The 72089-nt window shown below is 38.2% G+C and overlaps 1 long non-coding RNA gene across 1 annotated transcript; it reads right to left on the bottom strand.

Moving 5' to 3' along the window:
- Positions 1-24227: 24227 nt before the first annotated feature.
- On the bottom strand, positions 24228-26182 carry LOC134298668 (uncharacterized). The gene is made up of 2 exons (XR_010005772.1): positions 25212-26182; positions 24228-24492 (listed from the first exon to the last, which is right to left on the bottom strand). It is a non-coding gene; the product is annotated as an uncharacterized LOC134298668 (long non-coding RNA).
- Between the last annotated feature and the right edge of the window lie 45907 nt (positions 26183-72089).

The raw sequence follows: 72089 nt of genomic DNA, 5'->3' as shown, positions 1-72089 counted from the left end.
CTCAATGCTGAGGAGAGCTGAGACCAAGATCTATGGCGGTGGCGGCGGCCTGGCTTTGGCGAGGCTGCGTGGCCTGGGAAGCAAAGTGCCCTATCTGGGCTTGCTTGCTGGCCCGAAGAGCCTGGCTCCAGCCCCAAAACGCCCGGCAAGGCCACAGCCTGCTCCAAGGGCGGGGTGGCTAACGCTGGCACAGGGAGGGAGGCTCCGCCAGTCACCGCTGGAAGTTCACCCAACATCTTCTCCAACTGCTTAGGAGGCGATGGCTGGGCTGCGGAAAATGGCAGCGGAAGAGGAGAGCGGCTTAGAGCCAAGGCCTTGTGCCTCAGCAGTCCCCCGTGTCTTCTTTTTCCTTTTGCCACCTTTACTCCCAGGTGAGGGGGTATGGACGGCGTCCCCACTTTTGCGCTTTTGGTGAGCGCTAGCGGCTTGCAGCTGAGCATCTGCCTGGCCCTGAGAGAGTCCAGGCAGCTCCGAAGCTGCTCGACACCCTGCGCCATCTGGGAGAAGAGACTTCTCATAAAACAGGGCCTTAAGCCATAATTCCTGGTTCTTATGTGCCTATGGAGTAAAAGCTTTATGGGCAGAGCTAGACTAGATGGAGTGTGTCTCTCCCAGGCAGATGAGACACATGCTATGCCCGTCAGTATCAGGGAGTTTCCCTGCACAAGAAACACACTTTTTAAAAGTTGTAGTAGACATTATACAGGCCAGGTTCTGGGAGCCAGAAAGTAGAATAGTTGTTAACAGTCCAAGTCAGGAATGGAGAGAGACCCAGTATCCAAAAAACATTCCAAGTTGTAAGGTAAGTTATAGAGTTTTAAAGAGAGGTTCCAAAGTTGCTGCAACTAAGGCATCAGAAAACAGGATCTGAAGCTACAGGCCCTTCTACAACTTATATAGCCTCTTCTGGAGGGTGGGCAGGGCTCAGCCACAAGCCTGAAAGCTTGCCGGAGGTTTCCACTGATAGCTGCACAGGTGCATCAGGTATCATATGTACTAACTTCAGAAGAGACCACGAAGGAGAAATGGTAAATATTAAGTACCATGATGTGGCACCACTCCACAGCATCCCTTTACAACTCTGCTTTAATGTGTAAAAGCATGGAGTAAAAACAAATCTCTGCTCTTAGCATACAAGCATTACTAAAGTGACAGGAGGCAATGATAATGGTTGGTTCAAATACAAGCAATTGTTCGCCCAACACATATTGATTGTTCTTTCAGAGTTGATCCCATAGCAATGAATTCATGAAAAAAACAGAAGTCATGTTGCTATTATGTCAAGCAAAGGGCACCATAACAGAGACAGAATTAATATTCAAAATATTTGAAAACATTTCAGTAAATGCATTACCTGACTTAGAAAACATAGCAAGAGATCCCTGAACTGATGAGAATCTTTGCATTTAAGGATTTATTCTATACAGATTTTTCCATGGTTGTTGAAGGCTTTCATGGCCGGAATCACAGGTTGTTGTGTGTTTTCCGGGCTGTATGGCCATGTTCCAGAAGCATTCTCTCTTGATGTTTCACCCACATCTATGGCAGGCATCCTCAGAGGTTGTGAGGTACACTGTGAGGTATAATTTCCATATTTTTTGGTACAGGAAAGAGAATTTTCCCCTTGATGGATCCATCTTGGGGTGGCCTTAAGTTAGAAATGGCTAGAAAGCATACAACAGCAAGATAATATAAGGAGTTTTTTATTTGTATTTTGTGCACAATCTTGGGTGAATGTGATCCAGAAAAGTGTCCTATAAGTATTCAGCCATCCATGGCTTGAAAATATTCCTGCTCCCTATGGCAAATATTTTCCAAAAGGTAAACCTTGATTTTCTATTTTACATAAGAGATGCCATTTTACTACAGCATTTATATAATGGGACTTAAGCATCCATAGATGTTGGTATCCACAAGGTGTCCCAGAGGATATCAGTGCCCACTATGTTGCTTTTACTTTGGCTTCATTATAGACAATGCATTCTACACTAGCTAGAACAAAACAGTTAACTGCTGTGAAAAAATAAGAAAATCTCAATCATAATCAGAGCCAGCCCTAGGTATTTTTCAAGTGTAGGCGAACAGAATTTTGGCACCCCCCCCCCCCCCCAAACCAATCACTGAAAAATAAAAGCTTTGGATAAGCGAAAATGTTGGATAATAAGGAAGTATAAAGGAAAAGCCTATAAAACATCAAATTACATTATGATTTTAAAAATTAAGCACCAAAACATCATGTTTTACAACAAATCAATAGAAAAAGCAGTTCAATACATGGTAATGTTATGTAGGGATTACTATATTTGCAAATTTAGCACTAAACATTGAACAGGGATATAGGGCAGTGTGGATTTAGATAACCCAGATAGCCCTCAGTATTAAAAAAAAACCTCTAAAATCAGGACAATAAATAAAGAACAACACTCTGAAAACAGAAGAAATCCAGACAGTAAACAATCAGGGACAGCTAACTCCTCCCAAAAAAAGATTCTCCCAGGCAAGAAGAAGCCAGGCCTTGAAGCCACAGGGCCATTAAATGCTAATCAAGGTGATTAATTACAACATTCACACCTGCTTCAAAGAAAAGTTCTTTCTCCCACCCTGGACCTTCTACAGATATATAAACCCCACATACCTAGCTTCCAAGTTCCTACAGACCTCACAATCTCTGAAGGCCCCAAAGGTGGGCTTGCGTGGTGCGAAGGTGGGTCTGCACTGGCCGGAAGGCCCAGCGCGGCCGCTGGAAGGCCCGAAAGAGAAGGAGGTGGAGAGTGGTGCCCTCCTGCCAGGACGATGGTGCCCCTGGGACGATGGCGCCACAGGCAAATGCCTATTTCGCCTTATGGTTGGACCTCCTCTGATCATAATACAATCAGGTTACCTATGCATTCATATGAGAGGTGTTTAAAGCTGTGCTGGTAATTATAACGGGTCTGCTGACTCAAGAAATGTTTATCCACCTAATAATTTAGCCCTGCAAATTTCATTTTCCACTTGCATCAAAAACATGTAGTTACGAAGTGAAACTGCTTATTCATGTTTCCTGTTTTCTTATCACACACCCTCAGAATAGCAACTAGCAACACATAATGGGTGCAGCAATGTTTTAGCATACTCTCAACAAGACAGTCTGGAGACATGTTTCACACAGATCTCTTACCAACTGAGAGAACAGGAAGTGCATGAAATCTGATCATCAAAGGTTATTTGGGTTCTTCTTTTAAGAAATATGCTGTATACATAGGGTTGGGCACTTGGTATTCTTCTGTCAAACTTGTTAATACACTTTCACAGAGGGCAATAAAGTGCAATACAAATCAGATTATATTAAGCACTTGTGACAAGACAATTTAGACTAATGCTACACGTGACCCTGAAAGTAGCAATAATTTTAATAAGTGCGACAAACTGTTGGTTGACAGGTCACAAGTATCTCTCCTTTTGATCAGAGTCTATAGGTTCACGTGGAAAAAAAAATGACCTAAACCCACCTGGAAGCTGAAAGGAGTTACAGGGTTGTTGTATGTCTTTCGGGCTGTGTGGCCTTGTTCCAGAAGTATTCTCTCCTGACGTTTCGCCCACATCTATGGCAGGCATCCTCAGAGGTTGTGAAGTACCTCACAACCTCTGAGAATGCCTGCCATAGATGTGGGCAGAACGTCAGGAGAGAATACTTCTGGAACATGGCCACACAGCCCGAAAGACATACAACAACCCTGTGATCCCGGCCATGAAAGCCTTCGACAACACATTGAAAGGAGTTAGTTAGCTTGAAAGTTTTAAAAAAATGGTTAAAAGGCTTTGGGATCTATTATTTCATGGTTACTTTTTGGTTTGTATACAACATCAGTTTCCTTAATTAAAGAAAACTAAATGTTCATGACTAAAAGATCAGATAGTATTGACAACTCACAGAATGATGGACCCTGGAGGTAATTTACTTTTCTTACTGTTCTTAAACACTTAAAGTAGTGCAGCCTCTAAGGCTAGAAGTTTGTCTATTATAGTATTTTTCCTTTTTCCAAGGTTGAATAATGGTGGCAAGGGAAGTCAGAAAATCTGCTGGCTCCAGGCAGCCTATTTCTCCAGTGTCTTCTTTACTTCATGGTTACTGCATACATGGATGTTTCCCTCCTGCTTCCACCTACACAAATACACTTATGCTGACATAGTGCATCAACAATATTTCAGCTGATGGCTGCATTCCTGTATATCTATACCTTGAAATAATTCATTGATATCAATACCTTGAAATACCTTTCTAACTAGATTTATTTATTTATTTATTTACAGCATTTATATTCTGCCCTTCTCACCCCGAAGGGGACTCAGAGCGGATCACATTACACATATAGGCAAACATTCAATGCCTTTTAACATAGAACAAAGACAAACAAACATAGGCTCCGAGCGGGGCTCGAACTCATGATCTCCTGGTCAGAGTGATTCATTGCAGTTAATTGCAGCTGGTTTGCTCTCCCGCCTGCGCCACAGCCCGGGCCTGTGTGCACGGGAATACACCACCCTGAATCATTTTGGTTAGATCAAGGGTGCATCTAAACTGTAGAATTATTATAAAATGAGATCAGTTTAACTGCCATGACTCAATGCTATGAAATCCTGGAAGGGCCCTTCCACACAGCCATATAACCTAGATTATTAAGGCAGAAAATCCCACAATATCTGCTTTGAATTGGGTCATCTGCATTCACACTGTCATACGTATATTCCAACTCAATGAAGAAAATGTGGGATTTTATTCAGCTGTGTGGAAAGGGGCAAAGTTGTAGTTTGGTGAAATAACAGCACTATTTGACAAAAAGGCTGAAGATTTTGTAAAGCTATATCTCCCATGATTCCATAGCATTGAACCACAGCAGTTAAAGTGCATTAATTCTACAGTTTAAATGCACACCAAGAAAAGAGCCCTTGAATCTATTGCAGATTGGTGAATCAACAACACTATTCAATGAATTGACTTTAGCGGGGTAAAGATAGGATCAGAGCCACTGTAAAATATCAATATAGGTTAATTAATATTTCTCCACTATCTCCTATCCGTGATCATATTTGAGAATTGTACCAGTTGTTGTTAGTATAATGTTTTTATTATCCTGGTACAATGCAAGGAAGTCAATAACACTGTCAAGATCATGAATAGTTCTGGGACCATCTTGACTGCCACTCAATCATGGAAGAAAGTGTGGGTTGTTCTAGAAGACAACATATTAATTTTATTATTGATCACATGTATAGCTTTCCTTTCCTCCAGTAAACCCACAATGGTAAACATCATTCTTTGCCCTACTTATTTTTATCTTCCAATAAAATAGGGAAGCAGAAATACCTGAAAATTGTAAGTAAAGTGTTCTTGTAACTTGGGGGGGGGGGGGCAAATGTGGCATGTAGTCTTTACTTTTTCCACTGCTGGTATAATGGTTACAGCACCAGACTAGGAAGACTTAGATCCAATTAATTGTTCTAATTAATTTCAGGTCATCCAACTAGTTACATGGCCATTATTAAGAGTCCACTCTTAATCACTACTCCGCTCTGTGGATATTTCTTAAAGCCTCACATTTTTTTAGGATATTTCCAGGCCCCATATAAATAAAACATCACTTTGAGAAGTAAATATTGTATCTAGTTGCCCAGTCTGATGCTCAAACCCATACAAATGAGATGGATTGAATAAAACTCCTTCCTCAATTCTTAAATTTGCCAGGATGGCAGGGAAGGTGAGTTGAACACCAGTTAAAATAATGACAAATAAAAATAGGAGTGCATCTATGCAGTCTGTAGGAAAGAAGACGGGGAGGTGAAAATTGGGCTCTGTTTGCCCTCAGTTGCTGAGCCCCATACTACACCATACTGCCTCTCATGAGAAGTATTTCTGCACACTATACACAATTGAACTATGGAATTTGCTACCACAAGATGGCGTCAACTTGAATTACTGTAGACAGATTGGAGAGGATAAAACTAGCAATGGTTACTAGATATGGCTATATATCTCCAGGAACAAAAGTAGTATTCTTCTGAACTAGAATTGTTACTTCTATGATTCTATGTGCTACTACTGGATGACTTCATCTTCAAAATGTATGATTTTTGCAGTGTTCTTCTCAATGAAGAGGGAACAACTATTTCTGCACAGTTCCCACCTGGTATTCTCACATCCTTGAGTGACAATTGTAGGTTTGTGCACACAGAATATGGTTTTCAGACGGCTGTGTGTTATCTTATGCAAGATGGGAGTTTTCTATCCACAATCACAGCAGTTTACTCACAAAGTAACAGTCTTCTACAACAAATTTCTGAGAAGTTTTTGGGCAAGATTGCTGAGTGTGCACAATACTTTTTAACATCCAAAACCCATATTTTGTGTAGACTATAGCAACATGGCACAAGGAGTTTCTGGAAACAGTGTTTTTTATGTGAACCTCCATGATTCTTATGCAAAAAGCCTCATATGTATTACACATAATTTCTCCAAGTACTTCAGGATGTGAGAATACTGGGCAAAAACTGTGAAGAAGTCTCACCATTGTATTATTCTGGGAACCATATAGTGCACCATATGCAGTTAGAATATAACTCTTTATCATCAGGTATACTGGCTAGGCTGTTGGGATTTCATAGAATCATAGAGTTGGAAGAAACATAGACCATTTAGTACAACCTCCTGCCATTCAGGAAAAGCACAATCAAAGCACCCCTGACAAATGGCCACCAAGCCTTTGTTTAAAAGTTTTCAAGAAAGGAGCTTCTACCACACTCCAAGGCAGAGAGTTCCACTGCTGAACAGCTCTTATAGTCAGGAAGCTCTTCCTAATATTCAGGTGGAATCTCCTTTCCTGTAATTTGAACCTATTGCTTCAAGTCCTAGTTTCAAGGGCAGCAGAAAACAAGCCCGCTCCGCCTTCATTTTGACATCCTTTCACATATTATACATGACTATAATGTCTCCTCTCAACCTTCTCTTCTGCAGGTTAAACATCCCTGGCTCTTTAAGATGCTTCTCATAGGGCATGGTCACCAGACCTTTTAGTTGCCCTGCTCTGGACACCTTCCAGCTTGTCAATATCTCTTTTAAACTGTGGTGCCCAGAATTGGATACAGGTGAGGTCTAACCAAAGCAAAATAGAGAGGTACCATGACTTCCCTTGATCTAGACACTATACTTCTTTTGGTGCAGCTCAAAATCCCATTGCCTTTTTTAGCTGCTGTTGGCTCATGTTCAACTTGTTGTCCATGAAGACTCCAAGTTCTTTTTAACATGGACTGCTGTCGAGTCAAGTGTCACCCCTTCTGTTTCTTTGCATTTCGTTTTTTGTTGCAATGCAACAACCTCTAGAGGTTTGAATGTTACACATCCCTGCTTGAAGTATATATAAAAGAAAATCCTACATTCTTTCAATTTATCTTCTATGAATTCCCTTGTTAGCATCTGGAACACTGGTTGCTGTTAGAGAATTCAACTCAGCCTGTCAGAAGAGGATGTGAATATGTTTGTTTCCAACTTTTCAAGTTATCAGCAGTTTGTTGGAATATAGCAAATGGGTTGTGGAGGAATTGCACACATTTTGACATTGTTATGAATACACTAGACAAACCTTAGACCTGATGATCTTGTTGAAATTAAAAGATGGATTTATCTAGGATACAACCCCACCCCATTCTTTTGTTCTTCAATAATTGTTCCATGGTTTCTTGTGTCTGTTTTCTAAGGGTGGTTGCAACACATTCTTGACAATATCTCTGCCAAAACCCACTCAAGTGGAAGAAAGAACAGAATAAGAATAACCTACTAAAGGCAATTCATGTGCGTCAAAGCAGCAGTGTTACTTGGTTTAGAACAGAATGATAATGCTGTGTTTCTGTCATTGGCAGTTTACTGCCTTTTCAAGCTGTCTATGATGGATTTTTTTTTTTTTTACAAAGGTAGCATTTTGAAGGTCAAGGATCATCCCCCAAGGGGACAGGAATAAGAAACCAAAAAAACACTGTCAAAGGTTTCTTTTATTCGCCTTTCATTTTTTTTCAACCATAGCACACACCTCAGATCAATGACACAACAAGCTACTTAAGTGTTGCCAAACTCTGTGTGTGCGGAAAAAGAAAAAGAAAACACCCACCCCTACTCTGGGTATCTGTCAAGGTTAGCAAAAATCTATTTCTGGTTACAACCTCCTATCAGTTGGAATGTGTGAACTTTGTGTTCATTGGTCAGTTATCGACTCTCTTCATATATAAAGAATGCCTATATTTAAAGATTCTACTTTTCTTATCTCTTGTTTCCTATTATTCCTATAACCGACATAACACAGAAACATGCCCCCAAGGTTCATGCTGATCAAATTATCAGCACTCTTGGAAGCCTGTGTTTTTCAGATGGCCTATTTGGGTTTCTAGCTGTGTTGCTATCTTATGAGCAAGTTGTGTGGATATTGACATGTGCAGAAGCGAGTGCACATTGAATTATTGCATGTGATGCTGCAGATGTAATGATGTGAAAGACACCAGCCTACCACATTGGCTTTTGTTAGTGGCATATACCAATCAATGGCTCAGTGCAGATGATTACATCAAGTGCCAGTATAATACTACTAGTGCTGCCAGATCAGGACTAACCCCAGCCATGAGTTTGCAGAACCCAAGACCCAGGGATGACTTTTTGTGACATCACACAGGATGAGCCCTGGTGAGGTTACAAAGCTGGTGTTACAAGGGGCAAGTACGATGATATCATTAAGCATGGTACATTTGCAGTTGCAAAGAGTATGCCATTCAGTTAAAAAACACAATGTCTAACAAATTAGAACAAATTATACTGTAAATATGCAATTTTCAAGGCAGCACTTGCTCTTTGAGATGTCTTACTGTAAGAACTTAAAGAACATGGCTCATAAGAATGGGCAACCCTGGCACGTTGCTCCAGAGCACAACTGTCATGTATTAAAAATAAGCAAACATAAACATAATTGTATTAATAAGTGTGAACTACGGGGTAAATTTCTCAGTCAATCTGTTCCTATTTCTTCAGAGATAAAAAAACCCACAATAACTTTGTTTGTTCACTAAGGCTCTGAAATACATGTTGAATAGCCCTTTATAAAATTCTTGGGCCCAGAATTGTTTTTATGTCAGGCTTTTTCTGGATTTCAGAATTCCAGCATTTCCATAAACATGCATAGCGATACATATATACCCTGGAAATGGGATCCAAGTCTAAACATGAAAGTGATGTACCTTATTACAAATGTAGCCTGAAGATAATTTTACACATGTTTTAAATAATGTGCATAAAAACAAAGTTTATGTTCATTGGTTCTTCTCACCAAGACCTGAAATATCAGGGCCAAAACATGAGACGAGGGGTTGATTCATTGTGATATCACAGAGGGTTGGTCTTAATGATCTTACAAAGCTGATGTAACAAGGGATGCCATTAAGCATGTCATTTGAATAAAAATAACATCACCATATCTAACAAATAAGGAAAGGCATACATACTTTTCATGAGAGTGTTCTTGCTCTAAGATTCTTCCCATACTTCTGAGGACTGTAGGAGAGGGCTAGCCCCTCTAATTGTCACCCCAAAAAGAGTCATACAGCAGAAAAATCATAGTGTTTTCATTTTCTGCCTGAGAGGGACTGGTACTATTCTGGTACAAATTTTATGACAGCATTACATTTCTCTCCTGGGAAAATAGTAGTGGACAAAGATATATCTTCTAAGGCACCTTTCTCCATAGAACAGTGGCTCTCAATCTGGGGTCCCCAGATGTTTTTGGCCTTCAACTCCCAGAAATCCTAACACCTTGTAAACTGGCTGGGATTTCTGGGAATTGTAGGCCAAAAACATCTGGGGACCCCAGGTTGAGAACAACGGTCATGGAAAGAAAACTGTGGAGAGAACCTTACTCAATTCCTCAGAAAAGCTCATGTTGTGCATAGAGAGAAGAATCCAGAAGAGGTCTTTCTGTTTCATCTTAATAGCTGTCTGGGGCCATGTAAAATCTAATTATCTTAAGCAGGTTTTAAGTTAGAAGTAAGTCTTGGAATCCAGCCAACTGCATCCAGGTGAAATACCTCAGAAGAAAAGTAGAATGTAATCTTGAGTGAGTTTCTGAGCATTATATTTTCATCATGTTTCAGGCATTTCTCGGTAATGACAACCTTCCCAAGACTTCTTTTTAATTCCTTTTGACATTGGATGGCTTTAGCACATGATGATATGGTTATGGAATCTAATTATTTCAATATTAATTTATTACTGTCATTTAGGTGGGATGTTAATTATTACTCAAGCAGATAACCACGTGGCTGTCATAACTTTTAAGAACTAATTTCAATTTGAACTTGACATCAATATAAACACGACAATAGCATTTTGCCATTACGTATTGCCATCATATATTTTTTTGTGTTGGGAACTGACAGAATATGATTCATCACCATAGCTTTGATAAACAAATGTGCATAACAATAAGGGTTGATAATAATATTAACATACATAATATTGTCTACATTAGATCTGTCATCATTAATAACCAAGACTCTCCCCCTCATAGGATATATTTCCATATGTCTACAATTGTTTTCATTAATACCCATTTATGATTACTGTTAAACTTGTGTGCCAAACCCCTTTTATTATGCAAATGAGGAATATAGCACATATTCAAAGGCAGTAGTTTCCAATACATCACGTTTATCTTTTAATATGTCTTATAAAAACCAAGTTGGTTAAAAACCTAGCCCTATTAATTAAATTTGGCTTTGCACTGCTGAACCCAAAATGATCCTGGAATACAGTTTCCACAAAGCCAGTGGTTATATATCCCCCTGATTTATCTTTATAATATCTCTCAGCAAAAGCTACACAGAAAGAGCATCCATCTTAGATGGCAAGTAATGAAATGAAGGAAATGTACATCCAAACACGAAACCCACTCTGTCTCTTTTGACACTTAGCCACCATTTGGCACATTGAGATGGTCATAAAGGCCTTTCCAAATGATACATAGAAGTTAGGAGGCATCTGGCAGATTTTACCCTTTACTAAAGTTTTCCACACACATTTATTGTTTTCAGTTAGAAAATGAACTAGTTATTTTATTTTTGTAAAAAATGAGTCTTTCTCTTTACAGTGTAGTCATTTAAAACAAGAGCAAAGAAAACGATGTCACTCACATCACTGAAACCTCCAGAGCAACAAAGGTGTCGACTAGTGATGGAATCTAAACCAATGACAATGTGGCCCCGAAGGGAGGTCTTCATAGGCTGTACATCTTCCATTGACCTGAATCATCAAAGCTCTCATTCACTTTACATCAGAGTGTAATCTGTTGGATTTTATTCCTGTTAAACAAACAAGAAATGGAGCAAAAAAAATCAGCAAAGGAATTAGGACAACAGTTATCTCAAGCAGAAAACTCAAATGCCAGAGGACTATTGTGGGCTCTGTAATCCCAACGGCAAATAATAATATTCCTGCACTCTGGGTTATAGCAAAGATGATGGTTTCCAATTTTCTTCTCTCTAGATAGAAAATGTTCCTGCAAGTAAGTCCTATATCTAAATTTGCATGTTGTGTGAAGAGGGGTGATGGGGTGAGGAGGTGATAACCATGTTTATTCACAGATTCCTTCCTGTGCAACAGCATAATTTCAAAGGAAAGGGCATACAAAAACTCAGATAGAAACATGGAGACTGGGTTATAGAGTGGCTCCTCTAAAATGATAGTTTTTTTTTACTCTTCTTTTCACATGCCATCCACTAAACTGGGATATGGGGAGGATATTTTGCAGAGGACCAAGATTGGTGGTAGCTGGTGACCTTGATGTCAGTGGAGCAATAATCATTCTGCATTTTAAGGTTTATCTATACTAATAAAAAACTTGATTCACTTTGATTTCACTGTTGCCAATCTACACAATATATGGCAATCTCCAGCGAGTATCCTGTGGTCCCCTTCCCCCAGTCCAACTTTGTTCTGCTTTAAGCAATGTTGGGGGATACTAGGACTTCACAACTGTCAGGAGCTGGATTGGGTTCATTTAGGTCTAATCTCCTGTCTAAACAGGTACAGCTGCCTTCGCTCTTTTCCTGCACTGATCAGCACAGGGGAATGGCTCATGTCACCACTTTGGCCCTCCACCAGCCCCAAACCTTTTTGTGACCACCTTGCCATTACAGCCCTGTCTGCTGATATCAGAATGAGTGCACCTGCAACCAGTAAGAAGGAAGGGTTCACTCTACAGACTCTTTGCTGATTATGTAAGTGCTCTATTCAAGCATCAGCAGACAACAGATGTTAACCAGACACTTGCAGTGAGCTCCCTGGTAGGTGGGAAATGAAGCAAAATGTGGACAAGGAGACAAGCCAATGAAAATTACAGCTTGGCTAATCATCATGTCTATGGAGAGAAATGATATCTGGTAATTGCCCCAGTAAGCCAGTATCTGTGTTCATGCAAATGCAGCAGGATGGTGATTTGATGCAATAGTCACAGGTGCATAAATATGTCGACATTTTGTTTTTTCTACATTCTGAAGTTTTTAGTCTCCGTTTTCTCTATCATGAAGAAAAATGTAAATTTTAGTAAACTCCCATTAGAAGTAAATTGAAATGGAATTCTAACCTGAAGCATATTAGAAATATGATGAATAGCTGCTTGTAGTTATTGACTCAGGGCACAAGGTCAAGAAACATGAAGGTGGTGTTTAATGGTGCTCTGAACTGCCTTCTTTAAACTGGCACTTGTGACTTTAGCAGAGGAGATGGTTACAGAGTTGTCCCTCTTCTTGGTACAGTACTTTTTGTCAATAGGTGCTTTCATTAAAACAAGTTAGGATGACAGGCCTGAAACTTTTCTGGCTTCCACACTGAATCCCCCTTTAAAAGTGCTATTGTTAATATTGGTTGTTTTCCTTTTTTTTTTTTTTTGGCAGGGAGGGCAATTTTAATGAATAATTTAATTTTGAAACACACAGTTTTTCTTGAGTTCTTAAAGAGCAAATGCCTCCTGCTTCTGGTCACTTGCTAATATTTAATTTATCTGTTACTGTCTAAGCTGCTGATTCAAAGTTCATGTTAATGCCTGTGAAGCCTCCAAGGATGAGGACGAGGATTTTCTAGTTGAGCCTGGTGTTTCTGTGGGGAAAAACAGAAGTGTTTTTCGAGATGATGGGAATGTTTTGGGTAGCTCTGTTGTTGGGGAAACAGGCAGTGATTCTCATCAGGGGTGAGAATCAGCCAGGGGTTGACTCTGAAAAGAATGTGGAGGAGACAGGAGGGTTACAGATAACCCAGAATTTACAGATCAGATGGGATAGGGAGAAACAGTGACAAATCCAGTGTTCCAGAAGGCTGAAAGCGAACCCAGATGTGAAAAAGAGTAATGTCCTGGACCAGAGGGAGTATTCTTAAGGAATTGGAGTCAATGTTCGGTGGGGAGATCAACGTTAGATTTTTATGTGTCAAGTTGCCTGATACAGTTAGGAGTTCTGTTCTTGGGTCTGTATCTTGTTTTCCTGTTTAAGTTCCATGCTTCCTATTTGGATTACAAATCTTGTTTCAAGTTGCAAGCCTTTGAGATTATAGTCAAGTTCAAGTGTCAAGCCTTTGGATTATGGTCATGTTCATACTTTCAAGCTTTTGGATAATTCTAGTTTAAGTGCATCAACCCTTGTATTACAGTTTCTTGGTTTTGTCTTAAGTGATTTTTGGAATTCCTATTCAGAGTTGGTCATTGCTTTTTGTTAAGCTTCTGGAAATCTAGTTCCTGGATATATTTTGAAACTGAAACTGTTTTTATAATATATATGCTTTTCTTAATAAACTTACTATTCTTGTTCATCTGTTTGGGTGAAAAAGGGATCAAGTAGGCAGCTGGGCTTCAATAGTTCAAGAGTGCTTAAGTGTGTAGTGGGAGGGCAACTTCATATGTACTTGGAGAAAACAGCTCCTGAAGCTATTTTAGTCTGTTCCATGTCACAGTATGTTACTGAAACTCCATAAGTGTTTTGAATTACAATCTACTCCAATTAAAGATAGTGGAGAGCCTATTAATCTTTCTGGATATCTTGGTTTTATTATTTATTATGGTTTTATTATTGGCCTGAAATCTTTAGGTATCTTTGCTGGGGGGTTTTGTGTCAGGAAAAATTTGAGAAACTGAAAGTCACTTCTGGTGTAACAGAATTGGCTGTCTGGAAGAATATTGCCCAGAGCATGCCCAGATGTTTTGATGTTTTACCATCCTTATGGGAGACTTCTCTAATGTCCCCTCATGGAGAGCTGGAGCTGACAGAACTCATCCATGCTCACCTCAGATTCGAACCAACAACCTTCAGTTTAACCCATTGTGCCACCGGGGATTCCTTAGCTCCTCTGCTGTGTCTACATGGCATAATTTCACAGGTCATGCTTCACACATCACCAGTGGATTGGTTTGGGGGCTTGCCCTATCTTTTTCCACAATGAACATAAGGCAAAAGGATAGTTTTCCAAATTCACTTAGCACTTTTCTTCAGCATCCCTTATTTCCTTTAGTAATCCTTTCACATGCTTGTTGTTCTAAACCTCATGCTGCCTCCCTGGCACTTTTACTATTCTGGACACATTTAAAATATTTGTTTGATCTTGCTTTTGAAATTCCTCCACTATTTGCCTTCTCACCAACTCATATTTATTCTGCTAGTGTCTGTGCTCTTTTTATTTTCTTTAGGGACAGCACTTCCGTTATTGAAAAGAAGCCTTGCTGATTATGGTTTCTATACAATTGTTTTTTTTTAATCCTATGGCATTCTCTGAGAGTTATTCATCATCTAACTGATTACAAGTGTACCTCAGTAATATGCAGAGGTCAATATAATAAAACTCATGTGCATGATGTATCTGAGCTTCTCTTATAATAGTTTTAAATAACCTGCCAGTTTGTTTTGTGTCACAATTCAAAGTGCTGGTCATGATCTTTAAAACCCTATATGGCTCACCCTATTTAGCTGACTACATTTCCTTGTATAAACCTTCTTGGGCCCTGAGATCTTCAGGAGAGGTCCTTCTCTTGGGTCCACCTCCACTGCAAGCTTGGTTGGTGGAAGCAAGAGAGTGGGCCTTCCTTCTTGGTGGCTGCCCTTCAGCTGTGGAACTCCCTGCCCAGGGAAGCCAGAATGGCCCCCTCCCCAATGTCCTTCCAGTGGCAGGCTTAAACCTTTTTATTCAGGTAAACTTTTAAAGAAAATGGGTTTTAAGATCAAGCCAGGGGGAACTGTGGTTTTATCTTTGGATGTGTTTTTAATCGGTTTTATGGATTATAACTGCTAATTTTTAATACCATTGATGTTTAATTGTACTTTACTGTTTGTATATCTGTAGGTTTTTAATTGTATTGAAATGCTTTCAATGTAAGCTGCTTTGAGTTTCCTTTGTGGAGAGAAAAAATGACGTATAAAGATAATAATAATAATAATAATTCAAAAAAGAATTCAATAATTCCAAAATGATTGATCATTTTGATTCTCTCCACCAACCTGACTCAACTCCATCAAAGGACCAGAGTAGTATGGGTGCCTATAGCAGCAAATCATGGATGGCACTATTGTTATTAATTGTTAAGTTGATTTCAGGTTATGGTGACCCTATGAATGGCATATATCCAAATTCCCTAGTCATTAACTATCCTGTTCAGATATTGCAGACTTAGGACTGTGGCATCCTTGATTGAGTCTATCCATCTGGAATGTGGTTTTGCTCTTTTCCTGTTGCCTTTTACCTTACTAAACTTTATTGCTTTATCTAATGAGTCACGTCTTTTCATAAATCTTAAGTATAGCAGTCTCAGTTTAGTCATTTTTTCTGATAGGGAGAGTACATATTTGACTTGCTCTTGACCCCATTTATTTATTATTATTATTTGACAATCCAAGTTATCCACTTAAGTTTCCTCCAGTCCCACATTTCAAGTGAGTCGATTCTCATCCTGTCAGCTTTTTTCATTTCCAGCTTTCATAGATGTACAGAGAAATCTAGAGGACACCTTTTGAGCTGTTATTGTTCCACTTTTAATGGTAGAAATGGGGAGAAATATTCATGTGAAATTGTAATCAGGTGGCTTTCGGTGTTGTTATATACCTTAACTTGAGAATTTATGAGTGTTTATACAAGAAGCAAAATATTCTTGCATGGCCCATGTCCTTAAACTTTTATATTCTCAGAAATAACAAACACATTATCCAAACTTGTAAAAATATAAGTGGTTTTCTCATATTGGTGCTTGATCAGATGCCACTTGACTGGCAAACTGAAGCTTCACAACATTGTGAGAGAAGTTTCCTTCCCTGTTGCTTGGACTGCATCAGCTACATTAGTCATAGAGCTGAAAATATTTGAAGGTTAGATAAAGCTGACCGAGCACTACTGAAAGCAATCCCACTCTTCTCACTGTTTTTGTAAATATAGCCCATGACTATACATGATATCACAGAGCATCATTCTCTGCAAACATTCTGTGAAGTTTCTATTTTGTTCCCACAACATTTTTTTTCTTGTCTTTGGTATTTGCCTCATAACCATTTAGTGGCCAGGGAAGGGCAGGGACAAATGGAAACATCAGACTTCTGGAGGTTAAGGTTTATTTAGTCTGTTTGAGGAATTCAAACTTTGGTTGTCATGATATGAACTGAAATTATCGTCATCTCTAGATTAATGTGTGGGTTGAAATTTGGTTATGTATCACTTATAATACTTCCCTCATGTCCTCATATAATTTTCAGCTCAAAAACAGAGCAGCAGCGCATTAAATATAATTTCACGCATATATTTAGAAGCATTGTATTGTGAAAGGAATACATTTCCAAATATGCAGATTAATGTGGAAACAGGATGCAACAGATTTATAGGTAAATGCAAAGGAAAGAGATTTGAACCAGAAGGAAACTGATTCAACCATATCTAGTTCCATTCTGTTTAACCCTCATGTTCCAGAATAGGATGTTTTAATCATGCAGTTTTTTGTTGCAGAATCCACACAAGATGAGATGTACAGTGTTGACATTCTGTGACATTACTGCTCAAACAGATCTGTATCATTTCCACAAATCTCAGCCACTTCTCATGTATAGGCTTGGATTTTTTTTCACATTTTTAAAAAACCCAGCCAAGAGGAAAAAAAAACCCCTAAAGTGACTAGCATCCCATGTTGCATTTAGACATCTATAATTACTTGATATTCGGCCATACTCTGTATTAATTAGGGTGTGCAAAGCTTCAGACCTCCAAAGGGACCCTCTGAAGCATTTATGAATTGAAGCAGTAGTTTCTGAAACTTTTGGATAGATGAATAAATATTTGTGGTTTTGGAGGTAGGCCGTCATTGTTGGCAGTGGCTCCTGCTTCCTAAAGTGAGTGGAAGGCCTTTGTGCCTCCTCCTCTCCTGTGGGTGGATTCTCCCAGAGACGGGGCTGAGGCTCCTCTTTGAGGTAAAACGGGTGTGACTAAGGCAACGAGCTGAAATGGATGGGGCTGTGGCACTCACTTTTAAATGAAAAAAAATCACAAAAGTCCCAGCTGAATAATTAGCTGGCATTGCCCCTCCTGATGTGCGATGGGAAGTTGCTGCTAACTGCGAGAGAAAAATGGTCGAACATTGTGAAAGCCACCCTCTGCATGACTATCAGCCTCCTCCACCAGACTCAAATCAAGGAAGGGCTTCATGAGAACCACCACTCCTTTTGATGTTTCTCCAGCAGCACCAAGGGTGTCCCTCTGGGTAGCTAAACCTGGCAATTCTAACTGGATGGCCCCCCATGAGGGTCTTCCTCCAGGGGCAAACCAAGAATGGGCAACTTGGAAGTCCCTGAACAGACTCAGAAGCGGAGTGGGCAGATCAAAAGACAACTTGGCAAGGTGGCACTACCTGGAGGAATCCTCCACCTTGTGTGACTGTGGAGCAGAACAAACAACTCTGCATATGTATGCTTGCCCACAATGCCCTGCCTCATGTACGGAGGAGGAGTTGTTTAAAGCTACAGACAATGCGGTTGCTGTTGCCCGCTTTTGGTCCAAAACTATTTAGTTGCTTGTGATTTCCTTCCCCCCCCCCATCATTTTGAAATGTATTTGTCGTGCAATGCTTTTGACACGAAATAAATAAATAAGCTGAATAATTTTGTTAATAGATGTAAGATCATTTCACAAATGCCATCCCACAGAAAATATGAGTGTCAGATTAGTACCTTTAATATTTCTTGCTCCAAAAGGAAACATAAACCTTTAGAATGATAGAACATGTTTAATGGAGGGAAGCCTCCATATCCTATTCCATGCATGCCCTGATATATATTGACTAGCAAACTTGGTTAGTTTCAACTAACATGACATGTAAGTCTGTCCCATTGATTCAATAAGTCTACAGCAGGATTTGGGTCAATATACAGCTTCTCGGTTCACTTCAGGCAATAATTATAAAGGCATATGTATTTTTCAGTATAATTCTGATTCTTTAAATGAAGTGGAGACAACACTAAAGAGCTGGAGTAACACTAAAACGGTTTAGACTAGGGATGAGAATCCTAGCACTCCTCACCATTGGAAACAATAGGGCTCTCCTCTTTTATGTTAGATCATGTGCCACAAAATATGTGATTGAGAACCAAGCAAGAACTTATCACAGGTCCTGTGCAAGTGGTTCTTAACCAATAAAGCTGTAGTTGTTAAGATTTACAGAATTCTTTTCCACTGGTGATATAGGATGGAGCTTCTGGGTTTTGAAGTCTAGCAACAACTGGAAGACAACTATAAACAAAGCTGAAAAACATGGGCCTAAGCTCTTCCTCTGTCATATGGGAAAAATGCTATTTACCTGTCTCCTGTCTCCCTTCTATCTATATCTATATCTATCTGTCTATATTCCTTGTAGGGATGCCATGGACTATAGTTTAAACTCAGTCAGCTTGGTCAGTTGTCAGGAATTCTGGGAGTTGATATCCAAAACACCTGGAGGACCAAAGGTTGGGAACCACTGTTAAATAATAGCCTGATAAATAGTCCAACCAACTCTCTTACTGTGCATTATAACAAGGCATTTAGATATGAAGTGACTACCAAGGATTTAGATAAATATTTTTTCACACTATATTATTTATTGATAAAATATTCATATCCTGCCCTATATATAAATAACTTAGGATGAGCTGCAGGCAATGGAACCTTTGAGACAATGTAAAATCATAGAATAATTTAAAACCATTTAAATGCTTATAAAACTATTTAGGGCAATTAAAAACATTGTAAACAATTTTAATGCAACATGTAAAGAGATAAAAGTTCACAGAGTAACTGGGATACGGTTTATAGGCTTTAGCAATGCTTTAGTGAAGAAATGTTTTAAAACATGGCATTGTTGACAATTGGATTGCTAAGAGGATGACATTTATAGGGTTGTCCCCCAAAAAGAATTCTGTCTCCATATTTCTGGCATTGCAGTAGTTCACAACTTCAATTGAGCATTTAGAAATCCAGTATGGGCAGCCAAAGCAAAGCATCAGACAAAGTTGCCAAGGGAATGTGAACACAGAAAATATGATGTCCAGGTAGAAAATATTTCCAACATTGTGCTGTAAAAATGCTCGAACTTTGAAGACTGAAAGAAAAATTTATTTGGTAGGGGTCAGAAATCTTTGCAAGAGGGCAAAGCCATGATGTCCCTTCCCAAGCTATACTGCCATTACCACAACTGTAGACAAGATTGCTTTAGTAAGGCAGTACAGTACATTAAACAGTTTGAGAAAATATCTATGAAAAAAAAAATTTTTATTACAGTTTGAGAAGCTAACCAGGCGAGGACATATGGAGATAAAGAAACCTAGCAAAATGCTTTTTGAGACAGTTTTACTAAATCAGCCATTACATATCAATAAGAAACCCTCCATCTCTCTCAGTTGTTTCCCCCCCATTCAGATGGGCTGCAGGCCGTACTTTTTTCTGCAACAGTGCACTGAGTTCATTTCTGCTGTCCTCCGATGCAACTGTCTTCCATAACTTGATCTTTCTCAACTAACAACTTCATTTTCTAGTTTGACTTACATGCAGCATGTTGACAAGTCCACTCAGCCTTTTAGCCAATCAGATGTAGAATCATGGTTAAATTCCTATTTCTCCATAATTTCCTTAGGCTGAATCTTTGAACCCCCTGCAAGATCATTTCCACCCTTAATTGTTAAATTCTTGGAATGAACTTGTGACCTTCTTATGAGCTCATTTCCCTTCTTAAATGCTACATTCCTGGACTGAACTATTAACTGTTCTGTTCTGATGGCCTCTAAAATCCCTTTTTATGACCCTAACAGCCAAACACACAATGGTTGAGAGTTTTATTTCTTCACATCTCTATATAAGTTCATGTTAGAACTGAAAAAATTACTTTATTAGCACATTCAACAGTCCCCAAATTTCTAGCATTTGCTCAGTGAGTGAAACTTTTCCCTAACATCAGTTGCCCTAGTTCACAACCCCCTTGTGTATATATGATTCCTGATTTATTCCAATGCAAAAAGTTACTACACTGACATAAGGCAGAGCAACTCTTTCTTTTCAATTCATACTGTTTCCTTCAAAGCTCCATATTGTTTAGACTACAGGTTTACTATAGCTTATCTAAAATCCTTAGGACCAGAAGTGGAACCCTCCAGAATATAGAATATCTATATTTGCAACATCATCACCACCACCATTAGTAATCTTGGAGATGGAACTCAAGTCTAAACATGAACTGTGTTTATGGTTCATGCATACCTTTTAATATACCCGGAAAGGTAATTTTATACAATATATTTTTAAAAATGTGCATTAAACAAAATTGGAATTCCAGATAAAGGGATGGTCAACCTGTATCAGATGTAATGGTACTGTATGTATAGATACAAATTTTCACTCATTTAAATTTATTTAATACTTGCAATAATTAAGTATTTTTTTCACTTTTAGGCAAGGTTAATTAATGATGTCTGAGATTCAAAGGCTGAAGGAGGCCTATACCAGGAGGCATTTTTCTGCTGTTGTTATCACTGTTCCCTACACCATCTCAAGACTGGCATAAACTCAGCTTTCTGCAAAGGCCAGCAGCCCTTAAATCCAGCACATAGTCTGATCCCATTCCTGGAGATGTCTGATCCTTGCCATTGTGACACTTGCCTTGTTTACATCCTGCTTGGCTTATTATAATGTTCTCTATGTGGGGGCATATTTGAAGAGTGCTCAGAAAATTCAGCTACTACAATAAAATACAGCTGAAGTGTTAATTGGGGCTTGTTGCAGGAATCATACAACTTTCCTGTTCCAACAACTCTAGTGTATGATCGCCTGTTTTGGGCAAAATGCAAAGTGGTATTTATGACCTATGAAACCCCATATGCCTGACAGACCATATTTCTCATGATTAGTACTCCTGGCTTCTCTTTCAGCTCTAAAACCTTCACAGGTATAGTTGGTAGAAACACAAGACAGTGCTTTCTTGATGGTTGTCACTAGACTTGAAACTCCCTCCCTGGGGAAATTAAATTATACTTGATAGTATAGACAACAGTACAAGGATTTGTCAAAGTCCCACAGTTGCTGTGAATAATGGGGGTCTCTTCTGTTGATAAAGACACAGCAGACTGATATTTCCACCCTTCTCCCATGAGCAATCTCTAGTGTGAGAAAAATTGTGAAATGGGTCCTGCTTCTGATTGCAACATTGCATATCACTTAAAACACTCAGGAAGCAGAAGAACTGGAGGATAGATCCCCATCTCTTGCAAAAGCTGTTGTCCATTAAACAGGATTGGGAAGGGGGCTGGGAGATGTAGTTTGGCTCTGCAGCCAAGATAGCAATGCTACTAAATAGATTGTTTAAAATTCTGATTGTGATTAAAAGCTTAATACCGTTTTCATATTTACTTTTTATATATTTTAATTATATTGAAATAATTCAAACCATGCCTTCCCAAGTCCTAATCCTGGGGGACCATTGTGGTGGCATCACTCTAGCTTGAGGTCCCCAGATGCTTTTGGCCTTCAATTCCCAGAAATCCTAACAACTGGTAAACTGGCTGGGATTTCTGGGAGTTGTAGGCCAAAACACTTCGGGACCCATAGGCTGAGCACCACTGCTCTAATATATCAAAGATTTTTTTGTAGCTATCATTTCATCAAGAGGCTCCCAGTTTACCTTCATCCATTTTCATTTTATTAGTGTTAGTCAGCGATGGGCTCAAGTGAATTACCTAAGTAGAAGTCATGGTAAAGAGGAACTTAAACCCATGTCCCTCTGGTCAAATCATATGCAGTATATCACACTAGCTTCTTAGCTGTACTGATTTCTTCCTGGTGAGCTGATTTCCAAACCAGAAGCCACTGCCGGTTATTACATATTTCATAGAGACATTTTAAACCAGACTTGATAAGAATCACTTCCTTACAACGCTTTCCTGAACCGTTGGGCATAGGTTTTATTGCCTCTGACTTATGCAATTGCCGTTTAAATTATAGCCTTAAACTGAAAGGGCAAAATATTAATAAATATAATTCAGCTGCTATACAAAAAAAAGAGAGTCAATGTCAGAGCATCAATTTATATACAGAAAATAGAGAGATTTGAAGATAGTGAATAAATAACTAGAATGACATTTAATTTTGAAATCATACCATTTGTGAATAACATGATTGAAATTCTCTCTTAATATGGATGGGAAATGGATCTCTTGTTCGTTCTCAATTTTTTTCATGTTCTCCAAATTCGTAAATGGCAATCCTTACATTCTACATAGAGATGAGAACAGTCAGAGTATCTCAGGAAGCTGATTTTGTGTATCACAGAAAGGGCAGCAGATTTTTGCGTCACTTCTTTTAGCCAAGAAGATTTATTTTTGGCCCTCTCTGTCTCAGTGCCAAAATGAGTAATCCCAGTCATCAGGGGAAAAGTGTTTCGGATGTATGTGGGTATAATAGGGAGATGAGACTGACAATTTTAGTGGAAGTATCCAGTGGAAGAGTACCAATGGATTCTGGCCATTTCATCCAGACCCTATCAAGATAAGACTAGAAAAGCAGGCAGATCAAGTAGACTCAGCAAATATGTAGGAGCTACTCAGTCTGACTGTTACTCAAACCCAAAAGAAATGACAGTTATGTTAGTCATCTGACCATCTCAGCAAATTCATTTCTGCGGATGTGTTTCCAAAGTAATGTTATTACTTCCTGTTTTTTTTTACCAGAAGCATTAAAAACACTGAGTTTTTTTTATTAAAAAATATGTCTTAGAAATCATCCGATATCTAAACTAAAATGCTTTTGGTAGTTAACTGAGTTCAAATTTTGAATGAATGAATCTTGACCTCATAAAGATCTGAAAATATCATGCAGTTACGATTACAAAGAGCTTCTTCAAAAGGATTTCATCATACATTTATCTTTGGGATTGTACTGGTTTGAAAGGATCTAAAGCTCTTATTTTGCTATGCCTTTCACAAAAATTTAAAGACATAGTAACAAAATTAGTACTTATAGGAAGAATGAATGCACAATCTGTTAGATCCAGACATAATTGTAGTACATTAAAGCTATGCCTCTGATGGCACAGTGGATTAAACCACTGAGCTGCTGAACTTGCTGACTGAAAGGTTGGTGGTTTGTATCCAGGGAGCAGGGTGAGCTCCCACTGTTAGCCCCAGCTTCTGCCAACCTAGCAGTTCGAAAACATGGAAATGTGAGTAGATCAATAGGTACCGCTCCGACGGGAAGTTAGTGGTCTCTTCGGCTTAGAAATGGCACCAACCCCCAGAGTCAGGCACAACTAGACTTATTGTTAGGTGAAAACATTTACCTTTACCAGCATTGATTAATGTAGTTTGATACCACTTTTACCTGCCATAGACCCATTCTCTGTATTCTTGGGATTTGTAGTTTGGTGATGTTCTTTGCCAGTATGCTTTACTGAACTAGAGCTATCTGACACAAAATACTAGATTCCTCATGTAATCACAACTCCCAAGATTGTGTGAATTCAGCCATGAAAGCTAAAGGTATAAAAACATTTTAATTGTATATCGTGGATATGTCCGAAACCTTATTTATTACTCTAAATATGGTTAGAGTGCATGGGATATGTGTATTCTATCTTCTTAACATTCAGATGAACAGAGGAAGCTTACAATGAGGTACATGGGATGAACGATACTTGCATTAATTAATTTATTATTTATAGTTTTGTGAAAATCTTCTCTATTGTTTTCATTCTTACAAACTCTTTAAATTTATTGCTGGAGATGGGGCATTTTGTGGACTTTCCAGTGACATGTGAAAAATATTCAGAGGAATAGCTCTTGGCAGTCAGTTTGTTTTTGCTTTTAAAACTTGGCTTTGTTTGTTTCTTTTTCTGCCGCTGTTCACTGTTATGGTTCTGAATCTCTTAACCAAATATTAGCTGGGCTTTCCTATTTCCCCTGCAATATAATAAGAGAAAGATTCTGCTTTCAGACAGGAAGTTGAATCCATTAAAAAAAGCTTTTCACATATCACATTCAAGTAGTAAGTAGAGACAAAACAAAAAGAGTGTGAGCAACATAATTTGCTTTAAAGTACCGATGGCCAAGAACTCAGGTGGTAGTTCATTTATTGTATATGCTTAACTTAATTTTCTCCATCTTGGGAGAAAAGCAGGATATATTCGTATATACAATAAGAAAATATATAAATTTATATTCTTCCTTTGAGATGAGTATGAGATTCAAGGTAGCTTACAACAAATTGAAACAAAAGGTTTAAAACCCCATTAAATAACCAAAATTGAAACAGTTTTAAAACACATTAAAACATGGTGAAAAGAATGAAACCATGACATGCCCTAGTTAAGTTAAATTAAGAACCAAAGACGTGCCCAATAAAAAGATCTTTGTCTGCTAATAGAAAAAGGACAAACAGGGAACCAACTATCTCTGAAGGAAGAGCGCTCCTCAACCTTAGCAGCAGCCACTGGGGCCACATCTACATTGCCATATAGTGCAATTTAAAACTATTATATGGTCAGTGTAGACTCATATAATATGGGTCAAAACATTTAAACTGCATTATATAAGTTTATACTGACTGTATAATGCAGTTTCAAACAGCAGTATATGGCAGTGTAGACGGGGCCTGAGAAGACCCTCTTCTTTGTACTCACCAGACACATTGGTGATGGTGGAAGATTGGAGAAAAGGCCCCCTCCCAAACAGTGTGAGCTATTTCAACTTTTTAAAATGGGAAGCAAGGAAATCACTACACTGGTGTTTCAATTGAAAGGGATTGTGACCTAATATGCCAGACAAGGTCACCAAGGACAGCTAGATTCAGCACCTCATGTCCTGAAGCTCTTCAACCCTACTATATTATTCATCCAGGGCATTCGAAGGAGGAAGCTGAAAGTTGAATCCCACTGTATTTAGGACTGTAAAGAAGAACAGTGACTATATGGCAACCACTGAAAAGATTTCTGCTCCTGCAACCAGAGAAAGAAGAAAAAAGAGAAAGAAAAGATCCAAAACTGTTGTATACAGTACATACACCTATACATTACCCACTTACTAATATCTTAATATGTTTCTTTTCTCCCCTAATCATTACACTGCCTCTTCCCCCACACTTTCAAGTTAAAATTTTAATGTGCAAAATGTGGTTCTATTTTCCAATAATTAAGAAAATAGAAACCAGCTAGAAGCCTATCTTTACAAAACATTGCACTAAGGATGGAAAGAATATTCCCAATTATTCATGTACAAATTGAGAAATGGGTTTCCTCTCTCTCTCTCTCTCTCTCTCTCTCTCTCTCACACACACACACACCTTTAACAGAACAGTGAGAACAATGTGCAGTTTTCCCCTGGTATTTTATTTAATACCCTGGAGTGCTGGATGAGAATTATTCTGTAGAGACAAAAATTATGCAGAATAATTCTTTTGCAGCAATTTTTGCAGGTGGTGGAAAATGGGAAGTATATCATGGAGGAATATTTATTTTCCCCACAGTGGGAAGAAACAATTTGAAATATTTGTCTTCACATAGGTAAAGATTTTCCTCTGACATTAAGTGTAGTCGTGTCCGGCTCTGGGTGTGTGTGTGTGTGTGTGTGTGCTCATCTCCATTTCTAAGCCATTGAGCTGGTGTTGTCCATAGACACCTCCAAGGTCATGTGGCCAGCATGACTGCATGGAGCGCTGTTACCTTCCAGCTGGAGTGGTACCTATTGATTCATTTATATTTGCATATTTTCAAACTGCTATGTTAGCAGAAGCTGGGGCTAAAAGCAGGAGCTCACCCCACTCCCTGGATTCGAACTGCTGACCTTTCAGTCAGCAAGTTCAGCAGCTCAGTGGTTTAATCTGCTGTGCCACTGGGGGCTCCCTTTGTCCTCACATATAAAGTTAAAAATACTCAAATACTTCACTGTAGCAACTTAGTAGGCCAAAAGGTTAGACATATAATTTATCTCCAACTCTCTTGTCTTTGTTTTGTAGAAATATGAAAAGCAAGAACAGAGTGAAATATATTGGTTAAACTAGTCATGACTGCATTTTCTTGACGTTAACACAGACATGTATTTGCTAATTGGAGTGGACAGATATTAGTTATCTGACAATTTATAATTTTCTTTTTGTGTTCTCTTCTGTTATGCTTCTAGGGAAGAGAGACTTTGACATTCAATATGAAAAGTTTCTTAATTTGATGTGTCCTTTTAGGGATATATCATTTATTTCAATGTATAAATAGCCACAGCATGAATGTTTTTTTCCCTAGACATTTCAAAATTCTGTCTTGTTTAGACAAGCTCATGAGCTTGAAATTAAATGGCAACTCTTATGCATGGATCAGTTCCATGAGGGATGTAATTCTCCACTAATTTGCTTTTTGAAGTAAGTAAGTAATATTTGCAATTTTCTTCTCTTTGCAACAAAGTCTTTGTAGAGAGGTTTTGTGTTAAACAGAGATTATTGATATGATTTTATTTATTTGTTTGTTAAGGGAAAAGGGAGTTATATATTAGCAAGGAAAAGCCTAACATGGAAACTAGCTGGAAGCAGCATTTGGTAGGTTGCCATGGTAACACAGCTTCCCTTGGGAGAAAAAGGGGGCGTGGCTAAGTTGACAGTTAGAGTATATTCCCTTTTTTAAAAGGAGTTGCTGATAAGGTTTTAAGAGGAGTGGTTGTGGTTAGGTTTTGAAAAGATTAGGAGCTGTGGGAATCAGCTAAGGATGGTAGCTTATGGTCACTCAGGAGAAAGGTTGGTGATATAAGTTGACCGGGTGTTTTATTTACTGTTCGAAGAGAAGTTATTTAAGATATATCCATTCAAGAAAGACTACATTGTAACTTAAGATCCGGAACGTTTACTGATTGAAACTACACGCTTATGTACCAAAATAAACTTGAGTTTTATTCTTCATAAAGATCAGTCTCCTTGCCTCTCTGTAAGCTCTGAAGGAAGACCATTACCTCACGTTGGTGGCAGTTACCGTACTTTTCTATATAAGTTACCATCTTTACACATTTAAACCCATCAGTTCTGTTATCCTTCCTTATCCACTAAATCCTCCCTGTCATACATTCACACATCCTCCATCCCTCTCTCTCACACGCGCACACATCTCCTCAATTGGTGGCAGCGGTGGGATTCAAAAAAGAACTTCCCCCTGCCTGAGTTGAGTACCACAAATTGGGCTCTCTTCAGTCTTCAATCAATGTAGGTTTCTATTACTATTCACACTTTGGGTCTTACTCTGTTTAAATTTATATTGGGTTGCTCTGTGCAAAAAAAGAGGTCAGCATTATGTGCACAGAAAATCATATGAAGAAATTATGTGAAGAAATATTGCTTTCTATGCATAAAATAAAATTTTATGTGCAAAGAAACCATGTGTGAATTTTGTATAGAATGTTGCATATTTATTTATTTTATATCAAAAGCATTGCATAAAACTGATAAAAATAGAAGGAGCACAAGTGGCTAAATATCTTTTGACCAGAAACATGCAACAGCGATCGCATTGTCTGTAGCTTCAAACAATTCTTCCTCTGTACATGAGGCAGGGCACTGCGGACAAGCATACAAATGTGGAGTTGTCTGCTCCATAGCTGCACAAGGTGGAGGATTATTTTACGTAGTGCCATTTTGCCAGGTTATCTTTTGATCTACCCACTCCAACTTCTGAGTCTGTTTAGGGACTTCCAAGTTGCCCATTCTTGGTTTGCCCTGGAGGCAGACCCTCGTGGGGGGGGGGGGCATCTAACTAGTTGCATATTGAAAAGATTATTGTCAGTCCAGAATGCTCATTTGTGTTTTTCAACATTTGAGAAAATGACAATTACAAATCTTTTTTTAAAAAATCCCAGCCCTTGCTCTAACTACTCCACTTTTTGCTGGTCTATTTCAGAGTCAGGGTGGTGGTAGTGACCCATTGAACTTATACAACAAGAGCCTCACATTCTCTTTGTATAAGCCTCCCTGCTGCAAGAGAGAGGCCCTTCTTTTACTGCCACCAGTTTTACAGGTATGGCTGATGGGAACAAGAGAGAGGGTTTTATTAATGATTGTCCCTAGACTTTGGCATTACTGGAATGCCCCTGTACCTCAGCAAGCAGCCAAAAAAATCTGGCAGGTTTTTAGAAATGAAGGCTTCTCATAGAAAGAACTGTAAGAAATGTGTTATTCTAAATTATACTGTTCAGCAATTTTGATCTTTTAGCTAAACAGATATATAAGTTTGGGCCACCAACTCCTACTATTTCTGACCATAGAACCAACTGATTAGGGCTTCTGGTAGTTGGCGGGTCACAGTTGGCAGGTCACAGTTTGAGGATTCTTGGTATACACATTACAAATTCAATTTTAACACTGTCTATTTTGCATGCCTTTAGTTATACTGTAATCATTTTGATTGATTAGAATCTGTAATCAGTCTTGTCCATTCATCACCTTGTATTCCAACTGTCATTCCCTCTTCCTTCTATTAAATCTGCTGCCAATATCTCTTCTTTCTGTGCCATGTGACTGGCAAGAGCAAGGGAGAGAAGTACCCATCTCCTGTTTGCCAAGCCCCTTTGCCAGTCACATGGCATGGAAGGAGGAAGATAGACTGTCAACCATTAAGTAGTTCCCCCGATCACTACTGTAGTTGGTAGTGATAGGGAGGGAGGAGGTGGAAGGGAACAGCCATCCTGCGTCCCTGGGCTGCCTAATGTTGGAAAGCACAGGATGGCTGTCAAAACCCCAAAATGGTTCCATATGGGAACTGGCAGCAAGCGTTTGCACTGCCAGAACTCAGGGAAAAGTTTGACTCCTGGTGCAGGAATCAGGTTTTTTTCTAAATAATTTTAATCTGGAGTGTAATGCATTACGCAGCTTTCCCTAGATTAATGCAGATCAACCCATGTGCATTTTTTGGCTGATCCACCCCACATTGGCCTAAGCAGTCAGTATAGATGTGCTCATTTACTACCAACTATTAGGACTACTCTAGTTTTGGTAACAGTAGAATTAAGGAACCAATATGATAACACATATTTTATATACTATGAGTGATTGAAGTAGCAAACATGGGAATATAATCATGAAATAGTGGGTGTGGGAAAGGAAAGAGAGGAAAGCAAGAGACTGAAGAATGGCAAGAAATGCCATACACAATTACTCTAAACTAGTAGCACACATACTACATAAAATAATCCAAGCTGTGTAACATTTTTGAGAGATTTGTACAACACTAATTTAAATCTGTATTATGAAAACTACACCACTGTTTCTTCTGGTAACTTTCCCAATCATATAACTCTGAATGCAAGGAGGTAGAAATAGTCATGGGAATAAAATTATACGCTTGGCACATTTTTAACGTATCCTGAACAATCTGAAAGGTAAAAATCATGCAGTTGCCATTCCATTTCAACCTACACATGCTTGTCCAAACAAGACAGGCATTCAGTATGTCTGGAGGAAAGCGTGATGTCAGGATTTAATAGATCTCCAGGGAATCAATTTACATAACAGTGAAGGAGCCATACTGATTGTCTTTATACACAGTCACATAGTATGAGCCGAACACATTCTGCCTTCTGCAAAAGGGAATGGATTGTGCAGCTCTTTCTAGCTCCACCCTTTAATAGTTTTTTAATCCATTCTTTGCTGAGACAAATCTTTCATGGACTACAAAGAGTTATGCCTCAATGAAAAATATTGATTGAAAACTGACTTTTGCATTTTGCCCAAAGCTCTTAACCACATAACATCTTGAGCTATGTTGTTCCATTTCATTTCATATAGTCATTGTATAACGTTTACAAATCCAGCCATTTCTCCTGGGAGATTTCTCTTAGCTTTAGTATGCTAGACCAGTTGGCTTCTGGAAAGCCCAGTTCATTTCTTGATGGGCTGCTCAACTTCTCCTCATGCCTGCTAAAGAGTAGAGTTATGTGGGGACCAATTGCTATGCATTGAAAGCATGCATCCACTCAGGAGTCATATTTATTTAATTTGTGACATCGCAGAACATAATAAATTATGAATTAAAAAGGATTATTATTCATGCCTGTTTTGATAGCAAATTAATCCTGAAGCTTTGTCGGGAAGGAGGGAAGTCTTCAAGCTGCAGAGAATTATCATTAAGAAGTAAAGCACAATAGGATCTTACTATATTCAGATGGAAAGCCCTATATAACAATCCTCTCTTCTTCTTCTTTCTCTGTTTTTTTAAAGAAATGAATAGATTGATATACACTTTTACAAGACTCATGTTTAGAAGTTATCTCTGATAAATAAAAAAGCAGAATATATAAAGAAAAGTAATTGCTTTCTTGTATCTTTTAGGACATTGAAGCTAGATGTATGAACTGTCCTAGCAGGGATATAGCCAAAGAGGCAAAGTAAAGTCCCCTATGAAATTATCCTTCAGTCACCAAATGTAAAACTTTCCTGTAATGAGCTGGCTAACACCAGTTCAGAAACAAAAGCTTTGGGCAGATTCCGATAGCTATATTCACAAAACAGAGTTGATCACAGCACACCATTGTTGTCAGGATTGAAGCCTTTGAATACCACAAAGCAGTTCAAACATTGTCATGGGCTTTCATCACATTTGCAAACAATCCAAAATGTTCTGTCTTCCCCTCATATCCCCTCCCCTACAACCTGACAAATATTTTTTCTGAGCTCAATCATTAATTCATTTTAAAATTAACATACAGTAGAGTCTCACTTATCCAACATAAACGGGCTGGCAGAATGTTGGATAAGTGAATATGTTGGATAATAAGGAGGCATTAAGGAAAAGCCTATTAAACATCAAAATAGGTTATGATTTTACAAATTAAGCACCAAAACATCATGTTATACAACACATTTGACTGAAAAAGTAGTTCAATACGCAGTAATGCTATGTGGTAATTACTGTATTTTTGAATTTAGCACCAAAATATCACGATATATTGAAAACCTTGACTACAAAAATGCGTTGGATAATCCAGAACGTTGGATAAGCGAGTGTTGGATAAGTGAGACTCTACTGTAATTAAATACATTAATAATTTTAATGATAAAAATGAGTCAGACAGGTTGTAAAACAATTGTATGATTTTTTATGTTTTTTTCTATGCTTTGACTAAAATAAATGAAAAATTAAAGCATGAGAACGACTAACCTGGAATGTGCCCTCCCCCCTCACCCCACTGGAATTTTTCACCCTGATTTATGTCTGAGGAGTACAGCAGCGGCAGCAAGCATGGGCTAGTAGCTTGCATGTTGGACCATGACCAAGGGAGACCAGGAACCTCATCTCTCAAGGGTAGGAAAAAGGGGGAATCACCTTATAAATGTGGCATTCACCGACCTTGTTTCCAAAAGAAACTCAGAATTCAACAACAGTTCCCATCCCACCTTAAAATTCCTGGTTTTAGCTGTTTCTATGTGCTGGGAGAGCAGTAGAGTCAATACCTCCTCAACTTCACAATTCCATACACTTCCCATTTCTATACACTTAAAGAAGAAATCCCATGGGCAACCACTGGAAGCAGTCCTGCATCATTTGATGAACTCCGTGGGACTACATCTTTAAAGTGAGTAGAAATGAGGGGGATCCTGTGCCTGATGAGTTCATAGGGCTGTAATCACTACTTAGCCCTGGAAACTCATTGGGAAAATTATACTCTCCCCGCCTCAGAGGGAAGCAGTGTCAAAATTCGGATTTAACCAGGCCGGGAAAGCCCTATGATAGGATTGCCATAAGTGAAAATGAACTTGAAGGCACATAATAACCACAAGAATAAAACAATTAAGTGGGCCATGGGGAAACACTTCAATTTCCATTCTGCTTCAAACCTACTAAAGCCATATGGTATTTGAGTCATGATCTTGGAAGTCGGAGCCCCGGTGGCGAAGTGCATTAAAGCACTGAGCTGATGAACTTGCAGACCAAAAGGTCGCAGGTTCCAATCCCGGGAGCGGAGTGAGCGCCCGCTGTTAGCTCCAGCTTCTGCCAACCTAGCAGTTCAAAAACATGCCAATGTGAGTTGATCAATAGTTACCGCTCAGGCGGGAAAGTAACGGCACTCCATGCAGTCATGCCGGCCACATGACCTTGGAGGTGTCTATGGACAACGGCGGCTCTTCGGCTTAGAAATGGAGATGAACACCAATCCCCAGAGTCAGACATGACTGGACTTAACGTCAGGGGAAACCTTTACCTTTACCTTGGAAGTCAGCTGCTGGCCAAACCCACAAAAGAAGCCAGGTGACTATTTTACTACTACTTATGTAGCTACTATAAACCAAGGATCTGTCTGCACTGTTACAGCACAAATATTCCACTTTTAACTGCCATGTCAATGTCCTGTGGAATCCCAGGGTTTGTGCTTTAGAGAGTCATTCTAAATACTCTGTTAAACTGCATATCCCAGGATTTTATAGAGCATTTTTTATTAAAGTGGAATCATAGTTTTGTAACTGTATACTGTGAAAAGACCCATAGATTTCAAAAAAGCAGTAACCCAGGTATTCCAAATGTTAAATGTATCCCAATCTTTGGACCGCATTTTCAAACCCAACTCCTTATAGCTTAATGTTGCTTGTGTTTGTATGTTTTAAGAGACTTTGTTATGCTAGATGTATTAGAAATAGCATTGGATTATTATTATTATTATTTTATATTACTATTACATTTCTGTACCATTTTCTGATTGTGTATTTGATAAAATTAAATAGTGATGTTGAAATATAAAAGTATGTTATAGAGCAGAAAAAATCAGAGCAGAAAATATGAGCAGGGAACATTCTGACAGATAACCAGATTAAGTGGATTATTAATTAGCAATTCAAAGCTATTGAGGCAGCAAGTAAAACCCTAGCAACAAGAGGTCAACACACTTCAATGCAAGGTTAACCTGGCGATGAGAGATCTGAACCATCTCTTTTCAATGGATGTGTGTTGACTCGAATTTGTTTGGGAATATAATCCTTTTACATTAAGCATTTTTCATTTCTCCTGATCATTTGCTTTTCATGGATGCTTTGATGAGAAAGTGAAAGAGGAGTCTTATTTTTGAGTCAGAATAAAATTAGAGATTCTCTGAATTTTCCATGTCTATAACACTTGAGTTCATTTTATTTGGGTTCTGACCTTTTGTCTGTTTATACTGAGGAGGAATCAAGTATTTCTACATAGCATTCAGCATTGTATGGAAAACATTGATCTCTTTATTCTTAAATTTCAAGCCCAACAGAAAACAAAATTCATCTCAGTATAGCAGACAAGGAATGAATCAGCAATGCCTTTTTGCTGAGAACTCAGGCATACTGATGAACATCCTGCCTTTTGTTACCATGAGGTTATGATTCTTGTCCTCTGCCATTAAATTAATGGGGAAGGGTATGATTCTATGGTACAGAAACCAGGAAGGTTAAACCCAACTGTAGAGTAACTGATTTTTCATAAAGATTATCATATGGTCCAAGAACAACATTTATCCAGTTATTTCATGACATGAAATGTTGTACACTGCTCTGAGTTCCCCTCGGGGTAAGAGAGAGCAATATAGAAATGCAGTAAATAAATAAAAAATAAATATCATGAAGTAACTTGGTACAAAATAAGCTGCTAGACATAGTGACTAGCAGCATATTCTGAAGGGTCTCAGTGTTAATGCAGGTCTATGTCTGCCCAATTTATTTAGAGAAAGAACATAAATGCATGGTACATGTGAGTCAGATAAAAAGACAGAAACTGACAAAGCAAGGGCAGTGATGTGGCAAAAGGGATTTGTGTGTTTGGTTTGGTTTTCAAAGGCACAATGGAAGGCTCTGCTTAAGGGAAAATGTGGCAAATCAGGAAGGAAGGGAAGGAAACAAAACAGACAGTGTTTTTTTTAAAGTGAGCTCAACATTTAAAAAGAATTCAGCAAATGAAACATTTGGTGGAGGAGGAGTTGTGGGTTGTTATATAATACAGCAGAACCAAGTGGAGATGCGACAGCAGGCTTGTTGAACTGGTGACCCACCAAACTAAACACAACCCATCTGCTATATGCTACATTTTGCTATAATCTTGACTACCTCCATGTTTTTAACCTTCCTAGTTGGGAAGTAAAATATAGCAGGTTCATCTTAGATGTTTATTTAATTTAAATACCACCTTTCTTCTTTTATGAGATTCAATATGGTTTTATAATGTAGAATTTAACAGAGTTGGTTAAATGCAGCCATACATTAAAAGATAAACTGTCATATTAAAAACACTGCTGAATTTAACAAGTTTAAAGAGATTTAAAACTTAGCAGATGAAGAACATACAACACTACCATAAAGAAAATCTTTCAATGGCAACCAGTTAATGGCCAAAGTTATAAAAAGTTATTTGCTTGCCAACAAAAAAAAATGAAAAGAAGACTAACCTAGCTTTTTTGTGGGAAGGAGTTTAAAAGAATGGAAATGGTAATTAAGAATGCTCAACAAATGTTCCTATGATGGGTGGTGGACCTTACAGAAGCAATTCCCTAAAGATACCCAGTATAGTTTTCTGCTTGGCAAACTTGATTCCTGTGCAGAAATTGCAATTTTTCACACATAATAAATTCAAAACTGTGAAGGTTCTCATTTTTCCAGAATCTACCTCACTAGGCTTCCCAACACCAGAAAACCTTTTTATCATGTGTGATGCAAACATTTACACATATTCTGTCTATCACTAGGAGGCTTATATGAGGAGATATGATCTTTCAGAGAGTCTGAACCCAAGCCATGTCAGACTTTTATAGGTTATAAGTTTGAATTTTGTCCAGAAATGGACTGGTGCCCAATAAAACAACAGGGAAGCTACATGTTTCCTGAAACCCGCTCCAGTGAATAGTCTGGCCACAACAATTTGCTATGTTTTCCAATTTTCCAAATTTCAAGAGTGTTTTACAGTAATCGGCGTGGGATGTAATTAAGGTATGTGCACACTGATAATGCAGTGAATCCAGGCATTTATCCAAACTGTAGATCTGGGATTTGTAGGGATATGTAACTGTCCATTACAAGCTGAATTTGCATTCCCCAATACAGCCTTTAATCAGAAGGCACATCTTTCTTGTTTAAATGAAGCTTTCACTATTTTACCCTGATGCAGTGCATTACTTACAGCAGAAACAATTTCTCTGGACTTAGATGGGGAGGAAAGATAGTGTTGTGGTCATTAGCAGACTTGTGGCAGTGAAACCCAAAACTCTGTAGAATCTCTTCCAGAGATATGTATATATTAAATATCATGGGGGATAAAACTGAAACTAGGGGGACCCTGCAAGCCAATACCAAAAGGAAATCAAAGAGGAATTCTTCCACAACTACCATTACGCTTGTGGATTACATGATTAATTGTGAATGCATTGTTTTAAATGTTTTAATTGTTTTAATGTAATTTATAATTTTCTTTTAATGTCCATTAGATTTGTACAGTTTTTACGGCATTGAATAGTTGCCTATGTGTAAAGCCACCAGGGTTACTGCAGGTTAAAAAAATGGCTGCGAAAGGGCAAACCTTTCAATAAAGTCTGGATCTTTGCAAATGTGGGGCTTGTATCTTGTGGGGCTTGTGTCTCAGGATTGCTTTCTGCGACAGTGAGAGTAAATCCCCACTGCCATCCCATTTTGATGCAACAGGAATTTGCTCCGACAGACCAGTGCAGGCCTCTTTGGTAAATACAGTGGGGAAACAGAAGACTGGGGGCTCGCTAAATGCCCTCCCAGGTTGATCTCTGGGCCATCCAGTTAGCCTAAATTCTTGGATTTGGGCCCACTGTATGGAACTGGGATTTTAAGATTTATCTACCTCATAACCAAGCCTTAAGATCACTGACACTGATCTAGGTAATCTATCTCATCCAGGAACACCTGGAGATGATATAGCACCACGTATAGGAGTGCCCTTCCCATCCAATCTCTTTACAGAGCCACTGAAGAGTTTTTGTTGTTTGTCGGGCTTTATCAAGTTGGAATTCCATATTGTTTACTGTTTTATCACTTGAGCTCCCAAGGTGTAAACAGATGTGTTGTCCGGAAGAAAGAATTAGTTTTAATAAGTAGCCATAGGAAAAGGTCACTGATTACTTGGTGACTATTTGGCTTAAGGTGGGTTTTTATTTCCTTAGTAACCAACCAACCAACCAATAAGCAGACAAGTTTTACAGAATGAATTAAACTACTGTATCTTAATATTGTTATCTGTCATCAAGCATGATTAAGGTCTCATTAAAAAGAGCATTGTAGCTATATGAGGTCATACTTTTCTCCCCATAACTCTAGTAATATTTTGTTTATTCGTAATGTCAACTCTGTTTATATTTAGCAGCCATTGTGTCCAGAAAATGGTTTCTCTGAACAGTAATACCTTTATATTTAAAAGGTTTTCTCCTTTTTGAAATTACATAATCTTTTTCTGTGGGAGCACCCTTTTGTGGAACTTAGTTCAGTTGCACCATTTGTAGTTTTTCATCATAGGGCCCATGATAAATCTGACAATGGAAAATTTGTCTGGTGTTCACCCTTCCCTTGATGCCCTAAGTGTGCACTCATTTTGCTTAATGGTTAATCCAGTCCTGTGACTACAAGTACTAAAAATAGAAAGTGAGGTTGTGGAGAAGAGGACGTTGGTGATTGATGCTACTGATTTTAGAGAAGTTTTTAAAGTTTTGACAAAAACATTTTAAAAAGCCACAACAGCTATCACATTTAATGTCTCTCATATATTAACCAATAGAAACCAATATTAACCAATTCTACATTTTCATAGACTCTTAGAGTTGGAGGGGACTCCCAAGGGCCATCTAGGACAACTCCCTTCTCCCAGGCAGAAGGGTACCATCAAAACTCTCCTGACAGATGACCATCAAGTCTCTAAACTAATTAATATTCTCCCCCTAAAGGGTCATCCATTTAGGGATTTCTTCCCAGCATTGATTTACTTACTTGTATTGAAGTATCAGTCAGTCCTCCTCTTTGAAGACTCAACAATTTATTGCAATTCTGGCTGGCTACTGCCAGGAGGGACAAATCTCTCCCCTATCCTGATTGGGCTTTCTGATGCAAGCAGAATTCTGGGAAATGCAGTTTAGGGCAGGGCCTTTTGCATTCACTGCCATAGGGCTCCTCACCTTCCCAAACTATATTTCCCAGAGTTCTGTGCTTTCTTTCCCAGCAAACTGTGCTTTCTCCCTGCTTTCTCTCTTCTAATGCTGAGAGGTCATTAAACTAAATAGGAAATACAGCCCTTTTGGCTTTGCTTTTCCTGCTTGTGCTGAGAAATAAAATTGATTCTGGGAGGCTTCCAAGATTTACAAAATACAAATGAAAAAATATTGAGTTAGTTTCAATTCTTAAATTTTTGGTGTGGGTCATGCCCACATGTTGGATATCACCTCATAAGTATGAATATAATGAATTTGATGTGACATACAAGGACTAATGATAATTGCACACACCTCTAATATATATTGCTGATTGATTCTCTTCCATTTTTGTTCCAGAGAAAGCAACTATGTTATTAATCTGGGACTCCAGATATCTTACAGGAAAGAAAAATAAAGCAAGGAAAAAGTCTATTATTTTTTTCAGAGGTGACATAGACAGTGATTCTGTAGAAAGTCCATGAGTGTTATTAAGTGATGCATTATTACTATAAATGTTGAATGTATAGGCCACTAAAATGATTATAATCTCAGGTCTCAATCTAGAAAGAAATATCAATGACTAGAAATAATATTTTACACGTAAACATGATGTGAAGGTAGATATGCACATCAGTCTATAGTTGCTATAATTGGGGTGTTCAGTCTTCATTTCTTATGTATAGAATCAAGCTTGTTCATCATGCTTCTTGCATAGCTATAAGCATTCTGGTTAGCAGCCACATACCTATGGCAACTACATCCAAAGTAGCTCTACAATCCATAGAAAGTGTAAGGGTTCCTCTTTCAGAGAACAAATCCTTAATTACAGAAACAACTTGGTTTGCAGAGTTCTAAGGCTTGTTTTCTTATTGACAATACTACAGTTACAGCTGGAATTTTAAACAGGTTAGGGAATAAAAACACAAATATTTTCCTAAGGCAAATATTCTCAGATTCACTGTAAAATCCAACTGATGCTGTTTTGCTTTTAGGGCATGTTCTCTTCATCATTGCTCCAAGGCCAGTCTTTCATTCTTTTTCTCCTTTCTTTTCTTTTGTTTAAGCATAGCAGAAAGAAACCTTGAGGGTAGTGGACTTTACAAAAAATATGTAAAACAACCTAAGAACTCAAAAATCAACTTACTTTCACCAGATTGAAAAATATTATATGCCCATGTGCTCATATTCAAAATAAAGCTTTCCACTAATTGATCACTCTTTAACTTTAATATTTGAGAAAACTTATATTTTCATGTTGTGACTATCAATATCCTAATATTGGATCCCTACTGCAGGATAATATGAACTATTGAAGAGAAAGATATAAAATTATTTCCTTTCTGGATTCCACTTCCAATATTTTATTATGAAAAATTTGCCAACATTATAATTTGGATTGTCCTCACATAATGAAACTTTTTTTCCCCAGATGTGAATTTATCCCATCTGAATATCTGAATGATGATCTGAATATACTTCAGTTGACACAGCCAATGAGAATCAGTTTTGGACAAGTCTTGTTTGATTGATATATTTACCAGGCTTTACACAGATCAGCTTTTGTGTCCTGAACACATAGATGACATCTTGGGAAGTGTTTCGATCAGTGTTTTTCAATTTGTGGGTCCCCAGATGTTTTGACCGTCAACTCCTAGAAATCCTAACAGCTGTAAACTGGCTGGGATTTCTGGGAGTTGTAGGCCAAAACACCTGCAGACCCACAGGTTGAGAACCACTGGCTTAGATATTCCTCTAGAATCTGAAACTAATTACAGAATTGCACCGTCTATATGGATTTGTTATCGTAATCCACAACTGAGCTTTGTCTCCATTGGGATGTGGAGTGATGAGCTAGATTTATCCAGACTTGTTGGATATCTGACTGTACCAGAACCTAACCTGTTTAGAAATCCAAAAGCCATAGGACTTAGACTGGCATCTTCAGAATTTAATGTTAAATTTCCATTCCATAAAAGGAGACATCACAGAAGTTCACTTGGAGCTTTCCATGTTACTGGAATGGCTGCTTCAGCAGAAGGACATGACAGGCAGTGCAGAACAAACAGAAGCAATCTGCTCATGTATGTATGAAAACATGCATGAACTATACCTAGCTAGGGATGAGGTAATCAATGTATATATTGTGTTGTCGAAGGCTTTCATGGCTGGGATCACAGGGTTGTTGTATGTTTTCCGGGCTGTATGGCCATGTTCTAGAAGTATTCTCTCCTGACGTTTTGCCCACATCTATGGCAGGCATTCTCAGAGGTTGTGAGGCATGGAGAAACTCAGCAAGGAAGGTTTATATATATCTGTGGGAAGTCCAGGGTGAGGGAAGAACTCTTGTCAGTCAGAGGCCAGCGTGAATGTTGCAGTTAATCACCCTAATTTGCATTGAAAGTAGCTAGTAGATGAAGCCATTCAATGCAAATTAGGGTGATTAACTGCAACATTTACACTGGCCTTCAACTGACAAGAGTTCTTCCCTCACCCTGGACTTCCCACAGATATATAATATATAAACCTTCCTTGCTGAGTTTCTCCATACCTCACAACCTCTGAGGATGCCTGCCATAGATGTGGGCGAAACGTCAGGAGAGAATACTTCTAAAACATGGTCATACAGCCCGGAAAACATACAACAACCCAATGTATATATCCTCCATATTCACATGCATTCAGTCATAAGCCTATTTTTCTTAAGATCCAAATCAGTCAATGGCATTTTTAAAATGTGTAAAAGTTTGCATTTGTTTTCCTACACCTTTTGCATATATGTAATGATGTGCAAATTACATTATTTTGCCTATTTATATCTATCTATCCATATTGCAAGGCTGCTTTCAAAACATTTCTTAAATTCAAAATACAAAATAACTACATGAAACAGTATGAACACATTGAAAAATAAATACAAGTTTAAAAAGAATACTATACCTCCATAGGAAGCTTTCCTGTTTACATGTTAAACATCTACTTGAATAGGAATGTCTTCACTTGGCAACAAAAGGAAAGGAAGGGGCTGGCCTAGATTCCCAATGGAGGAAATTCCAGAGGGTGGGAACAGCTATGGAGAGGCTGTCACTTGCCTGCAATGGTGGTGCAACTGAGAGAAAACTTCCCCTGATAACCTCAAAGCTTAGGCAAGTTTTTACTGAGAGATACAATCTTTCAGATAGCTTTGACCCAAGCTGTATAAGACATTTGTATGCATCTTTTCCTAATTTACTCATTTTTATATGTAATTTCTACAGTATACCCATTTTTGTAGGCAGCTTTCCACAGTATAACTGTTATTATATGCATGTCTGCGCAAGAACTGCATTGCAAAAACCTGAAGAAGCATGACACAATATTGCAGTTGGCATATTCATTTGGAAAATGCAAATTAGGTCAGTTCACTTTAAAAAATGAACAAAATGAAATTCTAACCACAGCTAGCAAAATACAGTCTTAGAGTAAAGGTTTTAGGATAGAAGTTGTACACTCAGATGTTTTAGGAATTGACAGATTGAAGGTAGCTCTCGTCGGATTATTGGTGACACTAGTCTCCAAAGCTGCAGATTTCAGTATTAAACAGGGACCATGTATCTGAACATTAGTTGTCAAAACTAATATAAGCTTTTACCATATTTTATTATAGAAAAATCTGTGAAGAATAGGTAAAACAAGAATTTTATGTAAAATGATATTTCAGGATTTGCATTGAACTTCACGTGTACCACATGACTGCTTAAAAACAAGCGGAGAGATTTGCTGCACTCATCACTGTCAAAGTAATTAAGGCATATCGTGCCTCAAAAAGAAATAGACAAGATGATATCTAAGCTTGGAACCCTGGATTTTCATAGTTGGAGATGACATATGAAGAATCCTTCCAGATTTTGAGATAATGTGTGGATTTGTGTTTCTAGCAATTTGGAAGAAAACGCTGATCTGCAAAATGCAGCATATTTGATTAGAAAGTCTTTGAAGAGAGCAAATTCAGAGAAACATCATATTTGTCTCATGATGATGGAAATCGTAATTACAAGAAGTTTTATGTATTGCCCTGATTCCTTTGATTTTGATTGAAACATGAGGAGGAGAAAAAAAAAACCAACCCTTGATGCAAAATATGCTTTATTCAGGACATAAGGTTAGTTCTTAACTAGATATTTAGTCATTCCTTTGACCAATTTAAAACTTCAGATTTTATAGCATTTCTAACAGATTTTAGAGAGACTAAAATTAAAGAAGCATATCACTTATGGAAAAAAGAACCTAGGTATGGCTTAGTATTGTTACCTTGACAATTTTTGTGAAATCCCCTACTGATAACTCCCAAGAGGAGTTGACAGTATTTGCAGTGTGTCTTGAGATCTGTCATTGTATTTCACTTCCTTGAAAATTCAAGCATAACATTGTACCTTATTAAATTGCATAGGATTTTATTAATCTTTTGTTATTTATTACTGAACTGGGCAGAATTCGCCCTCTCTTCATTCTTCTTGAATATATATAGTTTCAATTTCTTTTTGGAACTATGATATTATTATATTATCACATCCATGCATACAACCATTTAGCCAATTTGGTCTTGATGAATAGATAGTCCTGCCCATTCTCTAAGATCCCACACCCCGGCATTCAAGAGGTAAGGTTCAGTAATGTCACAAGGTAGAACTGCTAATGCCTGAAAGTGAAAAAAAAAAACCCCTTTATTTCTTCCTTGTTACCTCCCAGCATATGGAAGGGTTTTAGAAAAAATGGTTTAGTTGTTAAGATGTGGAGCCCAATGTTCAAGGAGTTTATCTAGAGTAGTGTTTCTCAAACTATGCTCCTCAGGTGTTTTGGACATTAGCTCCCAGATATCCCAGACAGCTTGCCTGCTGTTAGGAATTGTAGGAGCTGAAGTCTAAAACATCTGGAAGAACACAGTTTGAGAAACTCTGGTTTAGAAAGATAGAAACCAAGAGGCAATGAGAAAATTGTGAACTTCTTTTAAAATAAAATGGAACATGAATAGTAAGTGATTATGTAATAGTGTAACTATTATAAACTTTTTTCCCCCAAATTCACATGCTTCTCTTTCCAGGTTGTTCATAACAAGGTGGCCACTTTGTATTTCTCACTTATATAACCATTGATACTACATGTGTATATCATCTAGAGCAATGGTGGCAAACTTATGGCACACGTTGTTGTAGCCTGGGAAGCATAAGAGGATTTTTTTGAATGTTTAGAGGATAAGTCAGCCAGGGATTATGAGTTTCAAAGGGAAGCATCTAATTTTCAGGCAGATGAGTATGATGTTTTGGATTCTTCCCCTCATTCCCAGGCAACCATGGAAAATTAAAGTACTAGTTCCCTTGGATGGATGGTATCCTTGAAGTGACTGTTTTGACCTTGAAGGAGCTGGGGGTGGTGATGGCCAACAGGGAGCTCTGGCATGGTCTGGTCCATGAGGTCACTAAGTGTCAGAAACAACTGAATGAATAAACAAGTTCCCTTGAGAAATGGGCTTGGGAAGATGAGGAATTTTCAAGGGAAATTTGACTAGAACTCAGGGTGTGAAAAGTCGACAAATGAGATTTTCTCAGAGACTTTGAGATAAAGCTCAAAGATCCAGATGTGTGAAGCATGATATCATGGGTGGCTTGGAAGGCTTAAATTAAGTGGCTTGCTTGCAGGCCTTTCAAAGGAGACAATGTTGCTAAAGGAGATCGGTTTCCTGTTTATGATCTCAAGTCCTTGGTTCATGTAATGTCAAGATTCCTGTTTCATGTTCCCATTTAAGCCTGTATTTTGTTGGAGCTTTTAGTTCCTGTTCATGTTCATGGGATTAATTCTGTGTTTTTTTATTGCTTGGCTTTGTGTTCTGCCTGGCATTTTAGGGACTACTACTATTGAACTCTGGATTTTTTGAGAACTGTGTTTTATATTTTACTGTCTATTTTGGATTTGCCTTTCTCCCCTTTTTATATACTTTCTTTAGTAAACATTCTTTTATTGGATTATTGGACTCTGGTGTGGTGTTGGGTGAAAAAGTGTTCTAAGGCTAGAGTGCAAGATATATGATAGAAGAGACATGCAGTGCCTTCTCTCCTGGCACATAAGCCATTGCCCACAGCCCTACGCACCTGCCTCTCTGCTTGCCAGCCCCCCCCCCATTTACTTGCCTGCCACCTTGCTTGCTCAAAGTTTGCTGCTCACCCCCCCCCCTTGCCTGATCTCTCGCTGCTCACCCCCTTCCCCATCACATGGAGAAAAATGTTGTTGCCCAGCCGCGGCGGCGGCTTCAGAAGCGGGGAGGACCATAGCCTCCCTCCCAGGTGAAGGCCTTCCGCATTTGCCAAGGAGGGAGGCAATGGTCCCTGCCGCAGCCTCTCTCCTTGCTGAATGCGGAAGGCCTACTTCGGCCTGGCTTTTCTCGCGAAGACTCGCGAGATCTCGCGAGGACTCACGAGACTTCGCAAGAAAAGCCAGGCTGAAGTAGGCCTTCCACGTTCAACAAGGAGAGAGGCTGCGGCAGGGACTATAGCCTCCCTCCCAGGTGAAGGCCTTCCGCATTTGCCAAGGAGGCAGGCAATGGTCCACACCGCAGCCTCCCTCCTTGGTGAACGCAGAAGGCTTACTGCGGCCTTGCTATTCTCGCGAAGTCTCGTGATGACTCGCAAGACTTCGCGAGATAAGCCAGGCCGAAGTAGGCATTCCGCGTTCGCCAAGGAGGGAGGCTGTGGCGGGGTCCCACTCCATCTCCTGTGGAGGGCCAGATCCTGACGGGTGAGCTATAACAATGGAGCTAGGACAGAGCCCTGTCAGAAGTAGCCCTGTATGATGTGATGGGCTCCACAAGGCTCCCTCCTAGCTTTGTCCTGGCAGCATCATAGGATGGGGCAAAAGCCCCATTTGACAAGGTCTTTAGAGACAAACACCAGGTCCATGGGTTGGATGGAACTCAGTAATGGCCCTTAGATTGAACTTGTTTACCTGAGATTGTAAATCCAAAATTGGTATCTCTGGGCATGAAGCTGATCCCTGGAAACCAAGCAAGAAGAAACAATCTCCCCATTTCCCAGGCTGTAAAAGGGGAATTTTCAACTTCTGATTCTGATTCTGATTTCCTCTTTATTAATTATAGTAAATTTATTTTGCAAATGTAAAAGTTAACTCCTTTATTAATTTTGGATAACTGCCACTATATATAGATCTCTTTAAAATACTTCCTCTCTCCTTGTATTGTTCAGATAAGGTGATCAAATATAATAGTGAAGCTGGACAGGCTTGCCTGTCATATTAAACCAGGATCCAATCTTATTAAACCACAATGTGAATGAGCAGTATGCTGGCAAATCCAGATACTGATGTTCTCAACTTAAGTGAGTGAATGAACCAGGAAAATTATTTATTATTTATTTATGATACTTTTACCCTGCCTTTCTTACCCTGGAGGGGACTCAAGGAGGCTTCACAATGTGGCAATAATTTAATGCCTTTAAAAACAAAATACAAAAGCAGTCATTTAAAAAAATAAAAACATTAAAATACAATTAAAACACAATTAATACAATTAATATTTAATTCTGACAACAGAGTAAATCACATGATCCAAGAGCACAGTCCAGGCCATTCCATTGGTCAGTTCCATATCTGTCTTATCTATTACTACACCAGATTTCTGAAGGCTTGGTCAAAGAGCCATGTCTTCGCTTTTTTTTTTTTTTTTGGGAAGATCAGGAGGGAGGGGGCTGATCTAATCTCCCTGGGGAAGGAGTTCCATAGAATGGCATATGACATTCAAATACACATTTTTCAAACTTTCTATCCTCAATAAATTAATGTTATGCCTTAAAATAGATATATGTTATTTAGTCAATGCATGTAAATATTGGAAAAGTAACCCTTTGTTGGAATATTTGTGCTTCTTGAATTTTAAACTGTAAATGGCAAAATGTGTTGTTTCTGATTATGTATAAGTTGGTCAACATAACTTCCAAGCCTATCTAGATGATATAAATTATTTAATTTCTTAAGGGGACTGGAAGAATGTGGAAAGATATTATTATTCCAGAATGCTAAATTTTCCTTTTAAACTAGTGAGTCTGAAGAGGGAATTTAATCCAGATATTTCTTTAAAAGGCAACTAATGACATATTCCAGGTTTCATTCCAGCACTCGCACTAGCTGACAAAAAATCCCCCCCCCTTTACACCTCATCACACTTAACAGTGATTGCTGGAAGTCTGACTCACATCCAAGATTCAGCTGTGAAATATTCCAGATCAACTTTATCCCACCTTTAAGAATTGCTGCAGGCAGTAATGCCTAAAAAATTAGGGAATTCATAAATAATTCTCAGTGCATTACTTACAGAAACAGTAATGCTATATTACACAAGTAGGCCATGGCTAGTTTTCACTATATAACAATATATTTAACTTCTAGATCTCTTTTAGGCACATTTAGAACATGATACAAGAATAATATATTTCTAGGAACTGTAATATAAAAAAGTAATATTTCCAATTTCTGATGAGTTTTTCAGGTGATATATCTATGTATCTGTATAGTTCAGTAGGCTGCTTTCGGCAATGATCAGTCAGAGAGATGTACGTGTTTCTACAAAATAAAGACAGCATTTCATGCTTCTGACAAAATTGTATTGAGCCTATGCTTCTATCAACTAACCAGCTGGGTATGGATGGGAGCTGCAGTCCATCTTGACAGCGTCAGATACAGAAGGTTATTCTTATTCATTAAAGCCTATTCTATAATATACCTGTTTAGTCAAAATCCAATTCAAGCAATGTAATTTCAGTACAGACTTACAAAGTTCTCACTGGTTCAGCAGGCCTGCTGCAGTTGAGACTACAGGAAAAGAGATTCCAGTTAAACATTGGAAAACTACAGGGGAAAAAATCCATATGGAATAAAAAAATCTCAGCAGGGTAAGAGGGGTTTGACAATGAAATATACTGCCTTGGAGTGTAGTAGTCTTTATCTCTGAAGCTGAGGATGGATAGCCATCTGCCAGGAGTGCTTTGATTGTGTATTCTTGCATTTCAGCAGGTTGTATCAGATGGTCCTTGTGGTCTCTTGAAATCCTATGGTTCTACTCATGAAATCAGCCCTTATTCTTTACAGTGACAGAAGAAGAGAACTTGAAAAAGCCACTTTCTGGATTTCTATTCTCAGAATTTCATATGGTGGTAGAATTGCTTAGAGTCCAGTAATACAAATAATATTTTTTTTCTCAAGCTTTTCACTGTTTCACTCAAGATTTCTCAGTTTTCTTTTGTGTGGACATGGGGGAAGAGCAATAGTCAAAGAATGGAAACAGCCCAGAGACTGTGGGTTTTTGGACATGTTTTTTTCTTTGCAAGACAGGTAGACACCTTCACTGGGAGAAAGCAAAAGCCCCCCTCCCTCCCTTTGCTGCTTCTTTGAGGCAACAACTAAAAGGGCACCACAGAAAGGCTGTATTGATTTATCTTGATCTATACAAGTGTTTCCTCTACTATAGAAAACAGAAAGAAAGAAATGGTGATCAAGTACTGAAAGTAGTTCTTGATTTTTTCATTTGCTTAAATTGTCCTGACAATAACATAGCAGTTTTCCAAGACTTAATTTTCTTTAGCTGGCTGGTAGACATTCTACGCTTTCTGAATAAACTCAGTTTATTCTCTAGTTCTTCCCTGTTATTTACTGCAGCATTTTGTCAGATGGTTTAGCCATATGTTGTATTCTTTTTTTTTAAAAAAAAATACTGTTGCCTTTTCTAAACCTGTTTTGTTTTCCTCCTCCCACCCCTTAGGTGTTTCTCATGTAAGCTGTGATGTTAATTAGTATGCAGTTTCTGACGTGACTCTCCCCAGTTTCCTAGTGTCCCATGCTTGTTTATAGTTTCACAAATCATTAATACTTTTAAAAAAAATTCAGCATCAACATTTTAATTTATTTGTTACATCTTGAATAGCTTTCATACCTTAAAGGAGCACTTTGTTTAACTTCCAGAACATTGATTTGATATGTGTCTAATTATTTCCACCTGGACTATTAATTCAGCCACAAAGCAATTGCTTACTACAGCTGTCTCAATTGCATTTCCAGTTATGCCTACTACCAAATCTTTAGCATGAGCCTCTTGCAAAGGACGATCGGTAGGTTGTGCTGATGGTGCCACATATTTGACAGGAAGACTAGGGTTTATTTCACACTGAACTGTTAAAGTACTTTAATTGTCATGGTTGCAACCTGTGAAGTCCTGAGATTTGTAGTTTGATGAGGTCTAAGAGAGAATTATAAATAACCTTCAGCAAACTGAACTCCAGTATTCCATAGAATGATTCCAAGGAGAAGAGGTTTTACAATTTAGGGATGTTGTAACCATACCTTGTTGCACCAGTAATCACTTCTCTTATCCACTCAATCTCTCTATTTAATATGCCAGGAGGTGTAAGGGTTTAGTACACCTGTGAATGCTCTCCCTTTCCAAGGATCCTGTCCACATTTTTGGGCTACATAATGGAAGTTATTTGGGTCAGATTATAACAGATCTGTCACCATTCAAAGCAGCACAACTGGACACTTCTGTGTTGATGAAATGATGGTAGTGAAAAAAATAATGGATAGACTGGTATCCATTTTCTCTTGGAGTCATCCTGAGTTCTCTGCCAGTGTTGTTCTACTCTCTGTCATTTTAATTGTTAAATAATTGTATGGGTTTAACTGTACGTTTTTTTAAATTGTCAGTAGGGGTGTACAATTCAGGTAAACCCTGTGCCATTTTTGGTGTCTGATTTTTGGCTGGCCCTGATCCGGCTTTTTTGGGAGCTGCTTGAATTTGATAGGGCAAAAATGCCATTTTTTCAATCTGACAGACAGAAGATCAATTTTTGCTCCGGGAAGATCTGTCCCATTGACGGCAATGGGGGGGGGGGACATCTGAGGCTCTCCCTTTTCATCATTTTTAGGGCTATTGGGATGAAAATGGCTACAGTTGGAGGACATATTTACCACTGCTATCCCCCAAGTTTCAGAAAGTTTGGATCATCTCGAATTTTAGGAAATTCTTCAACTTTTTAAAAATAAAATCTCCTTTAAAGAAAACCCAAAAATGTATCCCGTGGGAGGATACAATTGAGATTCAGTTTCTCCCTCTGGCTTTTGCTCCCCTGAAAGCCTGGTTACTAGACTCAGCAGCACCCACACCATGGCAAAATGACATCATAAACTCAAGGGATTTTTTTACCTGTATGTATAATATATATTTTTATATGATCTTGTTATCAAAGAGATGAATGAGATGAAGAAAGGGCTTTTTTGTAATTTTAAAAAAGTATTGGGGAGGGGAGGAGGGTGCAGAACTGAGTACAGAGAGAAGCAGGAAGATCGGGCTGGGGAGGAATTGAATTCTCCCTATGGGGACTCAAGGGAGTCAAGGTATCCCCTTCCTTCAGTAATTCCCCAAAATGCCCTTTCACAACCTCCACAATAAATAAATAAATAAATAAAGAACAAATAAATAAATAAAGAACAACACTCTGAAAACGGGAATTCCACACAGGAAACAATCAGGGCCAGCTAACACCTCCCAACAAAAAATCACTCAAGGAGGAAACAGCCAGGCTTTAAAGCTGCAAGGCCGTTACATCCTAATCATTTCCCCTAATTGCAGCATTCATACTTGCCTCCAACAGACCAAAAAAAAAAACAATCAGAAATATTGTATATTCACAACCTTTAGGAAAAAAAATCCCCTGATGGTGCAGCGGTGTTAAAGCGCTGAGCTGCTGAACTTCTGGACCGAAAGGCCGCAGGTTTGAATTGGGGGACCAGAGTGAGCCCTCACTGTTAGCCCCAGCTTCTGCCAACCCAGAAGTTCGAAAACATGCAAATGTGAGTGCATCAATAGGTCCTGCTCCGGCGGGAAGGTAACGTTGCTCCATGCAGTCATCCCACATGACCTTGGAGGAGTCTATGGACAACACCAGCTCTTTGACTTAGAAATGGAGATGAGCACCAACCCCCAGAGTCAGACATGACTGGACTTAACATCAGGGGAAAACGTTTACCCTTTACCTTAACTACCACCAATTCCTCAATACTTTATTTCCCATGCCACTATCCTTTGCCACAGCAACGCGTGGCTGGGCACAGCTAGTTAGAATTATAAAATCAAAGAGTTAGAAGGAAAGAGTTAGAAGCCATCTACTCCAACTCTCTATGGAGGAATCCATAGCTAAAGAACTCCTGAAAGATGTCCTATGCAACATCTGTTTAAAAACTTCCCAAAGAATCCACTATCTTCTGAGATGGTGCATTTCACTTTTTTAAAACTCCTATGATTATAAGGTTCTTCTTTAATGTTTAGGTGGAGTCTCTTATGATTTTAGACCAGTGGTTCATATTCTAGTGTCTGGACCAGGAGCAAATCTTCTAAATGGCATCACTTCAGACATTTAAAGATTGCTATCATATTATCAGACTCTGTATCCAATAGCATAAGGGGAAATTTGGGGATGGAAAACAAATGCACCACTAGTGGAGATTTTTTTTTTTCGTGTCAGGAGCAATTTGAGAAACTGCAAGTCACTTCTGGTGTGAGGGAATTGGCCAGCTGCAAGGACATTGGCTAGGGGACGCCCGGATGTTTTTGATGTTTTACCATCCTTATGGGAGGCTTCTCTCATGTCCCCGCACGGAGCTGGAGCTGATAGAGGGAGCTCATCTGCGCTCTCCCTAGGTTGGATTTGAACCGGCAACCTTCAGTTCAGCAACCCAACCTTCAAGTCATCAGTCCTGCCAGCACAAGGGCTTTATCCACTGCGCCACCGGGGCTCCATTAGTGGAAATGATGTACAGGTAATGCTATATATGAGGCACACTGCCTTGTGTGTGTCTAGTTATAAATGAAGTACAATATTGCTAATGTGTTCACCTGATAATTAGCATAACTAGCTTGTCTTTGCCCACTTCTTCACACATATATTTTAAAAAGTGCTTTTGAGGAGTTCTGTATTACCAAGATTTAATTATTCTTTAGAAAATATATTACAGTGCATTTGCTAGTAGATCATAAAGTATTACAATAAATAATTAAATGTAAGCTAAAATTGTCAAAATGAATATCACTTTGTTCAGCAGTATCTTTTCTTAATTCAGCACATTTGTTCAATTACTAATCAGAAAGATTCATTAACTTGAAGTGGGCAAATTAACAAAGATCTGTAGAGCTACTTATTCATGTGGCTAAACCTTTATGCTGCTAAATTTAGTCAAATACCTTTTTATCAAATAGCTATCAGGAATAGTATATTTCACAGTACATTATTTAGTGAATTCATAATTTAATGATAAAACCATAATGTAGGTAGTGAGTAGAAATACTCCTCAGACAGTTAGTCCTTCATATTCATAGTTATTCAAGGACAGAATAGATCAGGAAGAAAAATCATGACTGTGTTCATCCCTTAAAATTATATTTGTGGTTCCTGGAACATTAAGTCTCTATTTTCAACCCTTTACCAAATGGGAATAATTTCAGAAACTTCAGAAGATGTTATCCACTTTAAAACAAGGGGCTGCTCCAAAGTATGAAGTAGCAATGAAAATAATTTTATGGTTGGGCTCACCACAGCATGAGGAACTGTATTAAGGGGTCACAGCATTAGGAAGTTTGAGAACCACTGCTATAGAGTTTGTTTATTTGGTTCTTATTTTTTGTTTTGTTTTTGTTACTCCATCTTGTTAGATAATGCAAATGGTATTTCTGTATTTCTGTTGTTCTGAACTATTTTCTAGCAGTGTTCCATAGCAGCTGTAAATTTTAGCTTCCATTCTTCAGGGTTTCACTCTGAATCTCTGGAACTTCTTCTAACTATTTCATCTCCATTCTAATATTTCCATTATTGTTCATCAAGGTTGTAAAACCCAGGAACAGAAAGAATATTTTAAAATATTTTAATAAATATAATTTTTCAAAGAAACATGTTTTTGAGGGTTGAGAAACCCTGACAAAAATAATCCTGGACTACTTATAATCTTCACAGTTTAGGACTTATACAGTAGAGTCTCACTTATCCAACACTCTCTTATCCAATGTTCTGGATTATCCAACGCATTTTTGTAGTCAATGTTTTCAATACATCGTGATATTTTGGTGCTAAATTCGTAAATACAGTAATTACAACATAATATTACTGCGTACTGAATGACTTTTTCTATTAAATTTGTTGTATAACATGATGTTTTGGTGCTTAATTTGTAAAATCATAACCTAATTTTATATGTAATAGGTTCTCCTTAATCTCTCCTTGTTATCCAACATATTCGCTTATCCAACGTTCTGCTGGCCCGTTTATGTTGGATAAGTGAGACTCTACTGTACTATGAAAATTGCCACCCATGGCTGTTTTGTGCAAAAAATAGCAACTTCTGCAAAGAATTTTTTTTATACAGACATATTTTTTTGCACAGAGAAATGTATTTCCTGTGCAAAAAATGTGGTAAGTGAAGATTTATTCTGTGTAAAATTTGTACATTTTCAGAGAACACATGGCCATCAGATAAACACAAATATATACCGAATATCAATACAAAGCAAACATATACAAAAATACAAACAACCCAAATATGATATTTATAGTAAAAATGAAAATAGAGAAACAATAAATGTAGTATTCATAGTAATATATACACAATAGAAAACAAAAATAGTTAAATAAAATATCAAACAGAACCTGCAATTTGAAAATAACGTGCCCCATAGCTAAAAGTCATATTACATATTTGACAAGAAAATAAATTAACTATATAACCATTTACAAAGACCAATAAATAAACAAACTCCAACTGTATATTGAGAAAATCAGGCACAGGAAAAGATGGCTTGTTTAGAAATTACATACCAATTTTGAAAAGCTGAAATTGCCTTTGAAGAAGATCTGAAATGGTGGTATAAGGAAACACTGTTTGGTACCACATGATTTACAGCCTGTGAGCTGAACATTTGTGCAAGTTATTTGTTGTCATTGAGTTGTTCATCACTCTTACAACTACTTGAGTCTACAGCTGACATTTGTTGATTTGAATAAATCCTGCTTTTTATTTTGCACATTTATACATCATTATATACTTCATTTATTGCCTTGCCATATATACAATGTCATTTTTGGATATGTTGTATGTTATTATTTCATATTGTATGTTCAGTATGAAATTTTGCTTTACTTCATGTTCTATTCAAATATACTTTATATATTTAACTCTATTTTTATATGTGCTTTAAAAATCATGCATTTTTCATTTCTCTATTTTCACATTTTCTGTAAATACCATATTTTGGTTCTTAGTATTTGTTGATGATCTTATGTATGTGTTTTTTTAAACTTGAGAACCTGCCATTTGTTTTGAGGGGAAAAAATACAATTTTCTGTGCAGGAAACAGTTTCCTAAGCAAATCAACTGAGTGCAAATTTTATATAGAATATGTCCCAGATTGTGAATGGAATTTGAAAACTTTGTAGTTTTCAAGACTTTCTGACAGTGTGAAGAGCATTGCTTAAGTTTCTTCCTCTGAGAGAAAAAATCAGAACCCCTGGGAGGAAGCACATCTCAGAAGGGCTTCCCTTACTATTTTCAGGTCTTTTGTGTCCTGCTGGGAATAAGGAAGCAGGTCTATCTACAGCTGAGCTAAGGAGATCTCCGTCTCTTAGCTCTCTCATTCACCACAGGATAGAAGATTTAAATCTACCAATTAAGTATTGCTAGAGTAGGAATGAAAATCCCCCCCTTTAGTTTCTCTACATAGGTTATATATCTGCATGCATGTATATATAAATAAAGGGGGGAGGAGGAAAAGAGTGAGTGTATCATTGGAATGAATGAAGGCTGTGTGTCTGCATGCATATATCTGAATAAATGATGTGCATGTCTGTATGTAAGGTGGATGAAAGAGGACTGGAGGGAGAGGAGAGACCGATGGGAAATGTTTAAATGTAGTGTCTCTTTCTCTTGGTCAATGTGTGTGAGTATGGTGGGTACATTGATTGCACATGGCAATGGGTTGGATTGGATAGCCCCTTTAAGATGGCTTTGTGTTCTATTATTTATTTTGTTGTGTTAAAATTACATTTGTGGAAAGGAGAGTTTGGAAACGTTTAATTTGCTGTCTTTAATAGTAGAACAGCTAATGCTTGACCCCTGTGAAATCCTTGGGACCACTCCTAGGTCTCAGATTATGGTCTTGCAATGTCAATGATTGGAATGTTCTTGATACAACAAATTGAACTCATTTACCTGGACACAACATAGCTGTACCTCAAACACTCTCCATTGGATTCAGTTGAAACTGGACCCAAAATAACTTGTGTCAATATCACTTAATTCTGCATGTGAATTTTTAAAGGAAAATTCTATATCTTTTTCTTCTGTTAACCCCTGTAAGTCCCTCTGTCTCATTCACCTCCTTATCCCCAAATCACATTGCTAAGAAAGGAGGAATTGTAGTGGAGGTCCCAGGTTTAATAGGGTTTTTTTGCTGTAATATACAACTGAAATCTAAGATGTCTCCGCCCACTCCACAGTCTAATATGATGTGATATGATATAGCTAACTACAAATTAAGCAAGATTCCAATAATTTCTATCCTTTATCAAACAAGAATATTTTGGCTACTCACATTCTTGTAGTGTAGGCCAATTAGATTGTGTCACCCACCGTTCTCCCTCCTTCTTCTCTAAAATCAGAGGAGGCAAGTGAGAGATAAGGATTCATGGGACAAATGTGCTAAAACTTCCTTCTATAATTCCTTCCATCAGTGGAGAAAAGGAACCTAGTTTGTAATGAGATGAGGAACCTTCACTTCTTTCCTCCAAAGTTTCACCTCTTCTCATGTTTTGCTGAATCTTCAGCGCTAGTCAAATTACACAGGATACGTCTTGCAGTGAAGCAATATGCCTTGTAAGCTGGCCAAATGCATATCCCCACTTTCCACATATCAGTCAGAATAATGGCCAAAGAGTGAGATGAGAAATTTGAATCAGACTTGAAGTATGTCTAAAGCCATTGTCATAAGAGATCCATATTTGCTGATATTTGAAGCAATGGCAGGGAAATCTTTGATTTTTCACTAATTGGTAATGAAGCTTGCAATGGGAACTCTGTTTTCTTTAAAGCTGACCTTTGTGGTTTGTCTCAAACTTTGCTGATTTAAAGATCCAGCGAGCTTGTCATGTAAACCGTGAAATAAGTTGAATTAAATTTCACAGGTTATTGAACAGATTTCAAATACTTCATATGAATGTGCTGGGAACGATTTGCTGTATAATTATATCCCCTGGGATGACATTCACTCAAATTTTTGCTGATCAGTGAGAAGGTAAAATAATTGCTGTAAATGTCCTGAACACATTTGTATTTTCCAAACAGTGACATATTAATAATAGGATTATTAAAAGCATAAAATGGCTAAAGCAAATGATTTGATTTATTGTAGAGAAAAACACATTTTATTAGGTTTGATTTAATGAGGAAAAATTGAGTTCTACCATGTAAAGTCCAATATGGGATGTCAAAGTTAATTTAAATGATGCCAGTATGCTTGAGATGGGCCACCCACAATTTTGATTGATGAGTCTCCATTGACATTTGCTGAGCTACAGCAGAATCTGAGAACAAGGAAAACCTCAGAACTGCAGATCATTTATTATTGGAAAATATTTTCCCTTTTCAAATCTCATGCTGCTTAGTTTTGCTACCAGTATTTCCTCCAGGTCCCTAGTAATTTGAATTGATTTTTTTCTGTGATTAGTGTGATCTTTGGGCTGACTTGATTATTAGAAGTTTTAAGGGTAGACAACTCTAGAACATATTCACATATTGTTCTCTTTTTATTAGTAAATATCAGTATCTGTGCACATTAGATAGACATTTCTTAGGGTGTATCCAGACAGCACACAACATGCATGCCCTCCCGCATTTTTATGTGGGGCATCCAAACAATGCCCCACATAAAAACAAATTCATTTGGGACAAAGCAGGGAAATACTGCTTTGTTGGAAGTAATATGACAGTTGGAAAGACCCAGTCTTTCAGAAAACCTGCATCTTTCCAGCTGCGGATGCTGTATAGATTGGGCCCGGGGATCATGTTGTGTGATTTCTGGTGCCCATCCACACAGCTGTCTCTGGTTTCTTGGACTCCTGGAGCCCAACAAACTCAAGACAGCCCCCACCCCCTCCCAAAACCCCTTTAAAAGCCTTTAAAAAAATAACCTACCCAGCCCCCATTCCCCCTTCTCCGAGGCTTTCCTGATGCGTGTGCGCACTCCAATGCAAACCCAGTCGGGTTTCTGTGGAACCACGCTTAAACACTAAAGACTGTGAGGAGGTTAGATTTTTCAAATATTAAAATTTCTGCTATTTCCTAATTTGCTCAGTCATTACTAATGGTCTCTTCCTTATTCTGCTTTGGTCACACCTCACCTGGAACACTGTGTCCAGTTCTTGGCACCACAGTTCAGGAAGAATATTAAGTTGGAATGTATCCAGAGGAGGGTAACCAAAATGATCAAAAAGTTTGGAAGCTACCATATGTCCTATGGCAACTGGTCGGAGGATAGGGATATGTTTATCCTGGAGAAGAGAAAGTTAAGAGATGACATGTTAGCCTTATTTGATGTTTGAAATGATGGAATAAGGAACAGACTTCTTTTCTGCTACTCTAGAGACTATGACACGAACAATGGATTCAAACTGCAGGAAATAAGATCCCACCTTAATATTAGGAAGAACTGGCTGTATAGACTGTAGACTATACTGCCTCAGAATGTAATGGAGCCTCTTTCTCTTGATCTTTTTAACCAAGGCTAGAGAGCCATCTGTCAGGAGTTCTTGGATTGTGTATTCTTGCATGGCAGAAGTTTGGACAGAATGGCCTTCATAGTTTCCTCCACGGTTTTTGATTTTAAATGTGAAATGTTCCTTATTACAAGTATTGAAGCAGGCTTTAAAGACCCACCTCTCTTTAAAGGATTTGATTGTGCTGCTTCTTAATATAGAGCTAAATGTCTTGTTTTGTTAAGATCAGCAGGAAAGGCTCCTTTGAAGCCATACTCACATGCAAAAGCCTACTTGCTAGGCATAAGGGAAAACAGCTCTTTCCTTCATCAAAGACAAATCTGTATTGCACTGTTTTTGACATTGTGACTGATTCATGTTTTCTCTGTTTTCAGGAAAAGGGTGAAGACCCTTTTAACTTGGATTTTGGAACTATGGAGGGCAGGAGAATAACCAGTGACAATTCTGGCAAAAATCGAGAGGCAGCCATTGCTATACAGTCAATCTTTGGAATTCACAGATTCTGCATCCATAGATTCCACCATCCACAGCTTGAAAATATTAAAATAAAATCCCAAAAGCAAACTTTGATTTTGCCATTTAATACAATGGACATTGCTTTATTATGCCATAATATATATAGGGATTTGAGCATCCACCACAGATAACAAGAGCCCGCTGTATTCTATTTATAAAGACTCTGCCATTTCAGACTGAGAAAATTTTACTACAAATAAACTTTCCAAGAACTTAGAAGATCTTATCAGGTAACTTGGGTGTTTAGTCTGGGTGAAATGAAAGTTACTTGCATAAAACTGTCAGTTCAAGCCAAAGCACCCGTACTCCTGATCTCTCTTACTATAGTTTTCTTCAAGTGTCACCTTCATGGTTACTTGTTTTTGAACCTTAAGACTGTTGTTGTTGTTGTTAGAAGAAAGTTGGGAGGGGGAGGAAACAAGTGACTCTAAGAGCTTTCAGAAAATGTAGAGCTTTCTGAGAGGGTGTTTCTCAGGAAAATTGACAGTTACTTCTCAGAGCTGTGAAAGCTTGGTGGAAATGTTGCACATACAGTCTCACACACATGCTTACAAAAATATCCTGCCAGGATTAAGGGTACCTATGAATACTTAACAGGAATAAATGGGGACAATTCTCAAGGTTATAAAAAAGAGAATGTCTACTTTTGAACGGAGTCTGCTCATTCAGTTTACAGATTCATCAACTGGAAACAACCTTATTTTTCAAAGAGTGTCTCATCAGATAACATTCGCTATGGCTGAATTAACTGAACTTAATTTTACTCAGGCTTTTCCCCAGACCTTTTAATGACCATAGTAGTCCAATTGACTCATTATTGAACATGGAGATTAATTAAATATCACAGAAATTTACAATTTTTGGGTCACATGAAACAACACATTCTCTAAATGTGAAGAAAACAATAGTTATTATGAAAACTACAAGACTTCCCTTCTTAACCCAATGTGCAAAGTAAAATTTTAAATTCCATATAATCCAGATGATTACATCTGAGGCTGTTCAAGGCCTATTCAATTTGGTTTGGAGTTTGATTTGGTAATTTGGGTTGGGGCCTGATATTGTTTGGATTGATAGGATTTACACGTTTCAGATCCTGAATTCATATCAAGTTTCAGAATCAAGTTCCATAATACAACTATAGCATTTCAGTTTTTTGCTAGTTGACTTTTTTATTTGAATGCAGGTGTATGAAATTTAGAGATGTGACAGACTCTTTTGACCAAGTAATTTCTGCCAAATTGCAGACTCATAGCTTAAGGGCCTTTTGTGCTTACCAACTTTAAAATTGCCTTATTCAAAAAAATAAAATATGTATTGAAAGCATGCACAAGTCACTTAAATGTTTCTTCTTGCCTATTCATGCTGCTGTCTGTCATGCATTCATATTGCTTGTACACCAAAGGAATAACTGTAGCTATATAGTTTTTTCTTTCTCTCCTGCTTCTGCACTCCCTCCCTCCCTCCCCCTCTCTCTCATGCACACATCTACTCAGTCACATATGTCACATATGTGATTCCTTTATTTTATCACTTTTAAACTTATTTATTATGCAATGCTTTTGACACAAAATAAAAAAAAGTCACATATACAGGCGGAAGGAATACAAACAACCCTTAATATTGCAGTCATCATATCTGATCCACTATGATGCCCATCCGGTTCAGATTTCAGATATAGTCAGACTGAAATAATGTTCAAAAGTAAAATACTTATCTGTGAGGCAGCACAGTAGTGGGAAAGAATGCACCTCTAACTACTGTGATTGGAAGAATTGGAAAGAGTATTACTGCACACTGGAAGCTAGGGTTCTCACTGTATAAAATCCAGCTTCCTGGTCCCCTTCTCCCACCAAGTAATTGTTAAGGTGTATTTGAAGACACATTGTGTGTCTGGTTCCCATTTTCACAGGTCAAAATTTGCTTCAGATGATATTGATTTACTTTGGATCTGACCCATGATAAATCTGGTCCAACCTGCTTTGGACTGAACATTTTGGCATTTAGTATGTATTTGATTTATTTGCATAATATTAGTGCATTCTGATCATGGCTATCAGAAACAAACTCCTCCATGAAACAAATGAATTCCACAGTAAAATATAAGATATACTAATGTACTAAAACCATAAAGAATATCAATTGTGGGAGAAGGGGGTGGCAGCGGAGGCATTTGAGCCGGGGTGGTATAGTGGTTTGAGTGTTGGATTAGGACTCTGGGACACTAGGGTTCAACTCCTTACTCTGTGTTGGCAAACTACTGGGTGATCCCCAACAACTAGCATTCTTTTAGCCTCAAAAGAAGGAAATGATAACCACCACTGCATAAATCTTCCCTCCAAAATCCAGTGATATGTCACCATGGGTCAGAGACAGCTTTTTTTTTTTCATGTCAGGAGCAACCGGAGTTGCTTCTGGAGTGAGAGAATTGGCCGTCTGCAAGGACGTTGCCCAGGAGATGCCCGGATGTTTTGATGTTTTACCATCCTTGTGGGAGGCTTCTCTCATGTCCCTGCATGGAGCTGGAGCTGATAGAGGGAGCTCATCCGCGCTCTCTCCAGGTGGGATTCGAACCTGGCAGCTTTTAGGTCAGCAATCCAACCTTCAAGTCACAAGGCTTTTATCCCCTAGGCCACTGGAGGCTCCTTGAAGACAGATAACAATAGCCTCAAAAATTCAGCACCACAAAGAGGCTTGAATACTCAGGGATTCAAAGCCAAAATGTTAAGAACCGAGCAGCACTCAAATCCTTCTGAATAACTTAGGAAAGCTTCCAGTATGACTTTTTCACATTTTGTTTTAAATTCCCAAGTTATTTGTCAGATGTGTGAAGAAATAACCAAACAAAATTCTCACCCATTCATAGAAGAGTGTATCATAGACACAGTGTTGACTTGTCATGATATAATTTGACCTTGCTTTGAAAAGGACTTACACATTTATGACCTAAAGAATATAAACCCAACCCCTGACTATCATGTCCTAGGGGGTTGTGGTTTACTACCTGTGTGTAGTTAAAAGGTTTCATGTCTCAAGTTTACTGCATGGGGTCTGAGGTTGCCCAGTTGGACTTGCAAGCTGTTGAAGAATTTATCTGTTTCTGAAAGTCACTGCCTGCTGATGCTATTCAGCTGGAAGGGTGACAGTGACTAACTGTGGAGTGGTGTCAGCAGCATCCATTGAATGGATACCTGGAAGACAAGTGTCCCTGTGAAAATTAGATGACAGTCGAGCTTTCCTCTGGAGTGCCACAATTATTACTCCATTCAGAGTCACTGAGTGTGCAATGTGTAGTCGGTGAAAGAGTTCACTGTAGCATGGTGCACATTACATGGAACTGCAAATAGGGTCATTCTTCTGTTTAGAGCCCCAGTGCCCAGGGTAATTAACTTCACATGCCATGGCTGAATGCTGAGGCTGAGTTCAAGAGAAGTGATGAGAAGTCCAGCCCTGAAAGGTATGGTTACTTGAGTTCTTTATTACTAACACAATGAAAGAAATAACAAGGTTTGTGTGTGTATGGGGTAGGACTATACACCATTGCAAAGTCTTTGCTGCAAGAATCAATTTAATGTGCTTTGTATCTTACAAATCCTGATTATTTCTTCCTTAAGGTTCAAGAAAAATGCTTTTGATCTGTTTTTATAAATGCAAAGTAACAGTTCATCACATATACAACACACCCACGTATTTCCAGAGAACAGCAATTGGCAGAGTCCCATACAATTGAAGTTTCAAAGGATAACATGATCACTGTAAAGCATTTTTAAAACATATTCTTATCTGGGGGCAAACACTGAGCATTTGTCAACTCATGTGCACTACAAGATTGATGAGAGAGGGGCACATCTACATGGACCACTTAATCCAGGGTAAAAGGTGTCAATTTTGGAGTTGCCTTTAACTTTGCATCCCATTTCCCCCTTTTTTGTAGAGATCTTAGAAAGTTGTTATGTTAGTCTTCAGGTGTAGGCTTTTCATAATTTTTGACTAAGATCATTTATTAAAGGCATAAGTAAGTATGGCTTCTTATCTTCAAAAGAAGAAGGTCTACTGATCCAAATGACTGCAGTATATTTATGGCTGTCCTCTGTATTTCTGGCATGAATAACAGCCACTAATTGCATATTTAAATTTTGAATGGAGAGTGGAATGTAAAACAGTTAAAAGAGTCTTATTCAGCGTTCCCTAACTTGGGCCCCTTCCACACGGCTGAATAAAATCCCATGTTTTCTGCTTTGAACTGGAATATATGTCAGTGTGGACACAGATAACCCAGTTCAAAGCAGATATCGTGGGATTTTCTGCCTTGATATTCTGGGTTATATGGCTGTGTGGAATGGCCCTTGGAGTCATCTAAAATGTGGACTATACTTCCCATGGTCCCTGACCAGCATTTTGTAATAGAGAACATAGTGCATTGGACTATGCACACTAGGCTGAGTGGTGGTTTCCTTGTTTTCCTTCCACTCACTACATTAGTTAAATACACTAATTCAATTGACTGATACAAAATAAATCATTTATATAAAATAAATATTGATATCCTGTGGCTAAAAACTAGAAATTTGATTTGGGGAGTTTAAGAAATCTGATGATCATGTTGTTGTTTTTGTTGTTTATTCGTTCAGTCACTTTCAACTTTTTGTGACCTCATGGACCAGCCCATGCCAGAGCTCCCTGTCAGCCATCCCTACCTTTAGTTCCTTCAAGGTCAAGCCAGTCACTTCAAGGATACCATCCATGTTATGGAGATGCTATAATGTGGAATGTAGAATGTGTTCCATACTTCACAGTTTTAGGATCTTGGATTTGCATATTCTGACTTAGATAGCATTTTGCCCCTAAGGGTCCTTGTAAGACCAAATATTTACATGGAGTCTGAACTGACATGCATCAGGGGAGATGTAATCCAAAATGTATGAAGAACAGAGGGCTGTCTAGTGTCAGACTGAGTACAGGAAGTTACCACTTGTACTGGTTCTGAGATTGTTTAAGTTTCCTCAAAGTAATTTCTTTGGATCCACATTGCAAATATCTATTCTGATACTTTCTAAAATGTCAGAGTCAAATGGATTTTTACAGACGTCTTCTGAAGAATGAATCCAAGTTGGCAGACCCTATCTACAAGTGAATTACACTGCTGCCATAGTGTGAATGAATTCACTTAATGAGCTCTCTGTAAGTTGATATTTTCAAAGCAGCTGAAAAATGCTGCTCAGCCAAGTCTCCACTCCTAAGCCTGCCTGCTTTTTGTTTTTAGAAGTATCACCCTCAATGAGAAGGACCAAAGATGTGCTGCATTATGTAAAACATTAGAGACATATTGGATTATGTATAATAGAAAGCAAATTCTATCAATTCACAGCTGTGCTCATTAAAATGACATCTTAAAATTATGGGAAATGAAGGAGGGAGGTGCTCTATCAGAACAGTAATACCTCTTTAATTTTGTTTAGAAAGAAGGAGAGCAGTTATTGCATGAGATGTTTAGATGTGCAAATCAGAAGAGATAATGTGTGACTTATAATTGAATGTTCATACTTACTAGATGATGAACATTCGCAAAAAACAATTTTCAGCAGATTTTTGTACATTTTATAATGTTGCATCTTTATCTTACATTTAGGACCTTTCGTAGAATCCAACTGTATAAGCTGAAACTTTTCTCCAGTACAGAGAAAAAGTAAGGCATGACTCTGCAGCTGTACTGAATAATATATTATGAAGCAGGAATATATGAGGAATCTGATCTTTAAGAAAAGTTCTGATGCAAACTAACCAGGTTTGTGAATCTCAACCTAACTAATGGGCAGATTTGCACAGAATGTTCCTAGCAGAATTTGCAAATAAAATATTCCTCATACACTCATATTTACACACATATTTAGATATATCTATAAGAAATTATAGCTTAATTTGAGGTTTTGCTCAAAAATGTTTATTGGTTTGTTTGTTTATTGCCTACTCTAAACTTATTTAAAGCATATCCAAAACTCATTTCAACCCACTGCTGCCCTCAAGGAAAATAAATTTCTCTCTCATGCTATAAGCACAAAGTAATTATTTAGGTCGAGATTACTCTGAGATCAGGTTTATCTTTTATGCCTTTCCTCAAAAAAGCAATAGAAATCAAAATCTAGCAACCATAGACATAAGCATGGAGCAGAGTGATATATTTATTTGCCTAACAGTTTCTTCTTACATGTCTAAAAGTGGGGCTGTATGAACATTTTACAAGGGAATTCAGAATTTTTTGAGAGATATCATTAGATAAAATAACTGGGCATCTGGTTTACTACGTTCATAACCTATGTGCCCTGATTTTTTTTTTAAAGGAAGAAAGAATTTTCAGCTGAAAATTCCTGAAAAACTCCTGTGCAAGTACTTCTGTCTGAAAAATAACAGTAAATTAGATATAAAAGAAATAGGATAATAGTGTAGAAGAGAACATTGGTGCTGCTCTATAAACAAATAACCCACTGTTTAGATCCCAGACATACTTCGAGAAACTCAAATTGAGGCTTCCTCGAATAAGCTTACACAATAAACTTACACAAGTCCCGTTGACTATATTTCAAGGAAAAGGAAAAGGCAAAATGATATCTGAGCACTTTATTGCCTTAAGACAACCCTGTGAAACTCATGGAGTCTCCATAAGTTGACAGGCAACTTGAAGGCACACACACACACACAAAGATATTATAGAGCTTCAAAACAAAAGTAATGAACAAAATTACTGTAGTACTATTTGTATAATGGTTAATGGTATTTAATTACTTTCAGAGGGCATTTAAGAGGAATTTTGGCAACATTTTCTCCCAGATTTTATGCAATTATTTTATCAATCATAAATCCTCCTCGCAAAGCAATGAAAGACAAACAAATAGAACAGAGAGATGGGGCAAGCAATATTATTAATAACATCTTCAACTTTATAAAAAGGGACACAGCACATTACTTTCCAAATATTGTAATTAATTAAAGGAATCAAAACTTAAAAAATAGAAAATAACATTGAAACTTTACAGTTCCACACCTTCTGTCCAGTTGGTCTGAGCCTAGCTGGGCTTTGGATGTGATGGTTTAGTCATTATAGATTTTTTTCTGTCTCCTGCCCACATTTAGTTGCCTGTTAAAATCAAATGAGACTATTGAGCATAGGGTTAAACATAATTCATTTGTAAAATATGGATGAGATATCCAAATCACATTATTCCTGGATGGTAACAAACCCCGTCCCAAATTTTAAATTACTGGAACTGTGAAAGTGATCATTAAAGTTGCTTTGTTTTTTAAAATAATACCACAAAGAAATACAATTTATGATAGGATGCCCATGTGTTTTCATAAGGGCATTCATTCAATTAGCTGAAGTTTTGTCAAGTTCTCATTTTCAAATTCATCTTAACTCTAATGCCAAACCATATGCAGTTGCATTTCTCCAGATGTGAACATTTATTTAAACAGTTCATTCATTTTATGTTTGCTCAAGGCCTTTCTATTTACTAGGAACTGTGACATGTTTAAATTTATAGCATAAAGGAAAATAAAAATAGCTGACAGATTTTAGTGTTACAGCAACTAAATTTGAGGGACAAACTGAAAAACTTTAATAAAGAGACAACAGAATTGGCATGTTTTTATGCTAATCAAGCATTTTGAATTTGTTTTTTCTTACTGGCAAAAGCAGTTTTATTGAAGAGTTCTGTTGTATGAAAGATCGATTGTATCTTAGAACTGTAGCTCATGTCTGCTCTTAGTTTGAAACCTGGACTATATTCCTCTCCTAACTGCATTCTTATGACAGGAGGCAGGAAAATGACTTCGCTATGTACGCACTTTCTACAGGGCAAAATACTGAAAGCAGCCACAACACAAAGCTTTATTTCTATGCCCTTTCCAATAATTCTATTTTTATAAGGATTGTCCAGTTTAGTTATTTTATGGGAAGCTGAAAGAGTGCTTTATTTCATGCCTCTCTCAAAGAAAGGTTTGAAGTTTAATAACTTAGCACCTCTGGTGAATTATGGCAGAAGTTTCCAATCCCTTTACTTAAAGAAATTTACCAACACAACTTTGTTATTGTTCTGAATCACCCAGGCAATTCAATTCAATACCTAAACTATATAAAACTTCCTTTCATCATCTGACCTTCATTGATGCATAGCATCTCAGAAATGGTCTCATATTAAGTGGGCATGGAAGTTCATTATGTTATAGTTAAATGTGGTATAACTTTTCACCTGTTCACCAATTTGGCAGTCTAGTCTCTGTTCATACAGTTAGAATAACATGTGCTGAAGGCATACATTTCCCACGTTAGTGTTTAATAAAGTAGCACAAACAAGAAGACACCTATACTGTTTTGTCTGCCAGTCTGTAGTGTGATATAGAGATGTGTGTACATCTGTGTTTACATACAGCCAGGGTGGTCAACTGTGAAGGGATGAGGGCTGTTTTTCTCTTCTGTGCCCATCCAGTTTTCCTCTCCTGTGCCCAGCTGACACATTTCAATGCACTGGAAGTCAAGTACAGTAGAGTCTCACTTATCCAACATAAATGGGCCAGCAGAATGTTGGATAAGAGAATATGTTGGATAATAAGGAGGGAATAAGGAAAAGCCTATTAAACATCAAATTAGGTTATGTTTTTGCAAATTAAGCACCAAAACATCATGTTATACAACAAATTTGACAGAAAAAGTAGTTCAATACGCAGTAATGCTATATAGTAATTACTGTATTTACGAATTTAGCACCAAAATATCACAATGTATTGAAAACATTGACTACAAAAACATTGACTACTAAAAGGCAGATTGCGTTGGATAATCCAGAATGTTGGATAAGCGAATGTTGGATAAGTGAGACTCTACTGTAATACCAGTTCCATGTGCAATTTTGGCTGTTTTAAGTGGTTTTTTTAAAGAGGGAGGGGAGTGATCAGACTGCCTGTCAGTACTCTCAAATCATCTGACAATTGGTTCCCTGATATTTACTTTTGTGGAATGATCAGGGGGCTTTTGGGGGGGCTTCTAGGGAGCTACAGGAGTGGCATATAGGGATCCAAAAGGCATGCATACTTTACTCATATTGACATGTCGGTTCAGCAGATGAGGTGCAATAGCTGAGCTAATGTAGTATAGTGTATTGCAAGTTGAACTATTACTCTGGAGACCAGGATCCCACTCAGGTACAGAAACCCACTGGGAGACCTTGAGAAAGTCTCAGCCTCAGAGTTAGGCAAAGGTAACTTTCCTTCTGAACAAGAGTTGCCAAGAAAATCCCTTGATAGATTGACCTTTGAGCTGCCCAACCAAGTAATGGTTGTTTTTTTAAAAAGGAATTGTAGACTAGCAAAATCACTTTCTCCAGCTGTTGTTTATGAGTGTACATATCTGTAGGTAGTGTACCAGTGTAGACAGTCTTTCGAACAGTACTAAGTAATGCAGATTATGATATATATACACATTCTCATCTCCATTTCCAGAAGATATTGTTTTCCTCTTGGCAAATAACTGAAGAGGTGTGGGAAGCCAGATCCCTTGGAACATTCACGAACAGGTGAAACTTTTCTCACATAATCAGGCCTCAAGCCAATGAACTAAGTACAACATTTCCTTGGCGATTTTGTAAGAAAGGTCCCTGTAATTTCAGAATTAGAGAGTTTTACACTTCATTAACCTATTCTTATTAGTTTATTAATAGACCACTCTCATTTTAGGGAACCCATTGTGTCTAGCCATTAGAAGCAGATTGTTTGGCTACCCTATGTGCCTGCAAGGAATGACAATCATTCCACTCCAATATTTAATTGCAGACAGAAATAGAATGTAGAGTAATTGATGCGATTTAATATAGAGTCTACTTTGCCTGGAAACATAGTTAAGAGAGGAAAAAAGGCTAGTGTTTCCTTTGTGCTGTAAAAGATGTATGCTTAAACCAGATTCTTCTAGAATTTTGGAGATAATTATCTAAACATTTCCACTCTTTGGAATAACTACTAACCTTTATGCTCTTACAGCTATGTAAATTGGTATTTAAGCTCATTTTAAAATGATTGCATCTTCTTAACCCTGGGGTTCAATTTCATGTAAGTACTTCTGATACCATTGTCCTCTGTATTCTATCATGCCCCAACTGATTATCTGGGACAGGCTGTTTATTTTTAAACTGTTGACTGTTGGAATTTATCTCTGTGCAAGAAACCAGATAGCTGTGGCAGCACTTCTTCCAACAGTTAATGGTGTCTGAACACCTTCTAATTGTAGACCACCTACACAATGAGAAGCATAATGGTATTTGTAACAGACAGACTTACAAGACGTTTTATATTCTATAATCCTGGAATAAAATATATAAAGAGGTTCAATCTCACTTTTAGAATGCTAAACTAAAGTGTACACTCTTAAAGTAATTTAACCCTACATATAACATCTTCCAGAACAGTTGCCTTGTTAATAAAAACAATCGGCTTGTGGTATTGCAGAGCTTGACAGCTTTATCAGGATGGGATTTTCTACTACGGCCCAGTGTAGGATGCAATATATATATATATATATATATATATATATATATATATATATATATAGAGAGAGAGAGAGAGAGAGAGAGAGAGAGAGAGAGAGAGAGACTTAAATTCAATTTTTGGGAGGAGGGCAAGATATAAATGTAACAAACAAATAATAAATATAGATGGATAGTGTCATTAAAATACAATATGCAATTGCCGGCAAAAGGGAAGGCACGCAGGGTGGTTCATGGCACCCTGCGCCCTCCCTCTTCCCCTAATCACATGGAGGGGATGGAAGAGGGTGCTTTGGCACCCTTTCCCTCCCCTCATAACATGACAAAAAGGGCAGCAATGCGGATTGCCCCACTGCCCTTTCTGCCATTACATGGCAGAAAGGGGAGGAAAGTGTGGGCAGCTCGATCAAAGCTACACAAACTACATTTTCCTCCCCACAATGGAGGAGAAAGTGCCTTTCAGTACTTCTCAAATTTAGGAGGAATATGGACGGGGCCTGCCGTGCATTGTGTTATGGCACACAACAGGTCCCCTCATTCCTACTATTAAAAGCAGAAAAATGGGACAAAAATGCCCTGTGTGAATTGGTCCTAGGAGTATACTGAATGTCATAAAACCAAATCTGGAATAACGAATTCTATCACAAGGTAATTCTTCTGATTTGATCAGTGGTGTTCAACTATTTTTGGACAAGAATGTACACTTCAGCGGTGAATTCCCAAAGCCATTTTTTTTAGCCCTGTGCCCCCATGGCCTCAATGTTCCTCTTGCCAGAAAAAGTTGTCAAAAAGTATGTGGTTTTGTGCTCTCAGTAAAAGGAGGTTTGCCTAGAAACAGGTTGCCAGCCCCAGAAACCTAAATGCCTAAGCAGGGCCAGCAAGGTAGGTGATATCTTGGGATCCTGGTGGACAGCCCATGACCTTACTATGTTGTATATATTTTCCCCTTTGCAACAATATGTGTTGATTTTATTTGATGTCCATTTTAAAATAATAATGAAATACAATATTCTATATTGTAAAATACTAAAGATTTTAACTAGAATATCCATACTGAAAGAGAAAACGGGATTTTGTTTTAATGAATTAGTAGTGCTACTGAGTGGGAAGCAATACATGGGGAGGATAGGCAGAAGCATGCTGTTGGAAGAAGCCACAGGTAAATGCAAGTTCTCAGCTGCAGTGATTATAACTGCACTATGATCTGAACTTCTGGAAAAGGAGGATGAGTGCCTCTATCTTTACATCCCAGGGAAGAAGCTCTCCCAGTTATTTAGCAACCGTTTTGCCTGAATATATCCTGGTTGATGCTTATTAGCTACTAAGGAGCATGTGACTTCATTTCTGGGTACAGATTCATATGCTGAGTACAACAGGTGGAAGGAAACTAGTTGTGTATGTGTCAGCTTCAGTATGCATTTTCCACTTTTTTCAAGAGCTAAAGGACTTTGAGGGAATGAGGGAACTTCCAGGAGACTCTTCTCCATGAAGTCAAAAAGATAAGTATCCTGACTCTAGAACAAGCTTTCTATTATTTATTTATTTATTTATTTCAATTATTTATACCCCGCCCTTCTCACCCGAGGGGACTCAGGGCGGCTTACAAGTGGCAATTGATGCCGTTACACGGATATACAATAAACTAAAATGATTAAAACAGTTAAAACAATCATAAAATAGTCATAAAATAGTCATTAAATACAATATACAAAGTTTAAAATAATGCAAAGTGCTTATGCCATTCATCCACATTCATCTAGTGTCATCTTACAACAAGTGACAAACTCTTGGTTTAAAAAAAGGTATTTTGTTATGTCAGGACAGGGGAGAAAACTGAACTAATTCCCAGTGCTTGAGATTGATGCCCTCAAAAGACACAGGGTAGTTAGTTTACCATTTAATTTGTATTAAGCAGCAGCCATGAATTTGTATGTACAGTTCAGTGTTTTTTTTTTTAAATGTTTGGGTGAATGTATATAATAGATTGTTCTCCTAGTTTCATCAATTCTAATGATTTGAGTGTTAGTTTTATTTTTGTCATTTAAACCCTGTAAGCTACTCTGAAAGTTGAATAGCCAGCTAATATGTTCAAATCATAAATCATTGTGTGGATATTTGTCTAGGCAAATGCTTATGGAAAAAAAAACCCCAAGTAGCAATAATGAACCAATAAAGAAAAAGTATTTGAATTTGGACAATATCTCTAAGGCAAGATGGGCAATGCTTGTGGGTTATGGGTTGGAAGCAGGTGCTATTCATGCAGCCCTGAACAGATTGCCAGTAAGACTCAACCCCTGTGTGGCCATTTCAAACAGAATCAGCCTGACAATACTGCAGTCCCAATAGTGCTATAATTAGCTTGCTAATGCTTTATTTTGATATGGTATTGTTTCCAATGTGTTGTTCAGTCGCCAATGAAGAATAACAAAGGGCTGCTGCCTATCACAAACAGTTCCTCCCTGACATGGGGACTAGTTAGCCTGTATCTTTTAATGACAGCACTCTCTAGCATAGGAATTAACTCAGTGGTCCATTCCACACTGCCCCTATACCCCAGGATCTGATCCCAGATTATTTTCTTATCCCAGATTATCTGGCAGTGGAGACTAGTTTAAAGTGTGTAATCTGTGATAAGATCCTGGGATATGGGGCAGTTTAGAAGGGCCAGTCTTTCTCTTCAATACCCAAAATGCTTCCCCTTTTGGGGGAGTGTTCATTTTCAATTCTCATTCTCTCTCTCTGTGTGTGTGTGTGTGTGAGAAATGTGCTTGGACAGACTGTAAGTATCTCCAGGAAGTGTTAATTTATCTTCAAAAGAGTATTCCCCTAATAAAGGCATTATATCAAGTAATCATAGGTAGAGGTGTGTAATTTGCCAAAAGGCATGCCATTTGTGGGCCCATTGTCAGCTGACCCCTCATTCTGTTTATTGGGAAGTTACTTGAATGGGGGTGGGGTGTTGTCATTTTCATTTGGCAAAGATTCGGCCCATTGGCTTCAATGGGAATTTTTAAAGGCTCAATTTTTAATCATTTTAAGGCCTATCTGCATGAAATCTACCTCAGTTTTAGTCCCCATTTACAATTGCAGACCTGTCAAGTTTCAAAACAATTCACCAATCAACTGATTTTTTAAAGAATTAATTATTTTAAGAATGGATTATATGAGTCTACACAGCAATATAATCCAGTTCAAAACACATAATCTAGATTTTATATGGCAGTGTAGAAGAGGCCTAGGAGCCCAAAGGAGTGAGATGGCACCCACCCTCCCAGCCCCCACTGGCTCAAACTTACCTGAGGGGCCTGGCTGCCATGTTGCCCTCCTGGTGCTCGAAAATGACATGTCAGGGGTGGGGTGGAGGGGAGAGGGAAATCCGAGGAATTGGGATAGGTGTGTGGCCTTAATACTGGGAGAAACTGGGTTTAAATAACTCAGTTCCTCCCAGGATTGAGACCTGTCTGGACGGGCTCTTAGTACCTGGATTAGCAGATAACAAGCACACTCCATCTTCAATATAACATCCTTTCAAATATTTCAACATGGCTATCATGTCACCTCTTAACCTCTTTTATGATGTTGTCACACGACTGCTGGAATTGCTTTGCATCGTCGGTGGTGTGTGAGGAACTCGGTGCTCCACGCCTTGCATCGCCTGGCTCCTGTTCCAGCTGATCCCATGGGGGAAGCATTGATTGCATAGTCCCCCCCCTCCCCATGGCATCCTATAGCAACACGGGGAGCATCTCATGTTGCCGCTCCACCCTACATCACCCACAGAGTCCCGTTGACGTCGTTTCATGGGAGCCAGTGGGTTCCATGGGCAATGTAGGGTGGAGTCGGTGTATGCCGCCGAAAAGTGTTCTTTGTGATGAGGTAGTGAGTCTGCTATTTTCTAATCAAGAATTAACAATTCTCGATTGCTAAAATCCCAATTCAGAATCTGTAGGTGGTGCCTCAGTCATCTAAAGAAGGCAATAATGGTAGAATTCATGGAGAGGAAATTGTAAATGGCTTTAGAAATTCAAGTTTCAAGATTATTTACAGTTTGGGTTTTTTTCTGTGCAGAATTCTTACTTGACCTTTCTGAAAAGAAAACAGCTTTTTCTGCACAGGAAACAAAGTAATATTTTTAAAATAAAGGATGTGTGATTTTTGCACAGTCTTGAGCTTTTAAAATTCTTCCCAGTCCAAGATTATCTTCCTCCTATATTGGGAAACATTTAGACCTCCTATTGACTATCTATTCTTCCTTTGTCCATGCACACCTGCATGAAAATATGAATACATAGAATGGAATGGCATTAAAATTTTCAGAATTATATACACACACATACAAATTCTAAATGATTGAAAAACAAAACAGAAAATCTACTAACTCCATGTTGGAGTTTTGGGCATTTGGAACTCTGGAGTTATTTGGAATTCTTTAATATAGTCACATCACAGTGGAATTTTGAATAACTCAGTGATGAGGTAGTGAGTCTGCCATTTG

Source organism: Anolis carolinensis, chromosome 4 (genome assembly GCF_035594765.1).
Source record: "Anolis carolinensis isolate JA03-04 chromosome 4, rAnoCar3.1.pri, whole genome shotgun sequence".
Taxonomy (NCBI): Eukaryota; Metazoa; Chordata; class Lepidosauria; order Squamata; family Dactyloidae; genus Anolis; species Anolis carolinensis.
This window is presented reverse-complemented; position numbering and strand designations above follow the sequence as displayed.